At 47.7% G+C, this 70,988-nt stretch overlaps 4 protein-coding genes and 2 non-coding genes across 7 annotated transcripts; 1 reads left to right on the forward strand and 5 right to left on the reverse strand.

The window, feature by feature from the left end:
* Nucleotides 1–21,784: 21,784 nt before the first annotated feature.
* On the reverse strand, nt 21,785–26,181 carry LOC136552757 (small ribosomal subunit protein uS4y-like). The gene is made up of 3 exons (XM_066544324.1): nt 26,032–26,181; nt 25,001–25,382; nt 21,785–22,136 (listed from the first exon to the last, which is right to left on the reverse strand). Exons 1-3 carry the CDS (start codon nt 26,057–26,059, stop codon nt 21,962–21,964), a joined length of 585 nt encoding a protein of 194 aa, XP_066400421.1. The 5' UTR covers nt 26,060–26,181; the 3' UTR covers nt 21,785–21,961.
* LOC136553113 (small nucleolar RNA Z162) lies at nt 22,562–22,649 on the reverse strand. The gene has a single exon (XR_010783021.1). It is a non-coding gene; the product is annotated as a small nucleolar RNA Z162 (small nucleolar RNA).
* On the reverse strand, nt 24,631–24,721 carry LOC136553111 (small nucleolar RNA Z161/Z228). The gene has a single exon (XR_010783019.1). It is a non-coding gene; the product is annotated as a small nucleolar RNA Z161/Z228 (small nucleolar RNA).
* Nucleotides 26,182–26,386: 205 nt separating the features above from the next.
* Nucleotides 26,387–28,184, forward strand: LOC136552758 (pentatricopeptide repeat-containing protein At1g26900, mitochondrial-like). Its single transcript, XM_066544325.1, has one exon. The coding sequence runs from the start codon at nt 26,446–26,448 to the stop codon at nt 28,102–28,104; it is 1,659 nt and encodes a 552-aa protein (XP_066400422.1). The 5' UTR covers nt 26,387–26,445; the 3' UTR covers nt 28,105–28,184.
* Nucleotides 28,185–28,320: 136 nt separating this feature from the next.
* On the reverse strand, nt 28,321–31,384 carry LOC136552759 (transcription factor BHLH062-like). The gene is made up of 5 exons (XM_066544326.1): nt 31,091–31,384; nt 30,882–30,984; nt 29,799–29,917; nt 29,256–29,383; nt 28,321–28,997 (listed from the first exon to the last, which is right to left on the reverse strand). The coding sequence occupies exons 2-5, from the start codon at nt 30,950–30,952 to the stop codon at nt 28,515–28,517; spliced, it is 801 nt and encodes a 266-aa protein (XP_066400423.1). The 5' UTR covers nt 30,953–30,984; nt 31,091–31,384; the 3' UTR covers nt 28,321–28,514.
* A 13,839-nt stretch (nt 31,385–45,223) lies between these two features.
* Nucleotides 45,224–48,191, reverse strand: LOC136552760 (origin of replication complex subunit 6-like). 2 transcript variants are annotated; one of them, XM_066544328.1, is made up of 10 exons: nt 47,924–48,191; nt 47,784–47,830; nt 47,578–47,682; nt 47,413–47,493; nt 47,112–47,223; nt 46,952–47,014; nt 46,737–46,824; nt 46,504–46,598; nt 45,607–45,700; nt 45,224–45,512 (listed from the first exon to the last, which is right to left on the reverse strand). In XM_066544328.1, the coding sequence occupies exons 1-10, from the start codon at nt 48,041–48,043 to the stop codon at nt 45,439–45,441; spliced, it is 879 nt and encodes a 292-aa protein (XP_066400425.1). In that variant the 5' UTR covers nt 48,044–48,191; the 3' UTR covers nt 45,224–45,438. The 2 variants fall into 2 exon arrangements, with proteins under 2 accessions (XP_066400425.1, XP_066400424.1); XM_066544327.1 differs by having other exon boundaries at nt 47,784–48,191.
* Between the last annotated feature and the right edge of the window lie 22,797 nt (nt 48,192–70,988).

The raw sequence follows: 70,988 nt of genomic DNA on the forward strand, positions 1-70,988 counted from the left end.
AATCACTGGATATTGATGGACATCGATCTGGTGAAAAGTCACTTGATAATCTATGACTCGATGAGAAAACCACAACAAGACTACTAAGATATGATAGATATTATCCAGAGGTAATTTCGGGATCTCTAGCAACTATATATACACACAAACATGATGATTAACTATATCTGATGACGTGGCAAATTTTTTATTGGGCAGTGTTTGGAAAACCTTTATTGAGAAGCAACACATGGAAAAATGCAAAGCGCCACTGAATGTAATCCCATTGAAAGTAAGTCCCCTGAATCGCATCATCTTTATTAATTAAACATATAGCTTTCACCGGATCACCAGATTGGATGACAAATCTTTTTCTCGTAAAGTGGTGTCTGAGGCAGGAACAGGGGAACAACTACTGTGGTTACTATGTTTGCAAGTTTATCAAGGTGCTCTCCCAAAGAACTCCTACAGAGAGACTCAAAGTACGTTAAAAATACACTATATATTCATTTAATTATTATTATTGATTGTGTTACTATGTCTTTATATATATATATATGTACATATATTAATTTATTTTCCTTTAATTCAAACCTGTAGACTCGATGGTTGGAGGAAAAGGTCATACGGCAAGACCAAATCAAAGCAATTCAAGAGTCTATAGCCGGATTTTTTAATGAGCAGGTCATCGATTCCAAGGGCGAGTTCTACTTCGACCCAACACTGCCATTGAAGCCAAGCTAGAGGATGAGAAGAAACTTGTTATGTCACAACAACTATAATGCAATCTTTTGTAATATATGCACATGAAATAATATAATGTAAAATACACATATGCATGCATGCATGTAAATATATATATGATGCATGCATATATATATATATATATATATATATATATATATATATATATATATATATATATATATATATTTCTATGCTTGAATTGTGTGATTTAATACGTTCATTGTGCTTGAACCGAAACATACTATATGCGCATATAAATGTATAATTAGCAGCGTACAATACGACTTCGAAAACCTATTTTGAAAAGAAAACAAAAAAATGAAAAGAAAAGAAAAAAGAAAAAAACCTTTAGTCCCGGTTCGTATTACCAACCGGGACTAAAGGTGCCGGCCATCGTGGCATGTCAGGAGGCACCTTTAGTCCCGGTTGGTGTTACCCACCGGGACTAAAGGTCCTCCTTTAGTCCCGATTCCTGACCCGGGACTAAAGGACCCCCCCTTTAGTCCCGGATGCTTGCTCCCGGGTGGGGAACCGGGACTAGAGGGGGTTCCCCACCGGGAGTAAAGCTCGGTTCTCTACCAGTGACTATATCGTTGGATTTTATGATCATGTAGCTCCTTAAATAAAAATTCATATCTAATACAATTAATAAATAGTGAAGTGTAAGAATAATATTAATGCAAATACAAATAGTACTTCATATCTAAATTGTGACAGTTTTTTATAAGAGAATTGTGACAATTGAAGTACCTATCATATCTCGTGAGCAAATCTCAGCACCTGCGAGAAAATGCAATGCATCATAGGCCTTTCCTATGAAAGGATGAGGTATTATTCTCCACCTTTCGTTGTTTCCCTGGCTGTGTGGTCATCACAGTGTGACCCTTGTATTCGATCTAGATCTTTCGAACCAATGTCCAATGATTTTGACATTGGGTATTTCATCAGGGCGCATCATAAATTTTCTCGATAACTGTGCCGCTGTGTACGGGTGGAATAGGAGTTTGTGGGTTTTCTCGAACTTGAGAAGGTCAGCTTTTATCTTAAGCATAATATACGAGGGCTGTCTATCACTGTGGATCGACATTTTTTAATAATATAACTGAATTTGTTAATTATGTACTCAAGCTGGAGGAAAAAAATGCTAGATTATAATACGTTTGATTCGTATAACTAGATTATAATAACTATCAATTTTGAGCGGCATATAATATCCTTGTCTTCGGATATTGTCATTTTATCTTTCTTCTATCTGTCTATCTACACTAAAAAATTACTATTGTCATCGTCGGACATCGCCTCGCCTGCTCGCTGCGGTAACTTTCGCCCCGCTCCCCCTAGAGTCCGGATCGGATCCGTCGCCCGGGAGCAGAAACGTAAGCACGGAAATAATGGACTCCCCTGTTAGGCGCCATGTAGGGGGCGGCGGCTACGACCAACGCACGGGCACTGCTGTGCTGACCCTTCTTGACGGCGGCGGCCGTCTCGATCCACCTCTCATCCTCAGAGCTGTGGCCGCCGCCGCTGGTGCGGATGATGACGCGGGCACGCCGGCGATCCTGGACACGGTGTGCGTTGCGACCTAGACGGTGGACTCAAAGACTTTCAACGTGAGCTTCGTTACTACCCTGAAGATAATCTACCATAACGTGACGCGCTCGGCCTTCGGCACCGCTGGCTCCGGCGCAACAACAACGTGTTCGGCCTCGGGCAGTGCGTGAGCTACCTCTCCGGCCAGGCACATTACGCAGGCCACTGCGCCACCTCTGCGCGCGCGTGCGTACATGCAACGCGCCGCGCGGAACGCCCACGACCATTCAATCGAGCCCGGCGGTTTCAAATCGTGTCTTCCCCCACGGCCGGCCAAGCGCCGCCGCCGGATGCCATGCCGCTGACAGCTCTGGAAACGTCTAGGTTCTGTGCCCGGCCAAGCGCGTTGAGTAGGCCCCTGCGCCGCCTCCGTCACGCGCGTGCGCGCCGCGCCGCGCCGCCGTGCCCAACGCCGGCCGAGCGGGGACGAGTTCTGCTCCGCTATACTCCTGGAACGTGATATCAGCATGATATCATGCTGACGTCATTTACCTCCTTTTCCCTACCAAAATAAAATCAGAAATACAAGTAGAAATACTTAAAAGCAATGCACATGAGCTCATATACTCAGCATGGTCACAGCCGCTCTCTTCCCCCACTCCGGCCCACGATCCTTGAACCTGTTCCAATGCACAGTGCGCTCATTCTTATAATCTAGCCCCTCTACTTCCTTCTAATAAACCTTCTGTTTCATGTTTAGACTTGAGAAACTTGTCTGCTACTCCCTGTTGTCTATATCGCACAAAGGTCTATGCCGGGAAATGATCTTCCCAAAGCTGAGCTTTTATATACCTTATATATACTTCTTACAAAAGTTATTGATGCCATCATAAATATTTATGCTGACATCACAGATAATGTTTTAAGTGCAAACATGTTTCTAGAAATATTTAAAATTTAAATATTATATTTATAGATAGAAAACATAAATTCGTATCTATGAAAAATTTCAAATCTGGCATTAATCTAGTAGGATTAAAAAATATCAAAAAAAAAAACTCGTCGTTTTGCTTTTGGGGGGTTGCCGTGGAACCCACATCAGCATCGTGATTCCGTTCAGTTAGACACCATAGTTAAAGCCCTATTTGAATTCATCCGTACTACTAACAAAAAAAAACTACTAACTATATAGCTAGCTAATAATTAACGGAGACAGCCACTGATATGTGGTTGAATAGTCGGTTGGAAGTGTGTATGAACTATTAACACCTTTTCACCAACTAAGGCCTTTTTTATCTATTAGTGCTAATATTTAGCAGCCAAAATTAGCATGTGGAGATCCAAACAGGCATGTTAATATAACTGTTAAGGGCATCTCCAAGAGTCTTTGTTAAACTCACTTTTTAAATCCTTATTTAAAGAGCCATCTGAATAAAAATTTCTCTTTATATCTTTCGACGGTCCAACAAATTTTCTATATCTGGTGCGCGCTTGAAAGTGAACTAATTAGAAAGCTAATATAGCTACTAGCTAGTAGCATGCAGATATTACCGGTAAGTCCTATCTTCTTGCTTGTGGGGACTTGCAAAGAATTATCCATATTTCCTTTTTGTATAATATATAGACACTCTTCTTGCTTGTTGTGGGGGACTTGCAAAGAATTCTGTGTATATCCAAGAGCATGCAGATATCACCGGTAGGTCCTGTCTTCTTGCAATCATGCCTCTCCAGCTTCATCCCTCTCTGATGCATCTTTTTAATTAGTCTGCAGGATGTCCTATAATACTCCACCTGTCCCAAAATAAGGGATGTTTTAGGTTTGTCCTAAGTAAAACTATTTCAAGTTTGACCAAATTTATATAAAAAATACTAATGTTTATGATACCAAATGAGTATTATTAGAATTAGCAAGATTTTTTTTTTCATATTCTATGTATTTGATGTCATAAATATTATGTTCTTTCACGTAATTTTGGTTAAATTTGAAATGGTTGGACTTAGGATAAAATCTAAAACATCACCTATTTTGGGATGGAGAGAGTCCTACGGAGAATGAGTTTGTGCTTTTTGGTGCTGCTGTTGGGTGTTGTTGTTGTTGGCAAGAAGTTTACGGGTACTTCCTCACAAAAAAAAAAGGTTTACAGGTGTTCGTGATGCGATGAAGATGCTTAGGGAATGTTTAGTAGCGCTCCGTGAGCGGCTTCGGGTGCGCGGCAACCTTATCTACGGACCACTCCGTTTCACCGGTAAAGTCGCAGAAATCATGTTAGTGGGCCGAAAATACTAGCTTCGCTTTGCTTCCTCTCGACCCTATGGGGCCAAGACGCGGGCGGCACAGGGAGAGACGGTGGCGCGGGCGAGGCCACGACAGGTGAGGCCGGCGCGAAGGTGTGACCATGCAGGGAGGGGCTGTGGACGGGGCGCCGGCGCCAGGCACAAAGAGAAGCGGTGCATCCATGCCGTGAAGATAGAAAGGTGGAGAGAGAATCGAGGCCAGTACCATGATGCAAAATATTAGATATTCAGGTCCCTCTGTATGAGCAACAACAACTCTCTCATCGCTCGAACTGTCAAACATGGCATAAGGCATTGCAATATATATGGCTCTATGACAACTTTGTTTGTTTACGCTTCGATATATTAAGCGTGAGTTTGGTAAAGATCTAGATTTTTATAGAAATGTTTTGGATCCAGGGCTCATATATTGGATTCTGATTCAGAAGGAAAAGATATTTTTTCTTAAAAATCATATAAATAAAAATATGGTTAAAAAATCGAAACTTTTTTTGGACAAGGAGCAACTTGAATACAATCCATTTGAATTTGTTGCAATGAAATTATGTAACTAAAAAATATAATATCTTGAATAGAAGGGAGGCATAGAAACGAAGGTGGATCACTATGAAAACCATGTCCTTGCCGATTTGGATGTCTAGGCAAAACTGGAGAAACATTTCTGCCGTGAAAGCTTTTCATGGTTACTAGATATATGTCTTACGTTGCACGGGGCTAAAATATCATATTAGTTTCTTGGCAGCACAACAGCATTGACCACCGTTCTATGCAACAGTCCATATAAGTGTCCGCTCGCGTGCAGTGGTAGACACAAACCGACCGTTGTGCCAGTGTTGATGGCATGGAAAGTATCACTGAAAAAAAATATACAAGGACACAATTGTCTTTTCATCATCCACTAACAGCCAACTAACTGTTGTAAAACAGAAAAGGCATCGAATGGAAACTAAAATCTAAATGGATGCGAAGCGAAGTCATAATTTCCAATACTAGCATATAAGAGATAGGCATTGAAGGATTTTCTCTATATATTCTAGCAAAGGCATACAAGGGAAACTACAATATCTTGTCAGGGACAGAAAAGACAGCTCAAGTGTAATATACAGTACGGCAGCAGGCACGAGATCATTTATCATACACGTGTACCAAAACTACAAAAGGAAAAGATGGTTGATCTTCAGTTCACCGCAGCAACCGGGCCACGACCTCTTGGGCAATGACCCCAGCGTGGTGAGCATCAGGCACTCGACTACAGTCCACGAACCCAAGACCTGCCCAGGTATCCTGTGGCTCCCTTAATAGCCTGGCTGCACTGTGCCAACATCTGAAGACAGCCAACGCCACTCCACTCCACTCTTGTGTAGTGCCACATTGTATAGGTCACCAAACGCAGAAAGTCTAACTGAGAGATCGAAGCATGAAGTGCCCTCGACAAACACCTGATAGAAGCAAGGATCTCTCCGGGAAGCCACCACCGAGAATAGAATCAGGGGGTTCCAGAGTGCAAGACCTGATAAGACAGTGGAGGATCCCAATAGTGTCACCATCGCTAGGTCTCCGCTCCTGATCGGACATCCAGTCTCTTACGCGCTGAAACGCTGCAGTGTCCATCCAGTACCTCGTCTCCATCCTGTCGAACTGCTGCTCAAGAGAGATATCAGAAGATGCTGACTCAAATCCAAAGACACATGCAAAGCCGGGTTTCTGTCCAAAGAATCGTATCCATGTCTCTTCAGGTGTTTGTAGCAAACAGATTGTGTCCTCCGAGCTTCCGAGCACCACGACGATGAGTCCCTCTGACCGGTGGATTATCACGGCCTCAACTGTGTGAACAAGATCGGTTTCAAACTGCAGGAAGTGTGCAAGGTCTGCAGCATCGAGCTTCTGCGTATCCAGCCCAGTGAACAGAAGCACGCGGCGCCTGTAACTCTCGTCGTCGCCCATGACACACTGTGGCGGCAGCCGCCGGAGCAAGGAGGCATCTCGGTCAGCAGCATCTGCAAGTAACGGAAAGAGTGACGAATCAAACAGCTGAAGCCCCCTCTTGTTCAGCAACTGAGGTGCCCTCCGGGCCACCAGCTCCGTGCTCTCGGTGTCATCGTACACCAGGACGCCGGCTTGTCGATCCCTGTGGACGATCGCGGCAACCACGTACCCCCGAGCAAACAGCACCTTCCAGGCCAAGTCACACAATCCATAGGCTCCTTCGCTGATCGTGGATCTGCCAGCTCCGATAAGAACGCATCTCAGGTGGAACTCCCCATCTTCATCAGCAAGAATGTATTGGGACGGTAGAAGCGACCGGAGCACCGTGGCTGTGCATCTCCTCGCGAACTCGTCGGCAACACCATCCAGGATGTATGAGCATGAGACCTCCTCGCCGCGCCATGTAGCCTGTTCAATCAGAGTCAGAGACGGTATTTCAGTTTTGAATGGATTGTGCATCAGCCAATATTTCAGTTTTGGAATGGATTAAGCATCAGCATTACTGTGACTAGTTTTGAATGGATTGTGCATCAGACAATATTTCAGTTTTGGAATGGATTAAGCATCAGCATTGCTGTGACTTTCAGAATTGATAGACAGACAGACAGACAAAAGGATCACGGGAAGATGACACTGAGGACTCACCGGAGTGCAGGTGGCATAGATGCCTTCGCGCGGTGTTTGAATCGTAACTGCAGCACTGCCAATAGCATCAAAGAAGACGAGAAGCCCAATTCTGAAGCCAGTCTGGCTGTCCCGTACCAAAACTGCTGTCTGCACACCCAGTATGCTCTGAATCAAGTCGCACGGACTGACACTAGCTGGAACGCCGTCAAGTAGCAGACATCTCTCGAGGAAGTGGGAGTCCTCCAATACGTGGTGCCACGGTATTCAGGACTGCGATCAGATCCCTCATGTAGCTGAAAGCCCGACCTTTCCTCTGCAATGCAATCGCGCGAACAAACGTCAGTAGAGCAAAACTGAATGAACGAAACTGCAATGATGGCGATTCAACCGGCCAAAAGAAAACAATTCGCAGGGCAAGAACAACACCGGACGGCAACAGCAGTTTGTGGGGCAAGAAGCCAATAACACGGAGAGAAAAGACAATGGAGCAAACAGCAATTCGCCGCGAATTCATGTTCCTTCCTTTCTCACCGAGCAGGGGCAAGATCAACAACGGGAGCCAACACCAATTCGCGGGGCAAGAACACGAGGAGCAAAACAAAATAAAACGAACATCAATTCGCCGCAAATTCCTGTCCCTTTCTTTCTCGCCGAGAAGAGGCAGAACAACACCGGAAGCCAACAGCGACTCCCGAGAAGAACACGACGGGCAAAATAGAAAGGAACGAATACCAGTTCGCATGCGAATTCGCCTCCCTTTCTTTTTCTCGCCGAGCAGGGGCAACAACAACACCGGGAACAAACAGCAATTCGTGGGGAAGAACACGAGGAGCAAAACAGAATGGAACGAACAGCGATTCGCGGCAAATTCTCTCCCTATCTTTGTCGTCGAGGAGAGGCGGAAGAGCACCGAAAGCCAACAGCGACTCGCGAGCAGCTCACCGCAAATTCACCTTGTTAGTTTCTTATGATCGTCTAGGTGTAGGATTACAGAGAAAAACCGGTACTAGTTGATTTAAAACGATTTTAACATGAATCAGAAGAGAGAGAGAGGCTTATACCTTCGGGCGTGGTAGAGGAGTTAGAGGAGAAAGTAGCCACCATGGCAGCGGGTACGCAGTGCGGGTGATGAAGTTCGGCACAGTGGTGGCGATGCAGAGGTGATGGTGAAGTCAGTGACAGTTTCCCGTCCTTGGCAATACCCCCTCTATAGATCGGTGGTTAGGGTTAGCAAGTAGGTGGGGGTGTCCGGCGGCTCAGGTGAACATTATGCGTTGTGCCTCAGCCCTCACCTCTCTTTTATGGTGCTGTACGACAGGGGTCCACCAACCATGGAACGGTTAGGCGCCCCCGATCAGGGCGCGGATCCAAGGGCCTAATTGACCGATAGAGATTAAACTAACATTCTTCCCCTTAATTTCACCCTATGACTTACAATTAACTTCTTTTTTCTTTTTCCTCATCGTCACGGTCAGTTATCATTAGATTTAACAGCTACAATGCACATCTCTGTTTTGAAATAGATACTCAACTAGGCCCTTAGTATCCAGAAATTATAGGCTTTTCCATAAACCTATGTTGACTGTGTGTTCTCTGAACGCACTGGATGGTAAGCCTTTGATAAGCGGACCCGCAAGTACTTAGTCAGTACTTATGTGCTCAATACTTTCAAATGATTCTGAATTTTCTTTTTTACAACATATAACTTAGTGTCAATATGTTTGGCAGCACACTTGACCTGTTATCTTAGAAGTTAATTTACTTTAAATGGTTATTGCTGCTACCTACCATTGTTAAATCCGGGTACAAATTCTTTTAACCTCCTTTTTGTATGTTTTCTAAGCCTCATGACAAGCTATACTATGGTATATATCACTGATGACACCATAACTGTTTCTTTGAAGCTTTTCCACAATAATATTCCAACTGTGAGTGTTCGTAACTGCTGTGCATTTCACTACACATCTCGTCAAGACTTAACTTTTATACCATCAACTATTTAAGAGTACTTATTCTTTCTTACTCAGTATGGGGCCTATGATACTTTGCAAAATTACAAGACATTTTTAACTAAATTCCAGTGATCTATATCTGAACTAGACTTCTGCTAAAATATCTCGGATACATAAACTACGTCAGGGTAAGTTCTTACTTGTACTTATACACACATCAAGTTTCCAACAGCTGAAGCATATGGAACCATATTCTTTTGATCGATCTCATATCGGTTCCTAAAACACTTAAAGTTCTCAAATCTATTACCCTTGATTATAGGAGCAGGCATAGGTTTACTCATATGCATACTTTATTTCTTTAGAATCTTTTCTAAGTATGCTTTTGCGATAGTCCTAATACCCTATTTTCTTCTATCTCGGTGAATTTTGATTCCTCGAACCAATGACGTTTCACCAAGATCATTCACATTGAAACTTGAGGACAAAACTTCTTTTTCTCCAATGACAGATTAACATCACTACTAATGAGTATAATGTCATCTATTCACAGGATGTGGAAAGTGAATTTTCTATTCTTGAGCTTTGCATAAACGCTATTGTCCTTCTCATTTTCTTTAAAACCCAAACTTTCTTATCGTTTCATCAACTTCAAATACTACTGTCTAGAGACTTACTTTTAACCCATAAATAGATTTCTACAGACAACATCCCTTATGTTCTTTTCTTTCACGATAAAACCTTTTGGGTTATGCCACGTAAAAGTTTTCATATAAATCCCCGATGATGAATGTCGTCTTTACATCCATCTGATGTATTTCTAAATCGTAATATGCCATGAATACCATTATGATTCTAAAGAATCCTTGCATGAGACTGGAGAAAAAAAATTCTCATCGTAATCTTTTCATTCTCTTTGCCTAAAGCATATTGCTACAAGTCGTGCTTTATATCTTTCTACATTTCTTTTGGAGTCACATTTTATCTTGTAGACCCATTAACAACCTACTATTTTGACTCCACTAGGAATTACTTCTAAGTCACAAACATCATTGGTATTCATCAAATTCATTTCAACTTTATATCTTTCTACATTCCCTTTGGAGTAACATTTTGTTTTGTAGACCCATTAATAGCCTATTGTTTTAGCTCTATTAGGAATTACTTCTAAGTCCCAAAAAATCATTGGTATTTATCTAATTCATTTCAACTTTCATAGCTTCTTGCAATTTAAACAAGTAAACGCTTCTTATGGCTTCTTTAAATGATGTGGAATTACCCTCCATTTGGATTTCTTTACTAACGTAGACTTCATAGTCATTGAAAAAACTGGTTTACTAATTCTTTGAGACCTTCTAGGGCCTCATCTACTGGTACTTTCATATGGGGCTATTGTTGCTCTTCATTGCCAAGAGGCAATTGATTCTACATGCTCCTGTATTACAAGATCTTTGTTTATATTATTCATCTTCTTCGAAAAACCAATAACAGGTGTTGTATAAGTCATACAACATCAATATGTATTGAGAGATTCGTTGTTTTTGAATTGCTGAAGGGCATGCAGTCCCGCTTCTCTTCAAGTCTTAGGTCTCTACATACCTCTACATACCATGCTCCCCTAGATCTTTTCATCTTTTCTAAAGATAGTGTATCTTCAAATATCTTATTTTTGGTTTAATCTGTTAAAATCTCATATGGTGCTTTAAGCATCACCTTAACATCTGAGACTGACTACGCTATTTTCCTGTCGAGACTTTAAAAGGTCTAGGAATTTAGCTTTTTCTCTGCTTAGGGGTATCATTGTTGTAACTGTTGTACTCCTCCAATGGTCTTTATCTCACTCTTAATGAAGAGTATCTTTCTTAATTGATCTTTATCTTACTCTTAATGAAGAGTATTTTTCTTAATTGATCTTAATATTCTCCCCCTCGAAATATGACATAAACTTTACTGCCATAATTTTGATAACTATTCAAAAAACCGGTAAACGAGGAGACACTTATAACTTACTTCATTCACATGATTGTGTCATGTAAACAAAGTTATTTCTTGATCCGTTTAGGAGTACACTTTTCTTAATTCACTTTAAAAACTCCACGAGGTCTTTTATTAACAGTACTTTTATAAGTCACACTTGTATCTTTTTCTTATCCTTTGGTTAGTATTGACCATGACGATGCATTTCTATTGTGCCATAGTCAATACTAGAATAGCATAAGAGCTACCCAAACTTCTCTCGTTATGCGGGATACAAAAACATATGAGTCATCACAAAACTTCTCCCGCCATGCAGGATGGACTAGCATAACTACTATGCCAAAACTTCTCCCCATGCGGGATACATCTATACGAAAATTTAGTCATGACGACTAAAATATTCACTTATACTTTATTTTCCAATTAAATATTCCCGTTAGTTTTAATTTAATAAAAAAATTAGTAAACTAACAAAAACTATCGTGAATTGGCTAGACTCAAGCCTTTTCATTCACATACCCCAGCATTGCAGCCCATTGGCATGCAGCCGAGTGATCTCGTTGGTTAAAATAAAACATACAATATGCTTCTGCATTAATTCTACATCATCATTGGGCAAAAAATTGAATTAATGTATAAAACTCATAAATTAACTTGAAATCCATATAACTACTCTTCAAAATTAAATTCTCCCGTTGGTTTAAATTTAATTAGAAGATAATCAACATCATTGCAGCGAAAACTTGATAATGAAATACATTCTTTTAGTTCAGAAGCATTTCTCGGTTCTTATCTACTCTCTGAAAAATTGACCATGTTGGTGTAAAATTTATCAGAGATTTAAACCTCAAACTTGAACTCATTATAATATTGTCATCATCAACGTTGGTCAGAAAATGACTGTAACACCCCAGGTGTTTGCCACCAGTTAAGCAATGGGTTGAGCTCAAATATGGCATGTTAAGTAGTGATGGAGATGTTAGGTTAAACATATGAAAATGAGTCACCACTTAAACTTGGACCATACACCATTGCTTATATGCTACCCTTTCTAAAAAGTATGCTTGGGAAATGTTGGATGTACTTGTTTCATGTGTCTTGCATCAACATCCATCTATATTGATCACTGAAAAAGTTTCATGAAGTTTGGAATCAAGAAGTCACATGAAATGACAAGTTATGTCCTTGCCGGAATTGTCTTCTTAAGTGAATAGAATTATAGGTCATCAACCAAATCTTGCAACCTTGCCCAAATGACAATAATTAAACTCTACAATAAAAGTCATAAAGGGTTCGTGTTGAGCGGAGAATAAGAAAATACCTCCATCGGTCTAAAACTTGGATTTAAGCTTTACCGTGATGATACTTTGACCTATGTTGACCAATCACTTATAGTGCTTGCATGGAGCTGCACCTTAAATCAAAGTTGAAGTTTGAGTAGAGTAGAACAAACTTTGTTTAATGGTCAAGAGCTAGATCAGCTTTGAAGCAAGTCAAACCGAGCCCTCAAGTTGGAATCCATGGCTGTTTTGGAGCTCAAAAATTTGGCTAAGTCCCTAATGGACTGAAACTGAGATTTCAGTTTTCGTTTACCCTTCTTTGGAGCCTTGTATCTCTCCAACCAGGCCGAATCAGACTTTGATGCTTTAAGAAAAGTTGGAGATGTCGCGTAGATCTACAACTTTTATTAATAGAGTTTTTGCTAACTCGTCGTGGTTTATGAGTTACAGAGGCACGAAATATGGGTTTCAGTGGTATGTTTGAGGTAGAACTGGAAATTTGAAATTGTTGAATAGTGCCGACACCGTTGCCAGCTGCGTGTTGCACTGCTCGCATCGTGTGGCTCCGCTGTGCTGCGCCCGTTCACCACCTCGCCTCCATCTGCTTGAAAGGCCGAGCACTCGCCCTCCTCCCTCCAGTGCTCTCATTTCTCCCTTGCTCTCTGCTGTTTGTGCGTGGCCGCGTCCGCCACGGACGGCCAGCAGAGCTCGCTGCCACTGCCGCTCGCTTCTTCGTCCTCGCAGCCAATCACCGCACAGCCAAGTACGGCAGAGCCTCCACCGCAGCGCGGCCATGGCCCTCCTTCGCAGCCAGCCGGCAAGCCCTAGAGCTCCGCCGCCGTCGTGCAGTCGCCGCTGCGGCCGCCTGTGCACATGGCCGGTCCACCTCAGGCCGCGTCCCGGCCATCCGAGACCACCAGTGGGTGCGTGTGGGGCCCCATGTTCTCAGCTGCCCCTTCTCCGCCACCGGCGAGCCTCCTCCGATCGGCGTCGGTGATTCCGTGTCCTCCTCCTCTGTTTTGCCCCAGTGAAAGACTGCGCGCAACAATTAGAGCAAGTCTGGGGGTCTAAGTGCGAAGCTGTGACTCATTTGAATAGTGCTCTTGAGGACCTCTTCGCTGACGTTTGATTTATATTTTCCGCAGGGTCCTCGATGCAAGATTTAAATTTCCTTTCTCTGATTTTTGCAGATTTGAATGCTCCACTTTGAAAATTCATAGTAATTCATACAAAAATCGTAAAATCGAAAATGAGAACTTTTTCGAATCCTTGTGAAATTGTCTATGCATTAGATCTATAATGTGGCATGTTTTAGTTTAAATATTTTGCTATAAAAATAGATCTATGCAGCTAGGTTCTTGATACTTGCCATGTCTTGTCTTTTTCATAACTGCAGTTTTTATGCTCAAATAAATATGAAATTTTTGTGGACTTCTACTAAGGTGATTGTTGTTGTCTGGTAAAAAGTTCAGAAGTTTAGGATTTATAGTTTAAGAGTTATAAAAATAACAAATACCCTGTATTGCTTTGCTTCTACTCTGAATAGTTTTGCATGTTTGAATTAATTGGCTCAGTTAAGTTATGAATCATGACTTGGTGAAAATATATGAGTTGTGGTACTTTTCTTAAGATTTCCAAAAAGTTAAATATCATAATTTTTGGCTAAGTAGATCTTGAGTTATACTTGCTTAAATCTCTATGGCTGTTTCTGCCCAAAACCAGAGAGGGTTTTCCTTGTTCTTATTGTGGGGCCTTCTTAGTAGTAGAATTAGCTTTAAGTGTTTACAAAAAAGTTGTTTATAATTTGCTAAGATTTCTAAAAAGTCTAGAACCACATTTATTGGACATGTATAACTCCATTTATAGCTGTTTAAAGTGACATGTCAGTTTCTGTCTATGTTTTGGACAGATATGCAATTATTGCATTAGTTGACTCTTCTAACTATAAAATCATCTTAATATAAGAATAACAAAGTTGTAGATAATTCATGTATCTAGCTTCTGTTAAAATTTGGTGGTATTTGGCCTTGTGGTTTGTGAGTTATGCCTGTTTAAAGTTGGGTTTCAGAAATGGCTGCTTTCTGTCAATTGTGGACTAGTTTCTGTAAATGGGTATAATTGACTTAGTTAACCTGAGAATCATGCTAAGAGGATTAAAGATGAATTGTAGAAAATTCCATAAGCTTTCTAGATTGTCTTGTTGCATGTCTTTTGGATTAGTACAACTCCTGTTATGAGTAAAATTAGCTGCTGCTGTTTGCAGCCTTGACTCTATGATTGCCGTGAATACCTGGTTTGTCTTGAATGCTTATGTGATGTATCTTGTGTTATCATTCATCACATTCATACATATGCATCTTGCATCTCATCTAGGTGCACTAGATGAACCACGTGAAGAACATGATGTTGGAGCCGAACCCGAAGACGATGTATGGAGGATCTATCCCGAAGATGGAAGGACTAAGCAAGTGCTAGGACCGGAGATGTCACCATGACGATGCAAGCTAACAGAACTGACTTGTGTCGGATCCCAGGCAAGCCCCGGAGCATTCTAAGTCTCCTACTTTATAAAAGCAATTCTTTCTATATATGAGTTATATATTGTTGCATTAAGTGGTAGGAGTTGATTGAAACCGTTGATACATTTATTACTATCCTTGCCTACCTTATTACCTTTTTACCCTGTTAGGTCGAGATCGAATAACTGCTTAGCCTTGCTTAGACCGGTAGCGATCGGTGATTTTTGATCACCTACATTTATAGGGGGTTATTGAAAGAATTTAGCTATGGAAAGAATGATATCCTGGAATTAACCATGTGCGATGGATAATTAGAGACCGGACGGAAAAAGTTGGAGGCAACCAGACAGGATTCTAGGGTGCTGTTAGTTTTCGTCTGTGTCGATTAAGGACCGACCGTTGTTGGGCCTCGGGTCATGTTGAACGTATGCCTTACATTTAGCTGGCCGAATAAAGTACCTTTCGACCGCGAAGCTGGGAGATTATTCGGGCCGAGTAGATTGTCCGCGGCGCACTATACCGGAGCAGGTGTGGTAGGACACGGGGGCGCGATGATAAGACCGAAAGGCAGTCGGTCGGCCCCCGGGTACATGTGGTTCCTGGCAAACTCAAGATTCCTGGATAGTTGACTCGGTGACCGATACCTCACTTTAGCGGGTGAGTGAGGTTTGTGTAAGGAATAAATCACCAGCTCGTTAGGAATCGATTCGAATCGCCATCGCTCCTGGATAGTGAGCACTTGACTCGAGTTACGACATCGTAGTAATTATTATGGAACAATGATGGTTATCTAGATGGTATGGGATATGCTAAATCTAAATTAGTAACTGGATGTTATTGGTTAATCAAGTGATTGCTATAGCACAGGTGCTTACCTAGATGGATAGGTCATAATAAAGATGATGCAAAGTACTTAAAATGGTTTCTTCATGATAGCTTATGCTTTTCGCAAACGAGTCAGCTCGCCCACTAAAGAAAGCCTTGCATGATCCTTGGTGTCATTTGTTTTGATTTCTGATGGGTAAGTCTGGCTGAGTACATTCGAGTACTCAGGGTTTATCCCACCTTGTTGCAGGTGAAGTTCTCAACCTGTTGCTGATGGTGGCTAACCGTTGGTGGGCTCGATGATTCTATACTTACTTCTCATCTATATGCTTTTGTCGGATGATGTCACTTATGCTAGCGATATATTTGGAACTTATATTAATGTAATCATTTGAAAGCTATGTTGTTTTCACTAAGCGGTTTTGAAACCCAAACTTGTACTATTATTTGTGAATCCATTTGTAATATTATTTTTCGCTGCAACCCTGCGTATGTGATGTGTATTTGCTTAATCACGCGATCTTGGTTGTGATGTTGATTTACCGAGGTCTTTTGGGACACTCGGCGGACTACCGGGTTTATATGAGTGAAAGTATACGCGTGTCAACGTGTTAGCGGGGACAGCCGTACTTGATCTTGTATAAATTGGACGGTTCTGTCACAATGACAATATCATAATCTGACTTAAACAAAACGAACTACTCCTCTAATTTAAATCTTTCCATTGGTTTTAATTTAATTAGAGGATAAACATAATCATAATTTACTAAATATAACTGTCTTCGAATTAAATTCTCCCGTTGGTTCGAATTTAATTACAAGATTATCAACATTAAACTTTGCAGCGGAAACTTAAACATAATTGGTGAATTTTACCCACAGGAAAATTCTCTTTACTAATTTTCTTTGAGCCATTAATCAATTTCTAGAAAAAAAATACGAAATTCACTGGAAAAGAAAAAAGAAAAAAGAAATACGGCCTGGCCTACACTTGCGCTAGCCCACACGGCGCAACCAGGCCACAACTTAGGCCTAGGCCAGCAAAGCCTCTTCCCGCCTGGGCTGAATCTGGCCTAGCGTTTCCTGGCCGTTCATCACGATGGACGGCTCCACGTCGATCTTGTGCGAGCAAAACCACTCGGCGCTGGCCGGATCCCGAACCCTAGCCCATTCTTTCTTCCTCCAACTCTCTCTCTCTCTCAGCACTGCCACAGCAAGAGCCGAGCGGCAGAGAGGAGTGGAGGCGCCCGGTGCTCGCCCGCGCTTATCCGCACCGCCGAGGGGCTGCTCGCCGGGGCACGCGTGCGGCCAAGGCTGTGTGCGGCCTCATCGAGCTGCCTCACTGTGGTGCATGGAAAAGAGCCACGATGTTGTGCAGCGGCGAGTGAGAGCGCACGGCGGTAAGCTGTGGTACTTCCTAGAGTTAATCCAGTAAGTCAAACTCCCCCAACCCCTTCTGCTTCTCTCTTCTCAGAGTTGGTTTGGTCTAGGGTTAGGATTAGGGTTAGGGTTAGGGTCAACCCTTCTGCCACAGTTCTTCTTCCCCGAATCCATCTATGTGAGTTAGGGTTCGGGTTTGGGTTGATCCGAAACGGCCGAATCGAACCATCTTTATTCTGTTATTCTTCCCCTTCTAGGGTTAAGGTTTAGAACCCTCTGCTTCGATCCAAATCGGATCTTTCTCATCTTCTTCTAATTCTTTGTCTCTTCAATTTCTTTTTAATTTTCTACCCCACACTCGATCTACACACCAGATCGTGCTTTGATACCCTTATTAGTTTCTTAGGATCATCTAGGTGTAGATTAGAGGGAGAAACCGATACTAGTTAACTTAAAACGATCTTGAACATGAATCGTTAGAGGGAGATAGAGAGAGAGAGAGGCCCATACCTTCGGGCTTGGTAGAGGAGGAAGTAGCCACCATGGCAGCAGGTACATAGTGCGGGCGGTGAAGTCTGGCACAGTGGTGGCTATGCAGAGGCAACGGTGAAGTCGGTGGCGACTTCCTGTCGCTGGCTGCACCCCCTCTCTAGATCGGTTAGGGTTAGGAAGTAGGTGGGGCGTCTGATGGCTTAGGTGAACATCATGCGTTGTGCCCCGGCCCCCACCTCCCTTTTATGGTGTTGTGCGATGGGAGGCCACCAACCATGGAGCGGTTGGGCGCCCTCGATCAGGGCATGGATCCAAGGGCCCAATTGATGGAGATCAAACTAACACACCTCCCTTTCTATTTCTCGTCGAGTAGGGGCCAAAACCCAAGGACCAAAATAGAATGGAACGAACAGCAATTCGTGGCAAATTCCTCCCCCTTTGTTTCTCGACGAACAGGGCAAGAACAACCAGAAAGCAACAGCGATTCTTGAGGCAAGAACATGATGCGCAAAATAGAATGGAACGAAGACCAGTTCGCCGTGAATTCATCACCTCCCTTCTTTCTCACGGAGCATGTGTAAGGACAACACCAGAAGGCAACAACGATTCGCGAGTGAAGAACACGACAGGCAAAACACAATGAACAAACAGCAATCCACGTGAATTCTTTGCCCTTTCTTTCTCGGCGAGGAGGGCAAGAACAACCGGAAGACAACAGCGATTCGCGAGCCAAGAACACGACGTGCAAAATAGAATGCAACGAAAGTTCACCACAAATTGACCTCCCTTCTTTCTCACCTAGTAGGTACACAAACAACACCGGAAGCCAACAACAATTGCGGGTCAAGAACACGACGGCTGATACAGAATAAAGAAACAGCAATTCGTGCGAACTCCCCTCTCTTTCTTGCTCCGCGAGCAGGGCAAGAACAACCGAACGCCAACCGCAATTTGCAAGGCAAGAACACGACGACCACAAATTCAACGTGAATTGTGAATTCCTCTCCCACCAGGCAAGAACACGACGACCAAAAGAGCAATGAACACGACCGGCAAAAAAACAACAAGAGAGAAGAAGAGCAAGAACGGCGAAGAAGAAGGCCGGAGGTAGGGGAAAGCACCTGTCTGGAACGCCATAGGCCAGAGAGGATGATGGGACGCGCACGCGTCGAAATGGCACTGGCCGGAGGTGGGCGAGCCATCTTCACCGGAGAAGAGAGCTTCGGGTCGCTAGAGAGGAAGAAGGCTTCGGGGGGTATCTTCGGGTTTTCCCGTGAGGTTTGAGAGGGAGCCAGGGAGGGAAAACAGGGGTTGGGTTTGGCGTTCTGTCTGGGCTGCGGCTTTTGTGTTGCGACAAACCGTCTTTCCCTAGAGAGAGGCTGAGGCAGCGGCCTGAACTGAAAGGATGGAAGGCCTAGAATGGAGCCATCAATATTTATGTTCGTTCTCCCAGTTTGGTTTGGTTCCTGTCCTAAATGGTTTTTCTTTTTTAGAATATATAAGCAATGGATGGTTTTCTTTAGTCAGTGACCTGAAGACCGCAAGAGGCATCCTGATGTTGAATGGCTTGTGTACCATCAGGCTTTGACTTGAAAACCGCAACAGAGGTATTCTTTTTTTTAAGTAATAGCAGGAGCTCTGCCTTTTAATTAAGAAGAATAGAATTGGCTTAGTTTCTAAGAAAAACCAGGCCTAAAAACCTTATATAGGCATAGATTAAAACACAGAAAATACCCACAACACCAGAACATCATAGCCCTGACGACTAACACACAGAGGTAACACAAAATGCCAACGACGCCCACCACGTGTCCTTAGTGCCGAACTGACCACAAGCCGCAAAAAGCAGCTCTGGCTTCCTATGGTGAACAACAGCCAAACGCTTTGACCTCCTCCCATCATCCAGTATATTCGACAAGATCATGTACCGAGTCTCACCTTACGCCGTGCAACAGAGGCATTCAGTATCTACAACCTGCATACTATGAACAATTGCTGCATAATAGAAGCAATTGATGTAGTTTCGTATGCAGAAACTGAAATTGTACTCCATGAAGTGGTTCCGCATTTATCTTTGGATTAGTTGGATACATGCCATTATAAATGTCACGCTTTGAAAATATACTATTACTATTCGTGATATTGAAAGTGTACCATTATAATTTTACATGTCTTCAAAATATACCACTGCTTACCCCAACTCATTTATTTGAATTTTTAGACCAAATTGCCCTCTTCCTCCTCCTTGCTCCCTCTCTTTTTTACGAGCTCGACACAGCCATGCATGGCCGGGGGCATGCAGCGCCGCACCTCGCTCGTGTGCGCCGGCTTCGCAGCACCTTGCTCGTCGACCCACCGCTGCAGCAGCGCCGGCACGGCAGCCCTGCGCCTCCCACTGCTCACCGGTTCACCACCATGGCGCATCCGCGACTTGCCGGCACGTCGCCCTGCCCCTGGACGGCGCGCTCCAGCTCGTCCCTGCGGCACGCAGCACAGAGCCTCGAACGTTTCAGCAACGGACTCTCTCCAGCTCCAAGCTTCCAACGCGGCCAGCCGCTTCAGCAACAAGCCCGAGAAAGAAGCAGCCGCATCCATGGCTGTGCTGGTCGCGAGGCAGGAGTGCGAGCTGCAGTGGTACAGCCGGAGCACCTGTGGGCACATCGTGGTGCGCTTTCGGCTTCGTCAACCACTCTCCTATGGCCACGTCATGGAAGACGTCGGTAAGCCGGTCATACTCCTTGGCCACCGCTGTTTCTTCCTCGTTCTGACAGTGCCTTTCAATGTCGCCGTAGCCGCTGCAAATCCATGGAAGAAGGATGCAACCGATGTCAGAACGAGGAAGAAGGATGCATAGCGTAGCGGGCATCCCGCCTTGTTGCTATTGCTCCGCAAATCGTCGTGCTTCCCTCCCCTAAGCGCATGCAGCCGCAAGGGGCATCCATCCTCGGAGAAGGCCGGAGCGATCTGCCGGCTGCCCTGATGGCTGACGATGGTCAGGCCACTGATACAGTCCACTGAGTCCAGCAAGGCAGTTTTGGCAGTGGCACCCGACTCGAAGGCAGGCGGCGCGGTGGCGGTTGAGTTGGAGCACGTGCACAGGACACTTGGCCGTCCACCGAGCTGAGCTCATGCATAGATAGGCTCGTAAAGCTCGGGATCTAGCAGGATCTCGCCGGTGAAGGGGTTGAGCAGCAGGGGCCCCGCGGCGCGCCTGGGCGTCGCCCACGACGAGGGCGAGCCACCCATCTCGCGAGGCGCCGACGCAGTGGTGAGCTGTGGCGCTGATCCTAGTTCACAGGCGCAGACCGCCGTGCGGGAGCCTGGCCAGAGCCGCCGCCGCCGCGCGTGGAGGGAGCAGAGCAGGCTCGTCGGAGAGGAGGACAGCGCGGAGCCGCGAGAGCGGCGACGGGAGCACGGAGCGCCACGCGCCTCTGACGGAACGCGCGGGGATCGCAGAGCAAGTTGAACCTCTGCCGACCGGCGGCGCTTGCATCGCCGTCAAGCGTCGAGGCCGGAGAAGAGATCTGGGACGGGTTTGCCAGTTTACTTGGTATAATAGTTGGTTCTAAACCGTTTTGAGGCCAACCCGTTTCGAAGACGGGGCAGATTGGGTTCACCGGTTAGCTGGTTTCAACCTAACCCGTGAACCGGCCTAGACAACATGATCTGAAGAGCAGCATACACGGAGAAATTTTCTGATGCTCAACATGGCCATCCACCCAGCATAGTCGTCTAACAAAACGAAAACTAATGTACTGTTTGGTTTCGTAATTTTGAGATGTTACCTATTCACAGAGTAATCTGAGTCTGTTAAATTTGTTTGGTTGCACTTGCGCAATCAGGTCCCGTGTAATCAGGTCCGAGGCTAGTGCAATTGTGCAAATCCAGCGCTAACCGTTACCACAGCTCCGCGGGCTGTAGGCGAACCTGAATACCTTATACGATCTTGCGTGGAACCAAACAAAAATGCAAACCGATTATCTACGATCTTGCGTAGAACCAAACAAAATGCAAACTGATTATCCTGTAATCATTGCCCCATGGATCTCATGCCATTTACGTTTGCGGTATCATTTTATGAATCAAACAGCACCTGAGAAGGAGAAGTTGGAATACCAACTTGATTCAGACATTCAGTGTTAAACATAGGATGCCAGACGAGCAAATAGCCACGCAAACCAGAATACACAATTCATGGTGTCCAGATATTGTGCCAATGCTTGAAATTAAACAAGAGTGTCAGTAGTGTGCTGCAGAATTGTCTACCATCGTAGGATTTCTGAATTCATCAAGACCACAAAAACTCAGGCACAACACCTAAAGTGTCCATCTCACACTTCAACCAATTGCTGTTGCAAAATCCTACATGGCACTACTCATCGTCCTCCTCACCATCACCGCCACCGCCTGAGGCCTTCTTCTGGTTCTTCCGCTTCACCCTTCCAGCAGGACCGCCGCCGAGAGGGCTGGTGAGGGAGAAGTCGATGTGCTTCTCTGATTCGACCCTGACCATGAACGAGGGGATGTTGACAAGCTGCCTTCCCACCCTGTGAAAATACAATGTTAGATCAAGGAGAAAAAAGGTTGTAAATTCAAGTTGCTAAACTGAGCTTGTTTGTCAATCTACCAAGCTATGACAAGGATTTAAAGCATCCCCATGATAACAGTTAACAAATAGTTTGGTCTTTTTCATAAGCACAACAGGACTAATTCAGTGATACATGTCACAAAACATCACATTCCCTAAAACAGATACATGCAAGGCACTCTATTTTACTAGAACAGGCAAAGCAATGAATTGTCTACACTAACCACATGAATGAAAGTTACGACCGAGTCTGACAGGTTTGAGCATGGCCAGAACAAGACACTCCAAATTAATTAGAAACCAAAGAATCTGAAGGAAATATGACAACATAATCACACATTGAATGGACAAAAGAAACAGAAACATGTTACTTGAACATCCAATGGGGCACTCAGAATGAAAAGGATAAAAGAATCATTGACCATCTGGCCTCGGAGATACATTAGCAAAATTAACTCCTCATTGTGCCCAACAAAACATAGAAATACATGCATATACATCCGAAGCAACATGGCAGGATGCAACCAAATTTTTTTTTGCAAAAGTACAGGGAGCTAATGGACTTGTGATCCAGATGATTGAACCGAATTTTCAATATAATAAAATTTGTAACCATAGTTTTCAAGGCGACAAGGTGAGACGTGGCGAGCCACTCATTTGAGTCGCCTAGGCGATCATAAGGCGAGGCAAGGCGACGCCATATGTTCAAGGCAGGAGAATGGAGAAGGGGTAAAAAAGAAAAATGAAAAAGTAAAAGAAGAAGGACAAGGAACATAAAAGGCCCAGTCGCAGACAGCCCATAAAAGCCCTCCCCAACTATCCTGAACTATCTAGGGCTGCCACTGCTCCTCTCCAAGTGCTTCTTCTCCCTCTCGAACACCTTCTCAGTATCCACTGCTGGAGCCGCCTCCTTCCAGATCTCCTCTCCCCTTCCTCACTGCTGCTGTCGCCCCCTGTTAGATCTCCCCTCCCCTTCCTCACTGCTGCTGCCGCCCTCCTTCTAGATCCCTGTGCGAGATCCCCTGTTGTTGCCATTCAAGAGCCCCTCCCAGATCTGCTGGGGAGCAGAGCGGGCGGGGATGGGAGCAGAGCTGATGGGGATGGGAGGAGAGATTAGTGGTTAGCCTTGCCTGGTCCTCCTCCAGTTCTTCCTATGTCTCCTCCCTCCCCTGCTCCCTCATTTTGCTGGTTTTGGTCGTGGCGTCGAGGACAACCAGACTTTTTTCAGCGCCTGGACGACTAGGCGATGACTAGGCGACGACTTAAAAACTATGTTTGTTACCCTTAACAAGAAACCTAAAAAAAGGGCGTACCCAGTGCAGAGAGCTCCCGCTCTGTGCGGGGTCTAGAGAAGGGTGTTAGTGGCAAGCCTTACCCTCGCCTGTGCAATGCGAGGAGATCGCGACTCGAACCCGGGACCTTCCTGTCACAGGCAGTAAGACTCTACAGCTTGCACCAGGCTTAACAAGAAACCTACATTAACAAATAAAAAATGAAGGATGAAAGGCTGTTAAAACAATATACTGTATCACAGACTCCAAACGTTATGGCGGGAGTAAATAGGAAACTAGAGTTATGACGACAGACCCTTGAGTCTAAAGGTTTTAGATTGAGCAAAACTAAAACCGAATACATGAGATGCGACTTTGGCAGAGTTGTACAGGAAGAGGGAGATGTGAGTTTGGAAGGTCAAGTAGTGGCTAAGAAGGATACATTTCGGTATCTGGGATCGATGCTACAGAGGGATGGAGATATTGATGCGGACGATGGAGATATTGATGCGGACGTTAGCCATAGAATCAAAGTAGGGTGGATCAAGTGGCGACAAGCTTCTGGCATTCTCTGTGACAAGAGGGTACCACAAAAGCTAAAAGGCAAGTTCTATAGAACAACGATTAGACCGGCTATGTTGTATGGAGCAGAATGTTGGCCTACAAAGATTCGACATGTTCAACAACTGAGTGTTGCTGAAATGCGTATGTTGCGATGGATTTGCGGCCACACAAGAATAGACCGAGTTCGGAACGATGATATACGCGATCGCCTAGAGGTAGCACCAATTGAAGAAAAGCTTGTCCAACATCGGTTGAGGTGATTTGGCCAAGTTCAAAGGAGACCTCCAGAGGCACCAGTGCATTGTGGATATACCTAGAGATCTATGTTTGAATAGGAGTACTTAGAAAACAGCTATTGAAGTGCCGAACCGTGACTTTGGGCTCTTGGTGGGTTTCAACTCTAGCCTACCCCAACTTGCTTAGGACTGAAAGGCTATGTTGTTGTTGTTGTTGTACAGACTCCAAACATTCACTGTCTTGTCATCAGGATTACTCATTTTTACACTGGGGAAGACAGAGCAAGGACCTCACTACAGTAAACACGAACCATAGAGAGAAGGCAAGGGTCACACAAAACTATTCATTATGGTAGCAGGTAAAAGAATAAAATGTAACCAAGGGCATCAGAGAAACATGACTGCAACATTACACACAAAGTGTCTCAGACGACCGTCGTGAGAATTGCACATGGTTTTTCATCATATGGCCCATCCAAGATCAAGTGCGGCTTTACAACTAACATACAACCAGCAGAGCAAAACATGAAGAAATTGGGCGCAAACTGGAACAGTATATTGCAAATTCATAACTAACATTGGAAATGTTCAAGGAATGCCACAACTCCAAGGAAAAGAAGACATCTATATACAAAGAAAACCTAGGAACTGCTCAGACCCACAATTACCAACTTTCACTCTTTGTGAGCATTTTACGATACATCTGAAATTGATGCACAATTGGGGGGGTCAGGAGCATATAATAAACAAACCTGATGTGGCGCTGCCTGATGAGGACACGAGCATGGTGGATGGACTTGGCCATGCCATTCTTGAAGACGATGGTCTGGAGGCGGCGCTGGAGGAAGTTCTCAACAGTAAGGGCAAGCACGTAATCGAGCTTGTTCTGTCCCTCACCAAGGAGACCATATCGGTTCATGCGGCGGAGGAGCGCCTCACCCTCAAAGATACGGCGTGGGTTCTTCTCATCCAGGGTGAGCAGCTCCCTGGCTGCATTTCTGATTCGGCTCAGGGCATACTGCACGCGCCACAGCTCACGCTTGCACCGCAGCCCATACTCACCAACCAGCTTCAGCTCAGCATCTAGGCGCTCCTTCTCATACGGACGCCTTGGCTTCTTGAAAGTCTTCCCATCTGCAACATGCAACAACATCATAAGCTACTGATAGCACTACAAAAATTAGCTTTGGAAAATAACTGAGATGGTATCTGTAGCAACAAACCTGTCACTATCAGTGAATAAAAGATTTCTGTTCTACTTTCGAGTATTTAAAACACAACTAGAGCCTATACTAAATGGTGCTAATAATCAGCGTCGGGTTGACTGGTTGAGCAATAACAAAAATTGCGACAACTGTCTAAGGACATTGTCTGATACTATTTGCTTTTAAAGAGTACTAAACTAGTACAAAGCTTGTTATTTTGAATTCTGACCTAGCATCAGTTCACCCCTATATACAGACAGTTTTCAAACCACATGCATATCCACACAATCAATTCACCTAAGGGCAATCCACCATACTTTGGGCTTGACGGATCAAAGCAAAGCCGAAAGGTATTGTTCGACCATCCGAAATGTTACTATTAAGCGTATCCCAAAGGAATATTCATCACTATATATACTGCACATGGTAAGCATTTCCCCAACACTACTGGTGGAATAATCTAGAGAACCTCAAGGAAATAACAGACAGCACGAGCTGGATCGATCTAGATATCTACTGTACGTCTATGGAAGTCACAAGGCAACACGCATACAATGCAGTGGAAGAGGGGATCTTACAGTTGCGGTAGAAGCTAACATGCACCATGGCTGCCGCGGCAGGGTGGCGCGGTTGGTCGTCGAGGTGCCGCCGCTGGTCGTCGAGGTGCCGCCGCCGGAGGAAGTGTGAGAGACGGAGGCGGGGGTGGAAGACGAGATCTTATAAGGGATGTAAACCCTAGCTTTGATTAGATGGGCCGGGTTTCAATAAATTCTGTCTGTTCACTTATGTAAGTGTCATCGGCCCGGTCTGTGTTGCTATGGGCCTTTTCCGCTAGATGGGCACCCCGAACGCGGCTCACAGCCCACGTTCTGTCTGCTTTGGCGACACGCGCACGCGCGCCTGCCGAACAGTCTGACGTCTCCACGACGAACTCATGCGACCGAGCCGGCGAGGCCGAGCTCGTGCCCTCCCGCCTAACCCAACCGAGAGCAATGCCGCCGCGGAAGCCGCTGACGGCGCTGCTCAAGTCGGCGACGCGGCCGGGGCACCTGCTCCAGCTCCACGCCTTGATGCTGAAATGTTCCCACTTCCCGCACCACGCCTTCCCCACCGCCAGGCTCCTCGCCTCCCCGCTCGCGCCGCTCCCCTACGCGCTCTCCCTCTTCGCCGCCGTCCCGCGGCCCACGCTCTTCCACCACACCGCCGTCCTCCGCGCGCTCTCCTCGTGCCCCTCCGCGGCTTCCCTCTCCGCGTCCCTCTCGGTCCTCACCTCCGCGCGGACGCGCCTTCCCGAGCTCGACGAGTTCGCGTTCCAGCCGCTGCTCGCGCTCTGCGCGAAAATCCCCAATGACGCCGAGGCAGCTTCGGTTGGCAAGCAGGTGCACACGCTCGTGCTGCGGTACGGGTTCCTGGACATTGTGAGCCTTCGGAATGTGCTGTGCCACTTTTACTGCAGCAGTGCGAACATGGCGGACGCGCGGAGGATGTTCGAGGAAATGCCTGAGAAGGACGCTGTGTCGTGGAACACCATGATTGGGGGCTATATCATGCTGGGGGATGTGGGCACAGCTTTGCAGATGTTCACCGCGATGAGGTGGTCTGGATTGGATGTCAATGTGACAGCGGTGATCACCTTGATTGGGTGTGGCTGGCAAGGGGAGTCAGTGCATGGCTTCTGTGTTAAGGCAGGGCTCTGTGGCGATGTTAAGGTTGCGGCAGCAATGGTGGGGATGTACGTGAGGGAGCGCAGCGTTGAGTGTGCAAGCAAGGTGTTTCATGAGACAGCTAGACCAGACTTGGTGCTGTGTAATTGTATGGTGGATGGCTATGCAAAGGCAGGGCAGATTCAGGAGGCGATGGACATGATTGACGGAATGGGACGGCACGGGATGAGACTTAGTTCAGGGACGCTTGTGGGTGTACTCTCTGCGTGTGGAGCATCTGGGGCATTGGCAGCCGGTCGTTCTGTCCATGAGCTTGCTGAAGATGCACGGCTTGAGATTGACAGCACGCTCGGGACAGCCCTCATGGACATGTACTTCAAGTGTGGGTGCCCCAGCGAGGCAGCTGCAGTCTTCGATGCAATACGAGATAGGGACGTGAAGGCATGGACAGCGATGATCATGGGATTCGGAGTTAATGGGCAGACAGGCTCTGCCATCTCCTTGTTCTGCAGGATGGAGGACGACGGTGTGGCTCCTAACGAGGTCACCTTCTTAGCCCTGCTAACTGCTTGTAGCCATGGCGGGTTGGTGCAGGAAGGGAAAGAATTCCTTGAGACAATGGTGCGGCGATACAGATTGTCTCCAAGCCCTGAGCACTACAGCTGCGTCATTGATCTCCTGGGAAGAGCAGGGCACCTACACGAAGCCTATGAGCTCATACAAAGCGTGTCATCACAGCGTGATGCTACGGCGTGGAGAGTGTTGCTTGCCGCCTGTAGAGTGTATGGCAATGCGAAGCTGGGGAGGATGGTGCAGGCACAGTTGGACGCCATTGGCCACTACCACCCTTCAGATGCCATTCTGCTGTCGAACACATACGCATCAGAAGGCCGGTGGGATGAGATAGCTCAGCTGAGGGATTCAGAAGCGCAGAAAATATCTGCGGAGAAGGAAACAGGCTGCAGCTCCATTATTGTGTCTTGCTGATGTATCCAGAATTGCTGAATTTAAGCAACTAACAACTGAACTCAAGGTGGGATTCCCAGGCAGACTAGCTTTTGATCGGGGTTATCCAACTTGTACAGAACTACATATACATAGAAGAGTGATTAAAATGTTTTCTAGAATCGGGTACTCTTTGAACTCCTGCTTGGTACAAGTACTACAGATGAACTTCGAAGTGAACGAACTAACAAAGATAGATTGCTCCCATAGAAGTAACTAGTTGAAGATTAAGTTCAGGTAATACAGAGTGGAATGATATTTACACATGCAGGCACACAGCAGCACAGGTTTTGAGGTTTCTTTAGCACATCAGCTATAACGGAAACATTAAACTTGAAACTACGAAAACTTTTCAAACTGTGAGCCAGATCTCTCGTTTTCTAATTCAGCTGTTAGCAGTTGCCTACCCCGCCTTCCTCTCTGCTACCAGTAGTGCCACTGCTGCATTGCTCATCTTCCATTCTTGGAAGGACTGGATATACATGTACAGGCAAAGTTGTCACTACTGGTGGGTACCTTGCCTGCGGCCGCATCACATTATTAGAGACCCCCTGGTTTTGTGGTGGCTCAGTATCTTCAGTAGGTGCAGATTCAGGGAATAGCTGTAGCTCCCGCCGTGGGGCAGCATAAGATTGCTCAACGACTGCTGGCTGTTGCAGAGGAAGTGCCATTGTTGCAATGACTTGTGGATGTGCTGAATGTTGCAATGTAAATACTGTGGTCGCAGGATGAGGTGCTGTAAGATTTGATCTAGAAGTGTCATGACTCCAGATAGGGTTGCCTTCTAGCCGCATCCTCAGCTCATTTTGAAGTTCTGAGATTTCACCACGGATCACATTGGTTTCATCCAGTAGTTCATTGTTCTCCAAGGCAACCTGTTTTGTACAACGAAGGAAGCACATATTGAATTACTGACTAGGATATAGCAAATCTTTTCAAGTGCTGCTGTAAGATTTATTTGCTAATATTTGCAAATTCTGAGTACACAAAATTACTACCCACAGATTTTTCTCGTTCATGAATTACTACCTACAGTCTACAGAACATCAAATTAATCAAATTCAAGGACAATTTAATTAAATTCCCCAAGTCGTGATACGTCCGGGTTTCAGAAATGAGAGGAGCACACTTACATAATGAGATTCGTTCTTCAGTGTGTTGTTCTCCTTTCGAAGAGATTCTACTTGTGAAAGTAGATCTTTAAGTATTCGCGTAGTGTCACTTAATATGCATGCCTTCCCGTTGTTCTGCCTATCAGGTTCTGAAAAGAGATGACATTGCTTAGGAAAAATATCAATGTAACTTTGAGCAAAAGTAGAGTAGTAGTAGAGTTGAGGCAAATAATCAATAACCATATATGCATGCAGCACTTGTTGCAAGATGTGTGTATAACAATGTCAAGTGCGTGTTGAATATTATTCCACATAACCACGTAAACATGCTCAACTCTGAAAGTAAGGACTTGGAAATCCAAAACTAAATAGAATCAACAAACAGCAGGCACACAGGTGAGTTGCAAACTACATTGACCAGGACAAAATATATGAAATAAACAGGATGGCACTCCACAAAACAAAACACCATGGATTCTCCAAGGTAAGAAAGAAACATCCTCTATAATGCTGTGCAACCATAAATCATGTTGTTGTAAGTTAAATTTGTAACAGAACACATACCTAGCATGTTTCCCAGCTCGCCGAAGAGATCATTCTGCTTGTCACGCTTACGTTTCTCCCTCTCAGATTTATGCACTTTCTTTGGAGCCTTCTTTTCGCACTTGTTGTTCTGGATAGGCCTGTCAGATGTTCAGCATCAACAATAAATCGTGTCATGCACTTGTAGTAGAAAAGCTTGCTAATTAGTGAGTCATGCTCAAAGAATGTAACAAGCCTCTGTCCCACTCTCTGGTTCTACCTTATCCACAGCGTCGACATTAGAGAAAGCCTAATTTCGTTTGAAGGAATTATCGATTATTTAGCGACAAACATCCACATTTGCTTCCACTAGTTTTGCAGGTACATGGTGCAAAGCATACGGAGCATAATAGGGTGTTTGGTTTGAGGAATCACTCCATCTTAGATGAGGTGGTGCATCATGATTCATGAGTCTATTCCTCGTACTAGTACTAATTATTAGCTTGAGAGAAATGAGGTGATGATGCATCAGCATATTCCATTCCACATACCAAACAAAAAAAAGTGAGGGATGAGTAGATGACGGACTAAGGCCTTGTTTAGTTGGCGATTTTTTTTGGGAAATGGTACTGTAGCACTTTCGTTGTTATTTGGCAATTAGTGTCCAATCATAGTCTAATTAGGCTTAAAAGATTCGTCTCGTGAATTTCGTCTAAACTGTGTAATTAGTTTTATTTTTTATTTATATTTAATGCTTCATGCATGCATCCAAAGATTCGATGTGACGGGAAATCTTGAAAAATTTTGCAAAATTTTGGGAACTAAACAGGCACTAACTCATTCCTCAAACCAAACACCCTATAAGTGTTTCACATGAAGCCTTTTTATCATCATCATTGAATTAAAGAGAGGTTTAAACCAATGTTAGACATTATTCTAAATTATGCGTGCAGAGATCGACAAGAAACACTACTGATCATAAAAGAGGAGTACGGATTCGTGTGTAGCTAGTGTTCTTCCCCTGCAAAGCCCAAAGACCTACTGCGATCAAAGGCGAAAGAAAAACTACAAAATGTATCTGCCGTTTTTCCCCTGATTATTCAGGGGTCACGACCGAAGACTCACCCTTGAACGAGCTTCTCCGCCGGCGCCGTGGTGGCAGCGACGGCGCTATGCGCCCTGTCCCTGGGCACCATGCGTGATCAAGGGACTTGATCCGATACCTTTCCTGCGACAACAAATAAAGAGCTCCGCATCAGTTCCCCACACCCTAACCACAGAGCAACCGAGGGCAAGGGGGGGAAAAGCAAGGACTAGGGTAAAACGACCCTCACCTTCCCGGAACTACCTCGAATCGAGGTCAGGATGAGAGATAGCGGCGCGATGCGGCCAGATTTGAGGGCTCGGTTCAGCTCGGCCCTTTCTTCGATTGCTGGGGAGGACCGAGGAGGATGGATAGGCAGGGAGGAGAGAGGGAGAAGAAAGGGAACGAGGGCGAGTCCCACGGCGGGGCAGGAAGAAGAACCGGGAGCGGAGGGCGGAACTGCGATCTCTGTCTCGCTGATCCGTGGGCCAGGCGGTGGCGTGGCCCGCGTGACGGGGGGAAGGGTAGTTGCCGGGCCCGGTGGGCTAGACGGCGACACGCGCGGGGCGTGTGGGAGGCACCCACCGCTGCTCCGCCCTGGCGCGTGCTCCGCGTGGACGCGGATGGGATGGGATGGGATGACCATGACATGGCCACCACGGCACCACAGCGCCCTACATGTGCCAGTGCCGCACGCCCCAACGCCCTTCTCTCCAGGCCCAAAGAAATGGTTAGATTATTACGCAAGTGTTTTCTTCTAGTATAATTTAATGCGTACTTTGTTTTCAACAGTTCGCAAAAATATACGCACCGTGCAAGTAACGGCGCCTGGGTGGCTTGTTGAGACTCGAGAGGCAGCTACATGGTACGACTGACTGATTGCGTTTTAGTCCAGGCTTATGCATTCTAGCGGAGCCAAGATGAGCACCTCGAGAGGCTAATCAATAGATATTTAAAACAAATGTCGAAGATTAATGGTGAAATTACGTTTTTGCTATAGTAAATACAAAGAAAAATCGCTGGGCTGCTGCCCCCTAGCCCCCCGTGGATCCGCCAAGCATTCAGAAGAATTCGAGCACAAAACAATCCAAACAAACTAGCCATCCTTCTCAGGTCACGCACCGTTTTGGCGTTTTCCGCGGGGTTGGTGAAGTCTAGCAAAAGAGCTGCAGGGAAGGGATCGCGTCGGGCGGGGAGGAAAGGTAGTGCGTGGCGGACACACGCGATCCGGTGGCGCCGCTGGCCCCGGACGCCATGCAGTAGTTTGCCCGATACGGCGATACCCACAGAATTGCTCGGGGACTCGAGGCTCCGGGCTCCAGCGGTCCAGCCACACGCCCACACCCGACCCCAAGAGCCATGGTTTTGACCCCAAGAGCCTCGTTTTCTAAAGCCCAGCGCATCACGAACACGACGAACTCGCTCGCGATTACGAAATACTAAAAAGTACCGCAACTTGGACTACGGGACAAGGCCTGCATTAGGATAAGCGCAACGAACGGCTAAAGCACTTTCACTCGTACTTTTCAATCTGGGTGACTCTGGCACTCTGCTCCTTGACAATTTGATCACTTAGAAGAGATATCTTGCTATTCATTCATCTCGTATTTTTTAGAACCCTGGAGTCCTGGTGCCCACATGAACACTGCCCAACGCCAGGGCGTCAGGGTGTAGGTGCCGCCAATTGGACTGACAGCACCAAGGAGACCACAGATGCCAGACCAACGAGTCAAACCAAGACATTTCTGAAAGCAACTTCGGCAGTTCTCTACTTACGGTGTGTCTGATCTGAGAAATCAACTTATTATAGATAATAAAGTGATGTATCGTGAGTCCATTCATCAAATTTATTAGAATTAACTTTATTTCTTATGCTAGTACTAATTATTAGTTTGTGAGAAATATAGTTGACATGGATCAACTCATTCTATTAACAAACCAAACAAAAGAAAACTATAGTGATATGACGATGGATCACATAGTTCCACCTACCAAAAGGGGTCCCCTAAGCGACAAGAGAAAAGATTGCTTAGAACCCATCAAAATCAAAGCCAAGGAACAACTATTAGCTAAACACCAAACATGTCCGAGGTTTAGCTAATTTCCGCCTCGCTAGAGGCCTCGCGCGGAAGGCCTCGGACAGCCTACCAGTCTTCCGTCTCACTCGAGGCCTCGCGCGAAAGGTCTCGGCCGGGGAACCAATTCTCCGTCTCGTTCGAGGCCCCGCGCGTACAGCCACGGACGAGACGCCGATTCTCCGCCTCGCTCAAGGCCGGCTGGGCAAAACAACCCCGTCGCCTCCGCCTCGACCAACTTCTCGGACAAGACGTCGCGTCCGACCGACGCGGTCGACCGTTCCCGCGATATCAGCCGAACGACGGCTCGACACAGCGGCGTGGCCGACTGAACGCCAGTCACGTCGATGCCACGACGTCCAGCACAGGACAGGGGTTACCGGGCACTGAGCTCGGTACTGTGCCCACGACCGGCGTCCATACTGCACTGTGCTACCTAACCCCTGCTCCAGAAACAACGAGGCATGCGGAGTCACGTCCAGGTTACTATAGCATCAGAATCAGTGTACAGAACCAACTGCTCCCCCCCCGCCTCGACAGTCTACTTCAGGGTCTCGGCAACCTCGAGATTCGCGCCTGCCGAGCCCCCTACGATGGCTCGGCCTTGGCACCAACTAGGTCTCAGCTCTTCACACAGCCAACGCACTGCAAGCAGCACGTCGCTCGTCAGGCCCTGCGTCCAACCAGCACTGGAGCTCCCACGTCGCACAAGTTCGGATGTGACCGGTACGTCGCTCCAGCGCTTCAAGGACGGGACCACTCCATCAACCATACCTGGCATAATAATAGGTTACTAGGGCTCAGGGCATGCCGCCTCTGTTCACACGGCGCCGCATAGCTAACACATGCATCACCCATGTCCCCCTTCAACTATAAAAGGGGGGGGGGACGAAACTCATGAGAGGGGGGAACACACACTCTGGCTTTCTGTAACACGCACGCTTCTCCAGCCGCCTTAGATCAACTATCTCAAGCAACCCACGCGCGCTCCGCGCTAGAGACCTGGGAATTAGCTCCCTCTCTCGTCCCTGCTTGTAACCCCCTACTATGAGCATTTCAGGTGCAAGGAATACGAGGTCGATCTCCCAGACTGGACGTAGGGCATTCATTGCCCGAACCAGTATAAATCTTGTGTCTCTTTGCATCACCATCCGGGATTAGGGGCACGCAGCACATTTTTACTAGTTGGTTGAGGGCCCGCCGGTCCAAAACACTGACAATTGGCGCGCCGGGTAGGGGACTTCTGTGTGTCAGCTTCATCATCCTAATGAGTTTCGGATGGCAGATCACGTACGACCACTGCGTCTCAGCACGGTGATCTGGTTCGGGAGCCTAGAGTTCATGTCTCTAGGATGTGAGTACGATATGGTACTTCTCACGCCCCGAGCCCCACCAACCGACGACGACGTCATGCACCCGTAGCCCAGGCACAGGCGGCGCCCGGGCGGCCGCTCTCGTCGCGCTCGCCAGGCACGACACGAGCGGGGCCACCCCGACACCACGCTAACTCAGGGCGACACGCCACTCTCCGCCGGTATCCCACGACCAGCTGTTGGCACCAGGTCCCTGGTTGGGGATCTGTCTAGCCTGAGCCTAGACAAGGGAAGGGTCCCTGATGAAGACAGGGGTAGGCGCGGGTCTGCTCTTCATCTCACCCCTTGGAGTACACATGCGCTACATGATTCGGCTCCACTTCGCCACCTCCAACAACGCAGCCGAGTACGAAGTCCTCGTCAACGGCTTGTGGATCGCCATCGAACTTGGAGCACGGCGTCTCGACGTTCGGGGCGATTCGCAGCTCGTTGTCGATCAAGTGATGAAGGAGTCGAACTGCCATGACCCCAAGATGGAGGCGTACTGTAAGCTGGTACGTTCACCTCGAAGACAAGTTCGACGGTCTCGAACTCAACCACATCGCGCGTAAATTCAACGAGGCCACGGACGAACTTGCAAAGATGGTGTCGGCGCGGACCCCGGATCCCCTCGAACGTTTTAACTAGAGACCTCTACAAGCCTTCCATTGACCATGCCTCAGCGGCGGGAGAGGGCCCATCGGTCGTAGCCAACCGCAGGGCTCGAGGCCCCCCTCCGTCGCCGAGACCCCTTCGACCGAACTCGAGGTGATGGAAGTCAACACGGAACCTCCCGAGGCCGACCAGGGCATGGACTGGCGGTTCTAGCTCCTTGATTGCCTCATTCGAGGAGAGCTCCCCATAGACAGAACCGAAGCCCGACGGCTCGCGCGATGAGCCAAAGCTTATGTCCTCAGCGACCGGCGAGTTGTACCGGTGAAGCCCGTCTGGTGTCCTCCAACAATGTATCACTACCGAGGCAGGTCGAGCCCTACTTTAGGGACCATGCGGCGCCTCGAACGCTCGTCGAAAACGCCTTCCGCCAAGGATTCTACTGGCCGATGGCGGTTGCTGACGCCACCAAGCTAGTGCGCTCCTGCGAGGGATGCTAGTACTATGCGCGGCGAACGCACCTCCCAGCTCAAGCCCTCCAAACCATCCCCGTTACATGGCCCTTCACCGTGTGGGGGCTGGACATGGTTGGGCCGCTACAGAAAGCCCTCGGGGGCTACACCCATCTGTTGGTAGCAATCGATAAGTTCTCCAAGTGGATCGAGGCTCGTCCGATCAATCGAATCAAGTCTGAGCAAGCGGTGTTGTTCTTCACCGATATCATCCACAGGTTCAGGAGTTCCGAACACCATCATCACTGACAACGGGACGTAATTCACCGGCCGCAAGTTCTTGACGTTCTGCGACTGACCACCACATCCGTGTGGCTTGGTCGACCAGTGGGACACACTAGGACTGAATGGCCAAGTAGAACGTGCCAATGTTATGATCCTATAGGGCCTCAAGCCGAGAATATACAATCAGGTTAAAGAAGTTTGGCAAGAAATGGCTTGTCGAAACTCCCAGTCAGTCATCTGGAGCCTAAGGAATACGCCGAGCCGAGCCACAGGATTTACACCGTTCTTCCTAGTCTATGGGGCCGAGGCCATCCTCCCCACTGACTTGGAGTACGGTTCCTCGAGGCTTCGGGCCTACAACGAGTAGAGCAACCGCAGTACCCACGATGATGCCCTCGACCAGCTGGAGGAAGCCCGAGATGTTGCGCATGCTACATTTGGCCAAATATCAGCAAGCTCTACGACGCTATCAAGCCCGCCGCATTCGAAGCTGAGACCTGAAGGTGGGCGACCTTGGTGCTGAGGCTGAGACAGAGCAACAAGGGCCGCCACAAGCTGACCCCGCCATGGGAAGGACCATACATCATCGCCCAAGTGCTAAAGCCCGGAACCTACAAGCTAGCCAATGAGAAGGGCGAAATCCTCACCAACGCTTGGAACATAGAACAGCTATGTCGCTTTTACCCTTAAATTCCCAAGCATTGTGTGCATTGTTTCCCGAAATACAATTAAGAAGCGTTCTTTAATTGTTCTAATTTTTCGAGAAACCCACCGAGCCCATCATAGGCCTCGACATTACGATAACACCATAAGGGAGACTCAGCTCTACCTCTACAGAGGTGCCCACTGTGGGGCTCGCACAGGACACGGCTCTGCCTCTGCAGAACCGAGCCTCCCTCGGGGGCTAGAAGGGGGGACTCCCCCCTAAGTCCCATGCACCATTTTTTTAGTCGTTTTTTCAAAAAAAAAATCTATGCCAAACTCTCCATTATGCTCTGACAAGTTAATTGTAAAAGACCTAAGGACCGAAAGTCTATCTCAGGGCCAAAAGGTCGGCTGAGTTACGAGACGGCTTACGCCTTCTGGGCTACGGCACTCCCTCACCACCTTTTCGCCCTAGGGATAGCTTAGGCTCCAAGGAAGTCCTTTGCAAGTGACATGCTTAGAAATAGGACAGAGGGCAGAGGCTCGAAAAATACATGGAAAAACGATTAAAGAAGCATAGACGCATGATTACTTAAAAAGGCCCCGATGGCCACCAACGTTACGGATAGAGTAACACAATCCCTAATCTAATTACACGGCCTCTTGGGCCCAGGTCAAGCCTTAGGGCCTCCAGCATCGACGGACGGTGTAGGAGGGACCACCTCCTCTTCGAACAGCTTGGCCAGCGCCGTGTCAGGGCCCTCCATTGCCTCCATCAGCTTCGTTACCGCCTCGTCAGCCTCCCCATCATCATCGGGCAGGACATAGCCATCGCTGATAGCCGCGAGGTCGACGCTGATGTAGTGCGAAGCGATAACGGCCAGGGCGCGCTTAACGCCCATGTGCAGCGCCCCTCGGAGTCGCTCACGCACTTGGCCGCTTAACGTAATCAGGTGGCTCCCTGAGGGAGCTGCCCGACTAGACCCCCTCAACCTCTAGGGCCTCGTAGGCGGATACGAGCGGCGCTCTTCAGCGCGTCGTGCTCCCCGATCTCGGTCTCAAGCACCGCCTGCACGGCGACAGAGGCCTCGGCTGCCCGGGTGACCTCCGCCTCCAACTCTGCACCAAAAGAAACGGAATGGGGTTGAGCGCAAAGGAAAACAAGCCGAACAGGGGTGCAAGCCTACGGTACTCACCCTCGGCCTTTTCCTTCAGGCACTGGACCTCGACCCAGGAGGCCTCGGCCGCCCTAGAAGCCTCTCCCTCTAGCTCTGTATCACACCAAGGACTTAGGGGCCAAACGCAAGAAAAATAAAATAGGGGGAGTAGGACTCACCCTCGGCCTTTCCCCTCCAAACCACAGCCTCGGTCCGAGAAGCCTTAGCCGCCTTGAGGGCCTCATCTAAGGCATCTTTTGTTAGCTGGTGCGCACCTTACTCTGTCCCCAGCTGTCCAGCAAGGGCCTTGATAGAGGTCGTGGCTTCTCCAGCCCGGGACCTAAAGGCATCCCGATCATCGGCCACGCGGGTCAGCTCCTCCTCTAGCTCCTTGACCCACGCTGCCAAGGGAGCGACCTGCTCCTGGGCTGCGGCCACTGTAGCCTCCATATCGGTACCGCGTAGGCGGAGGTCCTCCACCTCCGCACTCCACATCGATAGAAGCTCGTTGGCACGAGCGAGCAGGTCCTTCTGCCACTGGAGCTGGCCCCAGATGTCCCTCTCCCATCGAAGGAACACTGACTTCCCAAGGGATCGGGCCTCGAGCTCCTAGATAGGCAAAACAGGGGTCATTCACTACAAGAAAACTTGGAAAAAGACGACACCACAGAAGAAAAGAAGGCACGAACCTGGGCGACTCCGAGCAGATCATCGGCCACCACAGACAGTGCCCGTCCGTAGTGACCGCTCTGCTAGCTGGCGGTATTCCTCGAAGGTGTCCCAGCGCCCGCTGCTCGGCCACGTCCTCAAGGGTGAACAGAAGCTCCCCCTTAGGGTCATCCCGGCTCTACCACAGGACACGCGGGTGATCCCACCCGCTGGGGCTCTGGTCGTACCCGCATGAGGGCCGAGCTTCCCTTGCCTAGGGTCAGAGCTGGCTGTTCCACGGCGCCGGTCACCTCGGCGTCGACCGCTTCCCGGGCGCTCTCCCACAACAGCGGCAGGCCTTGGACCAAGGACGCCATCGAGGCCTCTGCCGCCTTCATCTCCACTTCCTGGGCCACCGGCTTCGCCGCACTCACGTCGGCCTCGACCACTGTGGCCTCGGTGGTCTCAGGGGCTCCGGCCCCCGCCGCTACGGCCTCGGGGGTCCTAGGCACCCCGGCCTCCGTCGCCTCGGCCTTAGAGGACCAGGGGTCCTCGACCTCGATGGCCTCGACAACTGAGGGCGCCTCGGCCCCACCTGACTCATGAGCCTCAGACTTGCAGGGCGGAGGTGCCTCCCTCCCCAGTCTGTGTTAGGCTCGCCTCGGCAACCCCTTCTTGGGTGACCGGCTCCTTCGGGTCGACCCTCGCTGACACCGCGCCATGTTGTATGGCGGCTTGCGCCTCCACCACCTAGTGGGCGGTGGAGCTGGGGCTCACCTTGAGCGCCTTAAATGGCGCCAAGGTGGGCACCTCAATAGGACACTTCTGGCTGAAGAAGAAATACTTATGGGGTCAGCATGAGACCAAAGAACGAATCGGAAAGTGCTGCAACTCTGCTAAAAATACACTTACCTCGAGCGGGGCTGCAACCACTTCGGCACGGTGACCCTCCTCGGCGAAGGCGGCAGGCGGTGGTAGAGGCACGACCTCTGTATTCAGTCGGCGCTGGCCGATCCTCGATGGACCCCTGACGCCTCCTCGGTCCTCTGCGGGGGCAGTTGCGTCGCCCCCGCTGCCACCTACTCCACCACTGCCGTCGAGCCCACCGGGCTGATGGTGCGCTTTCCCAACGCCCGTGCCTCGGGCGTGTCGGCCTCGGCCCCGGGGCGAGCGATCAGCTGGCCCCGAGGCATCATCTCCTCCTCCTCCTAGGAGTGCCAGGGCTGCTTGTCGACACCCAGGTCACCGTCTCCTCGACGTCAGGGAGATGGTCCAGGGGACCTCGCCCCACCTCGCCCTGATCATCCCCATCCGAAGCGTCTGTCGATAATGACGACGACGGGGACGACTCCAACGGGAGACCGTCCTGCCTTTGCTGCCGGCTGGTGCTTCTCCAGTCCCTCGCGCACGAGGATTTTCCTCATACGCTTAGCCTCCTTGGCGTCCTTCCGCCTCTTCTGAGCCTTAGCAGTGCGCCCAGTTCACCACCCGCCACGCTACGTCCTCAGCGAATGGGCAGGTGGGGAGGCTCGCACGTCCCTCATGCCCTGTAGGAGCGGCGAACGCAAGTAAAGGACCGGAAAACGGTAAGGAACGAGGAGGCCTCGAGGGCCACTAGCAGCGTGTGACTTACTAAAGAAAAGTACCCCCGCGACAGGGCGCATCATGATAGGGGCCAGACCACCACCCCTCAGCTTCCCATCCACCGTCTCCCTCACCCGACGAAGAATCTTCTCAGTCGGAGAGGGCGAAGGCGGACATCCAGATGCCCTTGATCGGCTCATCCGGCCTCATCTTGAACAGGCACCACCGTCGAGCCATCAGCGGCAGCACCCTCTAGTGGTGGAAGGCCGCCACGACCACAGCCACCATGAGGCCGCGGCCGCGTAGCCTCTCTAGTCCCTCCTAGGAGCGGCTGCAGCTTGGGCTGATCCTCCTTCGGGACACCATACCTCCACTTCTCCAGACAGCTCTCCATGATCCGCACCGATGTAGGGGGGAAGCTCGCCTGTCAGTCATTGCGGAGATAGAACCAGCTGGTGTACCAGCGGCGATTGGTCGAGGCGAGCTGGGCCAGGATGTAAAGGTGCTACCGATCCTGGCGCACTTGGAGAGTGCAGCCGCTGGCCCTCATCACCCTCCTCATGCCTGTCGTGCCTGTCGGCTTGGTGGTGTGCCCCGCCCGAAAGAGGTGGAGCCACAACCCCCAATGGGGAGCAATCCCCAGGTACCCCTCGTAGACGGCGATGAAGATGGCCACCTATGCGATGGAGTTGGGGTTGAAGTTGTGGAGCTCCACGCCGTAGTAGTGCGGGAGCGCCCGCATAAATCGATCCGCCAGCAAGCCAAGGCCGCGCTCATGAAAGGACACGAAGCTCATGACGTAGCCGTCGTGTGGCCTCGGCTCCGGCTCGCCCGACGGAGTGATTCACTCTGGCATATTGGGGTCGGTAACCGGGCGAAGAAGTCTGCCGTCGATGAGCGACTGAAGCGTCTCCATAGTGACGTCAGACTGATCCCAAGAGTCTGCGTCAACGACAACGGCGCCGGCCATGGGTGCGACGGAGAATACGACTACGATGGTGAACCTCCCTCGCTCTTTCTACCTCGGCTCTCTCTCTCCTTCTCCTCGGCCCTCTCTGTTCTAGCAATGGCTCAAGGGCGGCAAGGGCAAATGCAGGCAAGGTAAGGAGGGGAGGGGCGAGGTTCGTTGCATATTTATGCAGGAAAGACATGAAATGGGCGGGCGACAAAATCGGGAAAGCTTCCCCTAGATCTGGCACAGTTAATCCAGATCCGATTTTACCGCCCATGTAACCACCTTTCCCTTGTTAATCGCGTGAACAGTTATGTTCCCTCCATTGACACGACGTCGCGTCTGACCACGGCGGCGGCAGGCGCCGTTCCGCCTCCCCGAGAAAATCACCTCAAAAGGCGTGCCTACTTTTGTTGAACCGATGGGGGAGGGAATATCCCCCACTCGATTCCTTTCAGACGATGGAACTGGGCACCGAGCCCACTACGGTCTAGGGGTTCGAAGGCTGGGCCCCCAAGGGTTTTAACAGCCACCCTAGGGCAACAGAGTCAGGAACAACTATGGGCGAGTCCATACGGGGCTGAGACCCAAGCAAGCGAAATGCTTGGGACGCCCTAAGTCGTGTCCGAGACCGGCAGGGAGGTCTCCGAATGGGATCCCACCGTAGGGAGGCACCGAGCCACCGGGGCCTAGCGAACGGCCCTGGCACCCACTAGAGAAACCCTCTGGTACTCTTGGAGTGCGTCTCTAGACCGCTAGCTGACCCCTAGCGAACGGGGCTCGGGCCTCCACTCGGACTTACCCGATAACAGCTCACCAGAAGTGCCACCGCTCACGCCCATCGAGGGTAGCCTGACATATTCCACCCCTCCTTCCAAATGAAAAGGAAGCGCGAGGGTCGTACGAAAAGCCAGGGAACCATGATGGCCCTCTCGCTCCATGCAGAGGCTAAGGGGCTCTTCCTGCAACTTTGCCGAGACCCAGCGACCCAAGCTCGCACTCGAGGGGGCTCAGCAAAACAACTCCTCCTTCCGAACGAAAAGATTGCACGAGGGTCATACAAAAAGCCAGGGGAACCCCTGACGGCCCTCTTGCTCCGTGCAGAGGCTAAGGGGCTCTTCCTGCAAATATGCCAAGGCCCCGCGACCTAGGCTCGCACCCGAGGGGCGCTTGGCAAGCAAACCCTCATGCGCGAGGGGCGCCCAAAAAGCTAGGGGAACTCCTGATCGCCCTCTCGCTCCATGCAGAGGCTTGGGGGCTCTTCCTGCAACTTTGCCGAGACCCAGCGACCTAGGCTCGCACTCGAGGGGGCTCAGCAAACAACCCCTCCGTCCAAATGAAAAGGATGCGCAAGGGTCACACAAAAAGCCAGGGGAACTCCTAACCACCCTCTCGCTTCACGCGGAGGTTTAGGGGCTCCTCCTGCACCTAAGACGAAGACAAGCATCCTAAGCTCGCACTCGAAGACTCGGAAAAACACGATAAAGGGCATCGAGCCCGTTACGGTCCAGGGGTTCGAAGGCTGGGCCCCTGAGGGTTTCGACAGCCGCCCCAGGGCAGCAGAGTCAGGGACAACTAGGGGCGAGCCCACGCGTGGCTGAGGCCCGAGCAAACAATCGCTCGGGACGCCCCAAGTCGTGTTCGAGACCGGCAGGGAGGTCTCCGAATGGGATCCCACCGTAGGGAGGCACCGAGCCATCGGGGCCTAGCGAACGGCCCCGGCACCCACTAGAGAAACCCTCTAGTACTCTTGGAGTACGTCTCTGGACCACTAGCCGCCCTCTAGCGAACGAGGCTCGGGCCTCCACTCGGACTTACCCGATAACAGCTCACCGGGGGTGTCACTGCTCGCGTCCACCGAGGGTAGCATGGCATCCTCCACCCCTTCTTCTGAACGAAAAGGATGCGTGAGGGCCGCACAAAAAGCCAGGGGAACCTCTCATGGCCCTCCCACTCCGTGCGGAGGCTAGGGGGCTCTTCCTACAACCTTACCGAGGCTCAGCAACCCGAACTCGCACTCATGGGCCCTACAAACGCAAGAAAAGCCCCTGGAGGAATATATCCACTCCTCCAGGGCCTCGGGGGCTACACCCGACGGGTGCGCTCGCGTGCACCTACCGAGGCCTCGAGTACGAGAAGCCATCCCGCCAGGAGCCGCTGCAAGCCGAGCCTCGTCAAAACCTCAAAGAGAGCGCTCACACTCTTCCTGAGGCTCGGGGGCTACTGTCGGGTACCACAAAAAGGGGTCCCCTAAGCGACAATAGAAAAGATCGCTTAGAACCCATCAAAATCAAAGCCAAGGAACAACTATTAGCTAAACACCAAATATGTCCGAGGTTTAGCTAATTTCCGCCTCGCTAGAGGCCTCGCGCGGAAGGCCTCGGACGGCCTACCAGTCTTCCGTCTCGCTCGAGGCCTCACGCGAAAGGTCTCGGCCGGGGAACCAATTCTCCGTCTCGCCCGAGGCCCCGCGCGTACAGCCTCGGACGAGACGCCGATTCTCCGCCTCGCTCAAGGCCGGCTCAGCAAAACAACCCCGTCGCCTCCGCCTCGACCAACTTCTCGGACAAGACGTCGCGTCCGACCGGCGCGGTCGACCGTTCCCACGATATCAGCCGAACAACGGCTCGACACAGCGGCGTGGCCGACTGAACGCCAGTCACGTCAATGCCACGACGTCCAGCACAGGACAGGGGTTACCGGGCACTGAGCTCGGTACTGTGCCCACGATCGGTGCCCATACTGCACTGTGCTACCTAACCCCTGCTCTAGAAACAACGAGGCGTGCGGAGTCACGTCCAGGTTACTATAGCCTCGGAATCAGTGTACAGAACCAACTGCTCCCCCACCTCGACAGTCTACTTCAAGGGTCTCAGCAACCTCGGGATTCACGCCTGCCGAGCCCCCTACGACGGCTCGGCCTCGGCACCAACTAGGTCTCAACTCTTCACGTAGCCAACGCACTGCAAGCAGCACGTCGCTCGCCAGGCCCTGCGTCCAGCCAGCACTGGAGCTCCCACGTCGCACAAGTTCAGATGTGACCGGCACGTCGCTCCAACGCTTCAAGGACGGGACCACTCCATCAACCATACCGCCATAATAATAGGTTACAGGGCTCGGACATGCCGCCTCTGTTCGCACGGCGCCGCATATCTAACACATGCATCACCCCTGTCCCCCCTTCAACTATAAAAGGGGGGCGGACGAACTCATGAGAGGGGGGAACACACACTCGACTTTCTGTAACACGCACGCTTCTCCGCCGCCTTAGATCAACATCTCAAGCAACCCACGCCACTCCGCGCAGAGAGAGACCTGGGATTAGCTCCCTCTCTCGCCCTGCTTGTAACCCCTACTACGAGCATTTCGGTGCAAGGAATACGAGGTCGATCTCCCAGACTGGACGTAGGGCACCCATTGCCCGAACTAGTATAAATCTTGTGTCTCTTTGCACCACCATCCGGGATTAGGGGCACGTAGCACGTTTTTACTAGTTGGTTGAGGACCCGCCGGTCCAAAACACCGACAGTTCTCATCTTGTAAGGGATGATGGGCAAAAAAAAAAGTCACTTCAGACCCTACCCTGTCCCTTAAATTTGAGGAGACCCTCAAATTCCCCCCCCCCCCCCCCCCCCCCCCAATTCCCCTTCGGCCCTCATTCCTTAGGGCTCTGGAAGAAGCCTCTACTCAACTGTTTTTGGGTTCCTCTCGCATGTCGCTTTGAATCCACCCTCGCGTCCATGGACAGATCCAATGGAATTCCTCAATATTCCTAGGAATACACAACTATTTTGGTATACTTTTATGTATAGATGTGCATATATTTATATATACGTATAATGCCATATTCTATAGTATTTTCACTTATTGCATACCAAAATAGTAGAAAACAACCTTTTGGCCTGGCCTCCAAACTCCCACCTTCCTAGACCGAGCCATTCCACCCTTTCCTGGCCTCTCGCCTCATGACCCCGACACCCCTGGGCCTCTCACTGTCTCACGGTCACGGTCACGGTCACGGACACGGACGCAGTGCTAGGCAGGTCCCAGGCCTCATGTCTCCAAACTCCGGTTCCTAGTTGTTCAATTTTCTTTTCTGTTGTTTATCGTCGACTGATTTACAGTGCTATTTTGTGACTTTAATTGTCAGTAACTTACTACTCTGAATTATATTTTAAACCTATGGATTGGATTTTTTTATGTGGAAGCAGGAATAGCCAAGTTTGAAATCCTAGCTCCGCCAATGCTTGCGTCGCTCCCTGACACCATCCTCTGGCCGATGATTCCTCCCGGCAGCACCGACATGGCCTCCTCCCCGTCGCGCCCTCTCCTCCACCCCCACCATGGCAGCTTCTCCCAACACCCCACGCAGATGGATGAGAAGGCGCGGCTCCTCCCGACGTCATCAAGTCTCCTTCCTCAATGGAAGACACGCCTCCTACGGTGTAGGTGCCGATGAGACTAAGGATGGAAAGAACAAAGAATGATGAGCGCCCTTTATGTCAATGTCCATCAAATAGTATTAGAGGGCTCCTGCTAGAGCACATGTAAAAAATCAAGCCCTCAAAAATAAGATAGAGCCCTCAAATCAAAAGTAGTGGACCCTAATTTGAGGGCTTGCTCTCATGTAATACGAATATGGACATGTCATTTACAGCAGGATGTTGCCCAAGAGCATTTTTCATGAATAAGTTATGTCACAAAGATTAAAAAAAACATGGAGCAAAGGTGTCCGATTTTTTCCCTTTGCTTTCAGAAGCAACATCGATGAGGATGGAGCCTAGACCACTTTCAGTCTCGGGAACTCCATTTGCTGCGAAGAGGGTTCAGGTTTATCTAGTTGGCTGCAGAAGGTACTTCTGCCGGCTTCTTGAAGTTAAGTTGAGCTTGCCTCCTAGGCTTGGCAGGGTCTGGAAACGGAAGGGAACTAATCTCGTCAGACATGAGGTTAGATTAAGAAAAATAATAAATAGTCGGGGATGCAGAACAGGGCAAAGCACAAACCTGTTTTGGTTTTCTTGTTCGAGGAAAGAACAGACGACTTCCAATCATTGTATGCTTCTTTCTCCATCTTCTTGCGCCTCTTGTGAGTTGGTAACTGACATCAGAACAAGCAGACAGCGGTCAGACCCAAAATAATCCGTATAGACATTGCAGAAGTAACCTCAACAGGAAAATTGTGTAGATGCAACAAGACCACACTTTAACACATCATGGCATAGAAGAAACGATTAGATGCAGTTACTGTTGCACACTATTATATAGTAGGAACCATCAAAATTGCACAGCTGTAGAAGAAAAGACATCTTTCAGTACTGTTTTTTGTGTCTTTCAGTTCATTCAGATTTCAGACATCTAGCATGTACATAAACCTTATTTGAGCCAACCAGGGGGATACTGATTACTCAAAAAACTTAATTGATCAAACCAGGATTATATATACTAAGGGCGTATCCAGTGCAGAGAGCTCTCGCTCTGTGCGGAGTCTGGGAAAGGGTGTTAGTGGCAAACTTTACCCTCACCTGTGCAATGCGAGGAAACCGCGACTCGAACCCGGAACCTTCCGGTCACAGGTTCGAGTCGCGGTCTCCTCGCATTGCACAGGCGAGGGTAAGGTAATAAAGGATGTGGACAGGGTTCCATGCAGGTGAAAGCCATATACAAGAAACTGCACTAGTAGTAACTTTACGATGCAGGAAAATTTCAAACAGGAAGACTACTACAAATTAAATATAAAACCATTTTTCATCAGGAAAAGCATATCAGTGTAGTTGTGTTCCATGACATGCAATTCAAAATGCAGATTAAACTCCAGTACTTACTAAGATATTTTTTAGATGCAATTCAAAAGAAAAGTGAGATCAGTAATCCATAAGCAATCAGAAGTAATCAGGTACATACATCTAGCTCATCTAGATCATCTGAGTATTCATCGCATGCAGATGAATCACTGTCATCTTCATGTTTCCTTTTGCTTGGCAAAACATCCAGCAGTTCTGCAACAAGGACAAAACATAGGAGTTTAGTGGAGAGTTAGCAACACAAAGCTTTATTTGTAGCATGTATTTTCGCTACGTAAGTGGATTAATAACTCAATGATGTAAGGAATGGATCAACAATGAGTATGTAGGTACCTCTGTTCCCTTTGATGGACTTTGGATCCTTCTTCTCCTTGGCTATCCCAAAAACATCAAAGCAGAGGTCTGTCATTGATGTTGAAACCTGCAATCAGAACAACTGAAAGTAAGAAAAGAGCATATGCACAGTACACAATTTCAAGTGAGCACACAGCACAAGTGCACAGTGCAGCTATGCGCATACATACAAAGAGGATATGAATAAACTATACCGTTGTAAACTCGGTGCTGGATGTGCCACATAGATCGATCAGCTTTAGTTTGTCAACTTTGAGCTACAAGAAAAATAAGGAAAGCTTCAGCACTAAAGAAGGCAAACCGCCTATGCAATGCAGAAGAACAGAGTACACTGTTGATGAAACAAGCAAGCACCTTGTGCCTCTTCGCACATAAGTAGAATGCTGCTGCAGTAAACACTGGCCGACCAAAGTCAGTGCTTGCCCGGCGTGAAGGTGGCAATGCAGCAAGGAAGCGCTCCTTATAGCTGAAATGTATGAAATCTACCCTCAATATAACATTGAAACATCAGGTTGCAACTTGCAAACTTGGGCACAGTTTCAATGAAGCTCAAGTGACATAGTCTACAATTCGTGGTCTCGAGACAAAATTCATAATCAGTAGGCCCTCAAATATTGATGCAAGTGCAATCGGACTGCCATGAGAGAAGACTTACAGAGACAATCCCTTCTGAACGAAAGGTATCAGCCTGACACAACCAAACTGGATGCCCAATTCACGCACATCCAAAGTCGTCCTACAAGAGCAGATTTCACCTTAATAATCACAAGGTAGGAATTTGACGCTCTGAACGGCGAAACAGAAGGGAAGAGAAGCATACTTGACACCAAGACCATTTTGGAGCGCATTGAATGATCTGATGTACGCCTTCTCAGACATCCCGCTCATACGCACAGCCTCCGCCCGGTCAAATATCACCTGGAACCTGAGCAATCAACAGACGAAATGACACGGGTCACAACAGAGCCTAGATGGTTCCCTACACGGGCAATTCATCGAACAGTTGACCAGCAAACCGAGACTCACTTGGACGCAGCGATCTCCAGGCAGATGATGGCCTTGCAGACCTCGCCCTGCAAAAGCACACAGGTCAGAGGCACGTCCGCGCGGCGGAAGAAGGACGGGAAATCGGGGAAGAGGGTGGACAGGCAGTCCGGGCCGCTTACGATGCCGAGAACAGAGGAGTCGAAGTTGACGTCGCAGAGGCGGCGGAGCTCGCCGGCCTTGCGGATGACGGGGCGGGACCCCGAGAGGCCGAGGCGCGCGGCGATCGCCGACATGTCCATGGCCGCCGGCGCGTCAGAGGGGCGCGGATCGGTGCTGGGAATGGGGACGGGGAGCGGGAGGCGGATTTGGGCATTTTAGCGCGGACAAATAGTGGCGATCTGGGCGGTTTCGGGATCGTTTTGGCGGGCGACGGAAATGGCGGGAGGAGGGAATCGTAGCCTTTCGCGCCTAGCATGTCTCGACTCGAGTGGGTTTTTTTCGTCTTTGGGAGCAGGAAGGTGGGTTGGCGTGATATGATGGGCTGAATCATTGGGCGGTGGGGCCATCTGCTGTTACGCTATATCTCTTCTAGGGCCTGTTTGGTAGGGCTCCAGCTCCTCCAAAAATAGATTCTCTAGTGGAGCTGGAGCTATTTTGAGAAACCGTTTGGCTGAACAGCTCCCTGTATCGGTTATGAATGGCTAAGACCGGAACAATGTCGAATATGCCCCTGCATTAATAGCTCGCCTGGCCACGCGCCACCGGCCGGGGCCGGTCCCTGCCAGAAGCCGCCGCCCGGCCACGCACCAACGCTTGGGGTCGGTGCCAGCCAACCAGGCTGTGCGCCAGCCCACGCGCCACCTCCTCGGACGCCGCCCAGGGTCACGCCTGGCGGCCAGCCGACGGGGCCGGTGCCCACGGCGCCGCCTGCAGCACCCGCGAGGAGAGCGGAGAAGCCTCCGGCCGTTGCTCCTCCCGAGGGCGCCGCACCCATGGATCCATCTTCACCACCACCGGATCTGTCGGTCTCCAGAACCCTCTTCCCATCTTGCCTCTCGTGCTGTAGTGCGTCCATGGAGGAGGCGGATGGAGCTCACCTCCAGTTCGTGCGGCCTTCAGTCCGTAATGCAGAAAGAGATAAGGCTTGGTGGGGAGACGATGACAGATTGCTGTAATTTCTTGAGAACTTTAGGGGCAAAGAGGGTACCATGTCTGCTGAGTCTGACACAGGAGCCGGTGGAAGCTCGTTTTTTTTTTTTTTTGCTCCGATGGACCTCACTCGTCTGTGAGTGCGCAAAATATGGGGATTCTTCGCAAAATACGGGGATTCTTCGTGGGAGCACCCCGGCCTGTACCCCTTTGGCAGCGGGAGCCAAAAAACAGCCCCAGGAGCTGGTGTAGAATCCCTACAAAGGTGCCCTTAAACATACTACTCCTCTTTGCTACAGTTATATTTATTTGTTCGGAAAATCTGTTGCGCGCGGTGTCGCGCTTCCTGGGGAGCGAGCGACCCTCGCGGCCTGGTACGCGCCATACGGCCTGGCCCACCAGGGAGCGAGCGTCCTTCCACGGATTGGTCACGCCATGCGCCTATTTTTTTTTTCTTTCTTTCTTTGGCAGAAATTTATTCTTTTTTTTGTTTTTTCAGTTTTTTGAGGTTTGAGTTTCATTTTTTCTGTTTTTAAAATTGTTTCTTTTAGTTTCAGTTAATTGAGTTTTTTTCAATGTTTTTATTTTTAGTTTTTAGTTTCTTTTCAATGTATTTTTAGTTTCAGTTTTCAGTCAAGTTTTTTTTAATGTCTTTTAAGTTTCAGTTTCCAATCATCCTTTTAGGTAATGCTTTCCGAAATCCTGCATATTAATTGCCTAACCTATAATATATAAGTTGCCACAAAAAAGTAGCCATTGCACATATAAGTTATCATAGAAGAAAATTGGGTTGTATAATAACTTGGCCTTAGTTGCCAGCTTATTTTATGCTTATTTTAATAATTTGTCCTAAGTTGTACAACTATATTATTACACAGTAGCAACTATATGATAGCAAGTCTTTTTGATATTTTGCCCCCGAGCTTGCGCATATTATGTAACAACTTTAGTATATTTTTTTTGGAGTAGCAACTTTGGTATTATACGGTAGTAACTTCTTTTAATAAATCTTATAGCATGTATTACACATAAATTGCTACGAAAATAAAGTTCTTCGAAACACGTACAAGTAGGGTCTAGTTTTGTTCGTCTCGTCACGTAGAACACACCGGTGTAGATGGAATTGAAATCAGAAATAATATTCAAAATTATAGCAATTCAAATAAATTATTTACTTTATTATTTGCGTGAGCGTCAGGATAGCAGGGCTGCGTATGCTTGCATGTGGAAGTGAGTACGCGGGCGCATGCACTGCCGTCCGCGGGCGCGTGAGGCTGGGGTTGCGCTGTAATCGCGTCCAGTCTCTTACCGCAGGCTGCTTGCGTCAGCGAGTCCACCACATGCAGATGTCGGAGAGGGGTCGCGCGCTCCCGCGTTGGCGCGACCGGTCGCGCTATCACCGGCTCCTTATCTGTTCTTCCTCCCAAAGCATTAGTTGCCCCAGAGATCACTTGACTAACGTGGTCGACCAAACTCTATACCATCCCCATGCCTCCTGCAGCGGCGGCGCCCATCCTATATCGGTAACGATCATTCCCATTCTCTCCTCTTTGCTATATACCGGTCCTTCATCTTCCATCCTATCATGGTGTTGTAAAATGGTCCAGTGTACAAGGAATGCACCACAATCAGCATCACGTGCAGGAGGGTGATGATTTAATTTGGAGAGGAAGTAGCCGCACCTGGGTAAAAATGGTGTGAAAATGCAGACGAGGGACACCCAGTTGCTATGTGAGGAAGTGGGAAGCGATCTGAGATGTCACTTTTTTCGATAATGAAATGTTGCGGGCGTCTTGTGACTCCCGTTCGGACGCGGCTTATCCTCATCCACTCTTCCGTGTACCCCGTCCGTGTTGCCTACCTGCTCTGCGCTGCGCCGCCCTCGCGCGTGCTGCCCCTCTCGCACTCCATCCGCCTGCCATGGCCACTGCACAGGTCCGTGCCGCCGACAAGCTCCACACCAAGGACCTTCGTGTACTATGTGGCATAGAGCTCCGCACCAACGTCGTGCTCCACAACGACGAGCTCCATTCGTCCGAGCAGCAAGGTTGCGCTGAAAGCGCAAGCATGTTGCAAGCGTGTGTTTTAAGAGTTTCGGTTGTTTCAGATGTATGTTACAAATATTTCGTATGGATATTTAAAAAGTAAATTGGGATATTGCATATGTTGAAATGGTTGTACACTTATGTTGCAAACGTCTATTCTCAATGTTTCATCTTTTTTTTTAAATGTATGTTGCAAGTGTGTTTACGTGGATGTTGCATATATTTCACACATATGTTGTAAGTGTTTTATCTAAATGTTGCGTATGTGTTGCAATGTTTTTTCAAGTGTTTCATGTGTTTTTTGTAAGTATTTCAGACGCATGTTTTAAACATTTCATCGGTCTTCAGACGTATGTTGCAAGTGTTGTATCTGGATGTTTCAAAAATAGATTGGTGTTGCATCTCCCTCCTCACCTTATGTTGCCTCCTCCTCACCTTGTACTGCATTACATCCTTCTCAGACTGAGGAGGGGATGCGCCGGGGTCCAGCGAAGGGGCGTGTTGGGGGATGGCGGTGCGGACGCAAGCACACGTTGTCCTCTTCCATTACGCATACACGTAGCGCTGCAATTTACTTTTTCTGTTACGTGGGATGCTTAGATAGGATGCCCCGTTGGTGGGCCTGGGACTCGAAGCTGTGTTACCGGACATCCGAGCGCTACTGGCACCGGACATCCGAGCGCTACTGCCTCTGTGCCTTTTTTCCACAATGGCAAAATCCAAATTTTATTACGACCGTACCGAAACTACCACGTTCAACTAGTTCAAAAGACTAAAGGAGTGTTTGGTTTTTTCTCCTAATTTTTAGTTCCTATCACATCAGATATTTGACACTAATTTGGAGTATTAAATATAGACTAATTATAAAACTAAATGCACAGATTAAGACTAATTTGTGAGATGAATCTATTACGCCTAATTAGTCTATGATTTGACGACATGGTGCTACAATAAACATATGCTAATGATAGATTAATTAGGCTTAATAAATTCGTCTCGTGGAAACTGACGATTTCTGTAATTTGTTTTATTATTACTATCCAAACACTCGATGCGACACTCCATATAACACCCAATGTGACACCTCTTATAAACTTTAGTCCCTGTATCCAAGATACCAAAACACTCTCTGCCTCCATGTTTCTGGTCTCCAAGGGATCAGCTAAAACGGGCCAAAAACAAATTACCGCACAGTTCTAACAGCGATCAGCATCCAAAGAAAACACCCAGGGTAAGACACTAATTAAGTACACTTTCACGTACAAGCCAAGGGCCCAAACAGCGTGCAGGCTTGCGACTATCCCATATATGGTATGATCTGGCGTTCATTCTGCTTGCCATGCTCCATATACCCCATGTCTTGATTTGGGATGCCACTTAATTTTAGGATGTGGTTCTTTGTGCTAAACCTAAAATTTAAATTGAACTCAGGTGCTTTGATAGGCGAATTCATGTATTTTTAACCCTATATGCTCCACCGGATTCTGGCCCGGAACCTCCGGCCACGTCGCTCTAAATTCTCACATCCATTTGATCTTCCAACGTGTGGCCCAGATCGCTTGGAGCTGATTTCGCCCGAAGCGGCTCCTCGTTCTTCTCGTGCGCTTATCCGACTTCTCCATTGCTTCTATCCGGCTTCTCCGGCTTCTCGTATGAATCCAGAGGAGCAAATATAAACTCAGCTTCCGCTTCTCCTTCTAGATTCTTCTCCCACGTTCCTCTGTCTCCCCGTCGCTCTCTCCCTCTCCCCGTCGCTCTCTCTCCCTCTCCATCTCGGCATCGACATGGCGACGACGGCTGGCTCAGGCGGGCACGGCGCGGCGTGTGGCAGAACCGCCCAAAATAACACGCTTTCGGAGGCGCTCGTCTTCCACTAGACACTAAGCACTCCGAAAGTTAGCTACATAATTTCGTCGAGCACACCCCACGAGAGAACTCGAATCAATCCATGTTTTACCTCCAGAATCCAATAATGAGTACGAGCTTACAATACTTAGTCCAGTTCGTACAACAAGAGTTCTTAAAAATTATTTATTACAATATCAGAGTTCAGAGTGCGATAATTAAACAGCGGAATGAAAATAAACATCTAGTAGAAATGATACAAGGATCCATCTGTGCCCACCAGAAGAATCCTCCACACAAGAGCTACTCCTCAAGCTACCCCTGCAACAGGGTAAAATAAACCCTGAGTACATAATATACTCGTAAGACTTACCCGACTAGTGGAAATAGTTTCCCGATTCCAAGGGGTATGATAGGCAATATGAGTTTACTGTTTTTTCTTTTTGTTTGCAAAAAAGCATTACTAGAAGTACATCCTTAAGATCAAATTTAATTAGCAGTCATGATTACTTCATTAGCTAACCATTCTAGGTAAGCATATGTTCTACTTTCAAGCAAGGGTTGAGCAATCAGAACTAATTTACCATCTTTCATATTCCAGTTCTTACTACGGTGCTAGACCATAGCTAAGTCATACCGTCTCACAAAAACGGCGATTCATGAACCAATATATCCTAGCTGGGTACCCCGAAACACATGCCCCGTTTGTACCCTAGGCACAAACAAGACCAACCCATTCCACTCCTATCACGGGGTCCAGGTCCCCATCCAAACTTAGACTCTAAGCCCCCACACTTGAGACTCAGTCTCAATATGCTGCTTAGACTTCTACCTTTCTCCGCCTCCAATCAGTCGATCCGGAAAGAGTCAGAACCCACGACAAGAGCGTAACGAGCCTTTCTGCTCCCACAAGAAAGTATGTGCTCGGGAAAATAAGTTTGTGCCTGACTACCATCCACAACAACGGACTGTCCTCAATCGACAAGGACAGGGAAAATAGTGTAACCAAACTGAGCCCCATGGCCGTGGGACACAACTCGTTACACCCACCAATACCCATACCATATCCCTGCCCAGTCTCCATTTTCCTTTCATCATTTTTATCATGAGAGTAATTATAATAATCACCTATTGTGAGTAACGATAGGTTACTCATGCTACTAAAAACCTAAGCATAGCAGCTACTCGAACCTGCACTAGTAACACTCATAGGACAGATATATCTATGCATGTGCTTTCTATAAAATTCCTATAATGTAAATGCACATCACATATATACATATTGTGATTATAAAAAATAAGGGTTATGCACCGGGGCTTGCCTTGGACAGGCGCGGTGTCAGCCGAGTCAGTCGGTGGTGGCTCTGGGACTTCCTCCCTCACGAGGACCTCCTCCTTGTATTCCTCGATGATCTCCTAGAACTCACGATCGTCTGTGGTCACTAACTCCACCAACTCGTTCTCTACATACATGCGATGATGATGCAACCATTTAGCATTTAGGCAACAACAACTCTTAAAATGAGAATACGCACACCAAGCTACTAAACTAGCTCTAATGACTAAGATACTAAGCAAAGTGTTGGGTTCAACTAACAAACCCATAGCTTGGCAAATTAAGGATATATCTTTATTTCTACTTGTCGAGGACCAATACTAGGGTACCTGAAGAGGAAGAGCTAATGGCCATCAACAATGATTCATTCGAGCAGTCAAGAGCATGACTATAGCTCCAACCAACCCCCAGGTGCGTGGGCTCTGCCTCGCCCAACCTCTGGGGGTGGGCTCTGCCTCGCCCGACCTTTAGGTCAGAGGCCCTACCTCGCCCGACCTCTAGGTCAGGGGCTCCGCCTTGCCTGACTTCTAGGTTCAGGGCTCTATCTCGCCTGACCCCTCACACGTGGCTCCTGATGGAAGGTCGTACCGCTGCCAACCACTATAGGCTAGAAAGTACAACCCAAGGTCAAACTTCTGGCATAGTGTAGAGAGTGGGCACATCTCAACATGACTCATGCCACAACATGTCACTCTAGGGAACTCATATCACCAACAGTGATGGACGCGTGGTCACTATGTTGTCTACTCCCTGTACGGCCGCTGACCAGCATGCTGGTCACAGCGTCACCCGTCAGGACAGAATGGGATGTCATGACCCGCTGATAACGCCAGGGCGTGGCATCAGCGGTGAACAGGCACCCAGTGTGGAGCCATCCCTTCACCATCTACAGTGTCGGTGGGACCCGCATAAAGGAGAAGAAAGGCTCGGTGGTCCTGGAAGCCTTCCTCTCCTTGGCTCTTCTCCCTCTTTCTCTCTATGTAACCTGCTCTTCCCCTTCGTCTATAAAAGGGGAAGCGGGATGCCCTAGGAGAGAAAAGGGTGGTTCACCACTCTACACGGTTGTAGACATCAAAACATACGCCCGAACATGCCTTAGGAGCACATGCACATTAGAGACTTGGGACATGTCCCTCTCTTGCTCGTTTGTAACCCCTACTACAAACTTTCAGTACTACTAACACGAGCAGCAGCGATGAACTAGATGTAGGGACTTTCTGCCTGAACCAGTATGAACCGTGTGCCCTCTAAGCACACCATCCGAGCCAGATGCGCAATACTACAAATCTACTAGTTGGTAACTTGAAATACCGACAGTTGGAGCACTAGGTAGGGGCTTTTTGCACGTCTCGACATCCACATCAGGCCTCAGATGGCTAGTCACGGTGTCAGCTAAGTGTCAAGCGCCCACGTGCGCTTCAAGAACTTGGACTTCATCATCATAATGGGGGGAGAGTTGGTACAGGCTCTCATCACCGTCCAACCTCTCCACTCCACTGGCCTCGATGCGATCACTGAGACGCTTGACGAGCTATAGCTACATGCACTAGAGGCCCGTGCCCCTAGGAGTGACTGGCTCCTCGGCTTCGATTACGGAAGGCTAGAATGCTAGCTCGGTGCCTTCCTAGGACCCCGACCATCCCGGGAGGACCTAGACCACCTCACCTTCTCATTCACCAATGTCATGACGCAGCTTGCTAGAGGAGAGCCACTTTCCCCAAAATACCTCATCTAGAGCGCCCTGACAACGCTCCTGTTTAGTCTACGCAACACCGCCGAGACCGTTTACCACCTTGTGGCACAACGCACACCCCCATACCCCACGAATGACAAGTTCATGAGGATGACCGAATATGTCACAGAATCTTTCTATGACCTCCTCGTAGGAGAATTAGAGTCGCCCTCTAACTCTGACTCCAACAGGGGGAGCCATCACCCATGTCGTGAATGTTTCATGGCAGGTACCCCCGAGGGGTACATCAAAAGTATCCACAAGGGAGAGGTTACCCCAATGAATAGCTTCGATGATGAGGTCGAGGGGGATGCAGCGGCCCCACCTTGCCTATGGGTAGAGCAGCTGAAGGCCCAACCCTAAGAGCTCGAGGAAGCACGACTCTAGCTTGAGTAGGAACTCGCGGAGCTCGAACGAGAGATCGAGTGCCCTAAAGACAGTGGGCATGCGCATACCATGGCCCATGACGTGAACCCTCATCATGGTGGATGCTATGACAATGGCGAGGACCAAAGCCTGACCCTCGACTTGCTAGGACCTTAGGCCTTTGGTTGACACATCCTCAACATTGTCTTCCCACCATGGTACAGACCGTTGACCAACATCCTGAAATACTCTGGGGAAACAAATCTTGGACTGTGGCTCAAGGATTATCAGCTTGCTTGTTAAGCTAGTGGAGCGGATAATGACGATTTCATTATCCACAACCTTCCATTGTTTCTAGCCAATTCGGCGCGAACGTGGTTGGAACATCTTCCGCCCAACCAAATCTAAAGTTGGGCGGACCTAAAAGAGATCTTTGTGGGAAACTTCTAGGGCACATACACGTGTCCTAGGAACCTATATGATCTCAAAAACTGCTGACATAAGTCTAGGAAAACTCTTTGTGGGTACATTCGGCGCTTCTCCCAATTGTATAACGAGTTGCCCAATGTCGCTGATGTCGATGTCATAGGAGCTTTCCTATCTGGGACCACCTGCAAGTCCCTAGTTCACAAGCTAGGACGTAAGGGCCCATGAACCACCATGGAGCTCCTCCACATCACCACCAGCCATTCCTCGAGCGAAGAGGCAGTTGGAACAATTTTTGACTGCCTCAAAGGCAAGGAAAAGTAGGACAAGGATGCAGGTGAAGGCGTCTCCAACCGTCCCAACAAGAAGAAGAACAAGCAGTGGCGCGAGGGCTCACTCGTGGCCACTGCCGATCGTAAGGGGGGTCAGAAGCCCACTGAGGGTACCTAGGACCACTTCAAGAAGCTGCTCAAAGGGCCATACCCGAACCATGCTTTCCCCATTAAGCTCCTATACAAGGATAACATCCTCATGAAGCGATTCTTGTCTAGAGGCTCCAATAAGGGGGAGCATAGGAAGGAGCCCAAGCTGACCACAAACAACGCTGAGGGGAAGGACGGTGGATTTCTAACGTTGGATGGTTGCCTCATGATCTTTGGAGGGTCGGCGACCTATGACTCCAAGCGCCGCTAGAAGCTTGCGCATCATGAGGTCTATACGGCCATGCCTACCTTCCTCCAATGGTTGGAGTCCACCATAACCTTTGATCAGACCGATCACCCAAAAAGTGTCCCACAGCTGATAAGATATCCACTCATGGTTGACCCAATCATCGGCACAAAGCGGCTCACCAAAGTGCTGATGGATGGAGGCAGCGGCCTCAACATCATGTACGCTAAAATGCTCGATGCCATGGGCATCGACAGCACACGCATCTAGCCAACTAGGGCACCTTTCCATGGCATCATGCTAGGAAAGCGGACCATACCACTTGGGTAGATTAATCTGCCCATCACCTTTGGGGATCCAACCAATTATAGGATGGAGACCCTTACCTTCGAGGTGGTCAGGTTCCATGGAACCTACCACGTCATCCTAGGACATCCATGCTACATGAAGTTCATTGCCGTCCCCAACTAGACCTATCTAAAGTTGAAGATGCTGGGTCCACATGGGGTCATCACCATCGGCACCTCCTTCTAGCATGCCTATGAGTGGGAGGTTGAGTGCTATGAACACACCGCGACAATTGTCGCCTCCAAAGAGCTTGCAGCCATCAGGAAGGAGATCGTTGAAGAAATGCCCGACCCTAAGCGGCCGGCCAGGCCTTTTGTAACACCTCAGGTGTTAGCCTTGCATAACTTGACTTGCATAACATGAGCATGATCATCAAGCATTCATAAACAAGCATTTACAATTGAAATATTGGATTGAAACATCTGCAACATTTGCTTGTTATCGCATGTTTCCTTGAACGTATGCAACTTTTCTCATTATTTCATGTCTCCATGTGTATATGCATATGATCATGAGTGTATACATGTAGATGGTTGATATGAGTCATAAAAATATATTGGCAAAACTTAGGTTAGCAAATGGAACATGGTTCATGAATGTCACTTCCCATGATCAAGCCCTTAAGTCATGTTTCATGTGATTACACTAAATAGCTCTATGAGTGACTAATACATGAAATGATTGTATGACCTTGCAATTAGCTTGAACATGTTTAGAGTATCATTATGAACAACTTTGATATTCATGCTTGGGGGTAATTAGGTCATTAAGCCATAGTTTGAAGTGTATCATCATTTAAATGTGACATGTTTGACCAAGTTTGAACTAGGTGTTAGGGACCTTGCATGGAGGTGGTCACTATACAAAGTTGTAGTATTTGATATAAGGAACAACTTTTACTTTTGGGTCATTGAATGATTCAGCTCCTAACATGTTTGAAATTGGATCACAAGAATCAGAAAAATCAACATGTCAACACTTAACAAAATTTGCTAAGTCCTTGTTAACTGACCGACTGACAGGCCAACCTTGGTCATGATTTTACTTAGTTTTGGTTACGAATTAGCACGAGATCACTGAACAAGAATTGTAGATGGTACTTAGGACTACAACTTTTGTTTTGGAATCATTCACTGAACAGCTTTGTATCGGGAGATAAATCAACATGAAAACCCTCTGTCAGACATCCAATTCGGTTTCTAAATCGACTGACCGAACCGTTTCGGTGGCCGATCGGCGCAGGGTAGAGCCACCGCGTGGTGGCCAGCCATGGTCGTGTGTCACCGTTGCCCTGATCACGCAGGCCACAACACGCCTGAGCACGACATTTGAAGCCCCTACACGCGACCGAGAGCCTCACCTGCGCCATATTTCGTTTTGCTTCTCCAGCCTCCCACTTGCTCGCCCGCAGCGCCGAAGCAGCAGCGCCGCTCTCCGCCATCACCATTGCCAGTCACTGGCTGGCCTCGCCGCTTCTCCATCGCCACAACAGCTCCACCACCACCCCAGCAACCCACTACATCTTCCCCGTTCCACTGATAGCAATTGGTAAGCCACCGCACCGCACAACAGCTCGTCGGAGCTCCGCCACCACCTCCGTCATCGTGGTCCGACCTAACCCGACCACTGCAGGCCATGATAGAGCACGAGATAGATTCACTATAGTTCAGTTATGCTCGTCCGAGCTCTAGGTTGAGCCGACGTGGCTTCCACCGATGTAACGCCATCGTTCCGCCCCGCCGAGCCGCCATGGCCGCCGCCATCGTTGCTAGCGCCGACGAGAGGTCCCACCAAGTAGTCCAATCGACGCGTTAGGTCACGGGGATCACCTAGTGAAGATGTCATTACTGGCGAGTTCGCCGTTGGCGAGCTTTGGCCGCGCCACCGTCACGCAGCGTAGCTGCTCTATTCTTGTCTCACTGACGCGTGGGTCCTCTGACCAGCGGGTCCCACCGGTCAGCGGCAGTGAGAGTATAGGATAGTTCATTTAATTCCAGATTTGAGTGTGTTTTTTAATTTTTAGATCTCCAATTTGGTAGTTTCAAAAATGGTGAAATAAATTTGGTAGTGTTCCTTAGGAAGTGAAGTAATTAATAAAAATATGATTTTAACACTTACAGTAGAAATTTTGGAAGATTTAAATGGAGATTCGAAATGTGTTTTTGAATGCAAGCAAACTTGTTTATTTTATATCTAGAGTTTCTGTGCTAAAAAATTTATGAAATTTTTGTGGTAAGCTATTCTTGACATGTATGAGCTCTGGTAAAAATTTGAGGATTAGTGCATGCATAGATTTGTAGTTATAGAGTTTTCTTTTATAAACAGGTAATCCTCGTATGAATTTTTATAAATTATTTAGGAATCCAATATTTATGAAATTTGTTGGAGGTTATCCTAGTAGTATATGGATGCTAAGAAAAATATAAAATCTGTTGATTGACACTTTTCACTAAGGTTTTCTATTTATGCTATTTTAAGCCTTTATGCTTTGTCTTTTCTGTATAGAGTGTTTTACTGAATAAAATGGCATGAAACTTTTATAGTAGTCTTTTGGTAGCATTAGTAAGGCACTGTAAATTTTTAAGAATTTATTATGCACATTTGATATATATTTATTATTTAAGCTAAGTAGTTAAATAAAATAATAAAGGCATTCAAATAAATAGTTTGGGCTTCATCATTATATTTTCTTGAGTGTATTTGGTGTGCTTAAACTAGTGGTAGACTTTGTGTTGTCAAACTTTGAATGATTACATGAAGTAGAAGTATTGTTACATTGTAATGCGAATTGGAAGGATTCTGAATAGATTTTGGAGTTTGATAAGTTGCATGTTAAAAATGATGTTTTTTGTAAAAATGGTTAATAACAAAGTTGTAGGTAATTTTATAAGCTTTCCAGAAAGTCTAGGATCACTGCATTTGGATAATTAGAACTCTAGTTATGAGTAAAATAAGTAGTTGCTGTTTGTGAAATAGTTGATGAATTGTTGAAGTAGTTAATTGCATAATCAAGAAGAGATATGCACCTACTCAGTAGAACATGATGCACTTGTTAACATATATGCATTCATAATATCTTATGCCATATTCATGCATCTAGGATCGGAGGAAGAAATAACGTTGCTGGAATTCGACGAGGTAGAGGAAGGGGACCAGCAGGAGAATCCTCAAGTCGCAGCTCCCAAAGGCGTGGAGCAGAATCCTGAAGACCTTCCGGAGTGTCCTAACCACCGCCCCACTTCCTTTCTGCGAGGCAAGCCCCGGAGCATTCTAAGTCTCCCAGTATTTTACAAATGATTACTTAAGTACTTATGATTGATGTATTAGGTTATAAGAGTTGAATAGAACCACTTGATGCATATACATTCCTTGTCCAGATATTACACTTTTAACCGGTATAGGTCTAGGATCAAATATATGCTTAGCCATGCTTAGACTGGTAGAAGTCGGGTGATGTCCTATCACCTGCGAGATATAGGTGGATACCGGAGCACGGTTGGCTATATTTGCTATCATAGAACAGAACCATGGAGTAAAAGAAAATCGAGGCCGGGCGGAGTCTATGCGTAGGATGACTCATGTGATTCTGTCTGTGCCGATCAAGGACCGTACCATTGTTGGAACTTCTAACAAGATTGAACGCATGCCTATCACTTAGCTGGCCGGATAACTCGTTCCAACCGTGAAGCCGAGTAGCTCAACTTAGGCCGGGACCCGTTCTGTTGTGCGCTCATTGCGAGGGGTGGTCAGAGTGAGCCCAAGGGCAAGCTAGGCCTAAACATCCTGGCATCTGGTGTCCTAGATTGTGCGGCGCGGTACGAACCCGCGAAATGTGGACCTGAGTTGTACCAAAGGTGACCTAAGGCTGCCTTCGCGCGATATGCCTGGGTTTGTGTTAGGAATAAATTCCCAGTTGGTTGAAATCGATTCGAATCACCGTCTCTCCTGGATAGTGAGAAACTTGGCTAGCTCCAACATTGTAGTAACTGTGTTATGGAACATAATGGTTCGAATGAATATGGAATTATAATACCTGCTATGGTTACTATTGTATGCTTTTCAATTGATATACCATATGTTTGGCACAGGATAGTTGCTAATCTAGAAATGGATAGTTATAATTAAATTGATAAAGGAATCATAATTGTACAACTAAGTCAATTGCTTTTATGCAAAATATTGTCAAGCTATCTCCACTTATATAGCCTTACATAATCCTTGGAGTCGATTTATTTCTAGTTTATGATGGGTAAGTCTAGCTGAGTACCTTCTCGCACTCAGGGTTTTATTTCCCATTGTTGCAGATGGCACTGTGTATCATGGTTATTGCAAGAGTTGCCTCTATCCCGCTGTGGATGAGGAGTAAGCCTTGGGTAGGCTTCTTTATTAATTCCTATCTTTACTTTTGTGGACCGTGATCCTACTTGGCACTGTATCAAACTATGTTGGAAACTTTATTTTCGAACTTAATTGCTTCCGCTTTATCTATCAAACTTGGTTTGTAATAACTTTTATTCGTACTCTGATGATGAAATATATCTGTGAACTTTATGTAATATGTGGCATGTTGGTTGAATCATGTATGATCTTGGTTGTTGTAAATCATTTATCGAGACCCGTCGTGGTACTCGACGGACTACCGGGTTTATATGGGTTCAAGTATGACAGTGCGACCGCTTGCGGGCTGCTATTGTACTTGTACTCTTATAAATTGGTTAGTTCTGCGACACCTTTCAAGCCTGTAGAAGGCACCAAAGAGGTCCACATAGACCTCGGCAGCTTCGAGGGCAAAGTGGTGCACATTGGCACCACGCTTCCTCTGAATAGGAAAGCGCGCTCGTCGACTTCCTCCGCGCCAATAGAGACATCTTTGCATGGGGACCCATGGACATGCCAGGCATTCTAAGAGAAGTTGATGAGCATGCTTTGAAGATTAGGCCAGGCTCCAAGCTGGTAAAGCAGCGCCTATGTCGCTTGGACAAGGAGAAACATAGGGCCATCGGTGAAGAGATTACAAAGCTTTTGGTGGCCGGGTTCATCAAGAAAGTATACCACCCCGAGTGGTTAGCCAATCCCATTCTTGCATGAAAAAAGATTGGGAAATGGAGAATATGTGTTGACTACCTAGGTCTTAACAAAACATGTCTAAAGGATCCATTTCCTTTGCCATGCATAGACCAAGTAGTCGACTCGACCTCAGGGTGTGAAACCCTTTGCTTCCTTGATGCGTACTCTAGGTACCATCAAATCATGATGAAAGAGTTTGACTAGCTCATGACGTCTTTCATCACCCCATTTGGATTATTCTGCTATGTCACAATGCCATTTGGCCTAAAGAATGCAGGTGCTACGTACCAATGCTGCAAGCTCAAGTGTTTCAGGGGTCTCATTAGGTGGACCATTGAGGCCTATGTGGATGACATCATGGTCAAATCCAAATGGGCTGACCAGGTCATAGCCGATCTGGAGTAGACCTTCGCAAAAATCTGAGCAAACAGCATTAAGCTCAACCCTGAGAAGTGCCTTTCTGGAGTCCCATGGGGTATGCTGCTAGGTTTTTTCATCTCCGAGAGTGGCATCGAGGCCAACCCAGAGAAGATCCCATCCATCATGAGGATGGGCCCGATTGAGAACATAAAGAGGGTACAACGAGTTACAGGGTGCCTCGCCATGCTCAGCTGCTTTATCTCACACCTCATTGAATGAGGTATCCCCCTCTATCGGCTTCTGAAGAAGGCCGACCATTTCGAATGGACGCCCGAGGCCTAGGAGGCATTTGACACGGTCAAGAAGCTTCTGATGAAGGCCTCGATCCTAGTCCCACCGACCGATGAGGAACCGCTTCTACTCTACATTGCGGCCACCATGCAAGTGGTTAGCGCCGCCCTAGTGGTAGAGTGAGACGAAGAGGGACACGCCCTCAAAGTGCAGTGTTCTATGTACTTCATTAGCAAGGTCTTGTCCGATTCTAAGACTTGCTACCCAAAAATCTAGAAGGTCCTATATGCCATCCTTGTGGCCAAGAGGAAGTTGCGTCACTACTTCGAGTCACATCTAGTGATGGTCATGATGTCCTACCCTCTTGGTGAGGTCATCCAAAACCAGGATGCCATAGAAGAATCGTGAAGTGGACACTTAAGCTGATGTGTCAAGGCATTTCATATGCCCCTTGGACGGCCATCAAGTCCCAAGTCCTGGTTGATTCATTGCAGAGTGGACCGAGGTCCAAATGTCGCCAACAGTCATTGACCAAGAGTACTAGACGGTGTACTTTGATGGATCATTGATAAAGAAAGGCACTGACGTGGGGCTAGTCTTCGTTTTGCCCCTCAGGGTATGCATGAGGTACATGGTTCGCATCCATTTCCCCTCCTCCAACAATGTGGCCGAGTATGAGGCACTCATCAACGGCCTACGTTGTAACACCCTTGGTGTTACACTATACTATTTTTGCTAAAACATTGCACGAGCATCAAACTTGTGTGTAAATGTGTGTAATATAGGGTATACATTGATATTCAGAACTTGAAACGTTCATTTGAAACAAGAAACGAATGTTATATTTCATGTCGCGTATTATCACTTAGGGTTCTAAATGAATTTTTATCAGACAGAAATGTTATGGAACGCATAGGCAAAACATAGTAAAGTTGGTAGCCTGAACTTCATAGGCGACGATGAAATACGTGCGTTCAAGAATGGGATTTACTAGCTAGTGTATCAGGTAACTTGAAAATCGCATTCTATGCGAAATCGTTAGGACTTGGCCAAAATTTCCCACATCGGACAATGCATTGACGAAGCTACATTCGACAATTTTTGTAGAATGATCAGGTTAAGAAGTGGCAAGATGCTTTGGCTTAGTTTGATAGCCTTAGGTGCCCTCTTGAGTGTAGAATAACTGGTTTGACTCTTGAATCATTAGGTTTGAGTTTTTGAACAGCTTTAAAAAGCATGCAAGTCACGTGTGGAGCACTACCAGCACTTGGGCATGGTCACCGCCTGGCTCTCGGTGTTGCCACGTCGGCCGCTCATCGTGCCTGTGGGCACACCGCGTGTTTGGCTCTACGCGGCTGTCCTTGGCCTCCTGCTGCCATGTGCTAGCACACAACACACATGCACACTAGGCCTAGCAAGTCTGCCTGCTCTGCCCCTTCCCATCGCGTCTGCCTGAGGCTACTGCTTGCCGTCGTGTCATGTCGCTCGCACTGCGCGCCATCCGGCACTATCGTACCGCTACTGCTCTCGTTGGCGTCTAGCAATGCGCATGCATGGGCTTGCCCTGCTTGCCTCATTCTCACATTTGCGCATGAGGCCACGCCAAAGGTTCCTGTCACATCGCCTAGAAGGTCACCGACCGGCCGAGCCACGCCAAAGCCAAACCAATGCACTGGCCCCCTTCCTTGTTATCGTCGTGTGGAAGGATAGCTTCGTGCCTAATTGGCCACTATTGCGGTGGTACCTGGGAGGGGTGTCAATTTAAGTTTTTACCATCATCGGCCACCATAAGTCTATAGGCGCCGCCCCTACAATTGGCCTCACATACTCCATAGCTTTCCAATTAACCATACACACTAAGAGCTCAGATAGTTAGCTTTTGATTGGAGTCATCCCGACGTTCGTTCAGCCTACACTGAGGTAATGCGAGTCGTTCCCCTCATGGCGGTCCTCCATGGCCGTTGGAGTGGGCACACGGCTAGGGCGTCATGTGGTGCTTTGCGGTTTCAATTTGGCTATGCATTGTGTAGTGATTGGCTTGGTGACCTCGCTCATGTAGTGGTTTCACCGACGGAGTCGTGGGTCACCGGGAATGTCATTGTCACCCTAGCTGGGAACCAGAGCGACCCCGCATACGTGGCCAGTCGCCTTGTCGTGCCCTGTGACCTCATCCAAGCCATCCTACGCATCGCTAGTAATACCCACCTACTCCTAGGATAGCTGGGTGAGTCAATTGGGGCCGAGGCTCACTGAAGTGCGTGGCCACTGCCAGCGGACACTGGGTCATCACTGTGTTCATGGCCAGTTGGGTTGGGAGAAGGATGGTCATATCTAGAACCTCTAGGGGGTTATTGGTACTCTAGGGATGGAGGCTAGGAGTAATGGTAGAGCTAGGCTGGACATTTATTCGGTGTCGACATCACCGTGGCCAAACCCCGCCGTGGTGCACGGCCGTGCCTCTATATGCCACCAATCATGATGCTAGATACCTCGTTCAACTGCGTTTGCATCGAGGAGTGTCACGGTGGCAATTATTGCTGCCAAGAGGGTCGATGCTCGCCAACATTGGCCGAATATGCCATGGCCTCTGTTAAATCTGGCCAGGGGTGTTAGAACGTAAATTCAAGACGAGACGGGGGGATAAATGCGAGTGTTAGTGAGAGAGTAGAATAGTAGGAGGGGCGGTGGTGTCATTTAGCGGAAATCTAGAGTCTCTTTTGCATATTCGCCGGCGCGCGTGGGTCCTTCCCACCACGGGCCGTCATCGCTCTGGACTGGGCCACGCCATGTGGGCCATGCCATGCGCTGCGCGTACGCGCGCGTGTCGTGCCGATTTGGGCTGAGCCGAAGAGTTGGGCCATGAGGTAGAATTCCTTTTTCAATTCTTCAGTGAATTACCAATGTTTATTCAATATAATTTCTAGTTGAACTTTGATAAATTATAGTAAATTGTGTAGTTATCAAAAAATAGTGATGCCAATTTTATTAGGTTCACAAAAATATCATCTACCTGTTAGTGTAGTTAGATTACAGTTAGCTGTGACAATAGTAGGTGCATAAATTCAAACTAAAGAGCATAGTAGTATGTAGATTAATAACTGTAGGAATTTTTGTGGTAAATTGGTGATAGCTATAGCTATGAAAATTTTATAGTAGCCTCACTAGATTATTATGTGCTTGTTGTAAATTTTGTAGCACTAGAGTAAGTTGATAAATAGAGTAGCTATTATACTTGTTTTATCATATATAGATTAAATCAGTATTAGGGGTAAGATTACCTTTAGTTGTTGTGATAATGTATGTCATGCTTCGTATTTGTTAGTGGTAACAGTAGCTAACTTAGTACCTTAGCCGGTAGCACTAGCTAGTCATTAGATAGGTATACTTTTATTTTAAGAGTTGTTGTTGCTATATTACTAAGTATTGCATTGTCATTTCATGCATGTAGATCATGAGTTGGTAGAGTTCATGCCTGTTGATGAACATGAGTATGAGGAAGTCATTAAGGAGTACGAGGAGGAGATCCTCGTGCAGGAGGGAGCCCCAGAGCCTTTTGGAGCTAACTTTGCTGACCCATCGCCTGCCCAAGGCAAGCCCCGGTGCATAACCCCTATTTTATGATATATATATGAGGTGCATTTACGTACAAAGATTTTATGGAAACTACATGCATAAATATATCTACCCATAAGTCCTACTAGTATAGGTCGAGTAGTTACTATGCTTAGAAATTCGGTAGCATGAGTAACCTGCCGTTACTCGTAAATAGATGATAAATATGATCACTCATGATAAAATGGTAGAAAGGAAAATTGTGACCAAGCAAGGATATGGTTTGGGTACTAGTGGGTGTAAAGGGTTGTGTCCTACGGCCAACAGGGCATAGCTCGGTTATACTTTTTCCCTATCTGTGTCAATTAAGGATCGATCATTGCATAAGGCATCATGGGCAAGTCATAGATTTATTATCCCAAGCATATACTTGGGTATGGGCATAGGGAAGACTCGTTGCTATGTTGTCGTGGATCTGGCTCTTTTCTGGACCGACTGATTAGAGGTGAGGATGGTGGAGGTCCTTGCACCGCACTGAGTCCGAGACTCAGGAGTGAGGGCTTGGAGTCCAAGTTTGGATAGGGACCTAGACACCTAGGACAGGAGGGTGATGGGTTAGTCCTACTTGTGCCTGGGGGTACAAGCGGGGTGTGTGTTTTTAGGGTACCCGACTAGGGGCATTGATTCACGAATCACCGGGCGATCCGGTACTGCTTGTTTTGTGTCTAGTTGAAAGATCCTAATGGCTAGAGGGGGGGTGAATAGCCTAATAAAATTTCTACAACAACACTTAACAAAATAGTTAGACAATTATGGGGCAAAGCAAATATTGCGCTAGCCTACTCAAAAAGCAAGCCACCTATCACAATTCTAGTTTAGATAGTGTCAATTCACACAAGAGGTATGACACTACCCAATGTTAGTGTGCTCTTAAAGGCTAACTAAAGAGCCACACCAACCAACCAAGCAAGCTCTCACAACTAGTTACACTAAAGAGCTTGTTAACTAGTTTGTGATAATGTAAAGAGAGTGATCAAGATAGTTATACCGCCGTGTAGAGAAGTGAACCAATCAATCACAAGAATGAATAACAATGAAGACCAATCACCTTGGAATCAAAGGATGAACACAATGATTTTTACCGCGGTTCACTTGCTTGCCAGCAAGCTACTCCTCGTTATGGTGATTCACTCACTTGGAGGTTCACACGCTAATTGGCTTCACACGCCAAACCCTTAATAGGTTGCCGCACAACCAACACAAGATGAGGATCACACAAGCCATGAGCAATCCACTAGAGTACCTTTTGGCGCTCCACCGGGGAAAGGTCAAGAACCCCTCACAATCACCACGATTGGAGTCAGAGACAATCACCACCCTCCACTCAATGATCCTCACCGCTCCAAGCCATCTAGGTGGCGGCAACCACTAAGAGTAATAAGTGAAATCCGCAGCGAAACACGAACACCAAGTGCCTCTAGACGCAATCACTCAAGCAATACAGTTGGATTCACTCCCAATCTCACTATGATGATAAATCAATGATGGAGATGAGTGGGAGGACTTTGGCTAGGCTCACAAGGTTGCTATGTCAATAAAAATGGCCAAAGATATGAGCCATAACCGGCCATGGGGCTTAAATAGAAGCCCCCACGAAATAGAGCCATTATACCCCTTCACTAGGCACACTGCGCTCGGACCGGATGCTCTGGTCCAACTGATTGGACCCTGGACGCAGCGTCCGGTCTACTGATGGATGCCATGCATCACTAGCTTCAAATGCTATTCATCAGATTTCAACGGCTATGAAGCTGACTGAACGCTCTGGCAAAACTGACCGGACGCTGAAGCCCCAGCGTCCGGTCGAGTACAGTAAGGGGCAAAATCCGTTTCTCCTCGACCGGACATGTCCGGTCCACCTCGACCAGACATAGCCCAATGTTCAGTGGTAAACCCTAGCCACTGTACCACCAAGTCAGTGCGATCGGACGCAGGCAGTCAGCGTCCGGAGCATTTGGATCTAGTGTCTGATCAGTTGACCGACGCTGGCATCTCCTTCGTTCTCTTCACCCTTGCTCAAGTGTGCTAACCACCAAGTATATCACCTTGTGCTCATGTGTTAGCATATTTTCACAAACATTTTCAAGGGTGTTAGCACTCCACTAGATCCTAAATGCATATGCAATGAGTTAGAGCATCTAGTGGCACTTTGATAACCGTATTCCGATACGAGTTTCAACCCTCTTAATAGTATGGCTATCAAACCTAAATGTGATCACACTCTCTAAGTGTCTTGATCACCAAAACAAAATAGCTCCTACAAATTATACCTTTGCCTTGAGCTTTTTGTTTTTCTCTTTCTTCTTTTCAAGTTTAAGCCCTTGATCATCGCCATGCCATCACCATTGTCATGTTATGATCTTCATTAGCTTCTCCACTTGAAGTGTGCTACCCATCTCATGATTGCTTGATAAACTAGGTTAGCACTTAGGGTTTCATCAATTCACCAAAACCAAACTAGAGCTTTCAATCTCTCCCTTTTTGGTAATTGATGACAACCCTTATACAAAGATATGAATTAAAATTCAATTGAATCCTTGTTGCTTGCCCAAGCATATTTACCATTTGTAGAAGGATATGGACAAGTTTCATGAACCCTAAATGGTAGTAATTGCTCCCCTGCATATATGCTAAGAGTTTGGATTGAAGCTTGCACATATGCTTAGATAGGAAATATAAGAGTCAATGTCTACCAAATGATGCTAAGGTATAAAAGATGGACCTTTGAAGCGTGATACTAATCGGAGTGCACCAATATACCATCCTTAGCACCATGGTTGGCTCAATAACACTTGGAAACATACTTTAGAAAGATACCACTTGTAAAGACTTACTTGGAAATGAAAGTTATCTAGTGATTTCATTTCATCATTCAATCTTACAACTAACCATTCATCACACAAGTATGGATGTTTAACTTTAATACTTGTGCCATGCAAGCAAACATATGAAATGCACATACAAATGCACCATACAAGTTTATGAGCTTGCTCCCCTTACTTGTGTGCTCAAAATGTTAATTGATTCCTTTCCTTTGTCATATCTCCCCCCCTATGTCAAGTTCTCCCCCGTTGTTGTCTTTTCACTATTTTAGTACACTAATATCTTCATTTTTCTCCCCATGTACTAGTATCTTTGTTTCTCTCCCCCTTTGTCATCAATGACCACAAAGGTTCTAAATATAGATAGTATTACTTGTAGGGTCGAAATTATCAATGTCAATCAATGGGGTGAGAAACATTTTCCCAAATTTGGTCTAATCTAGATCATTTACCAAAGATATTTAACACGGGTTGATCCAAGGACAAGCTTCTTCACACCTCCAAATAAGGGTTATCTTGTACCATGTTGAGTTAAACACTTATAGCTCATTTTCTAGATTAAACACTAGGTTTACAAGCCCATAAACATGTCATATGCTATCACTAGATCAAGTCAAGCATAGAAGCAATAGTGATATCATATAAACATCAAAATCATTTGATTTTCATGAATGAGCCTAATAAAATAGAACCACTTAAAAGGTCCTAATAAGATTGAAAATATGACTAGATGCACTAAACATGTCCTTAGCAAGGATGTATGCCATGCCAATCAACTTTTATCTTGGATTGCTCGAAGGAGAGGCATGTCATATGAGTGGGGAGTGCATCAACACATATTTGAGAAATCCAATATGTTCAACTCATTCCTTAGCTTGCAAAACCTTTTCTCATCCAATGGCTTGGTGAATATATCGGCAAGTTGATCTTCGGTGCCTACACTCTCAATACAAATGTCCCCTTTTTGTTGGTGATCTCTTATGAAATGGTGGTGGACATCAATGTGCTTTGTTCTTGCATGTTGAACCAAATTGTTGGTTAGCTTGATTGCACTCTCATTGTCATATAGCAATGGCACTATCTTGAACTTGATTCCAAAGTCACTCAAAGTGGCCTTCATCTAAAGTATTTGTGCACAACAACTATCGGCGAATATGTATTCGGCTTCGGCGATTG

This window comes from Miscanthus floridulus, chromosome 4, assembly GCF_019320115.1.
Source record: "Miscanthus floridulus cultivar M001 chromosome 4, ASM1932011v1, whole genome shotgun sequence".
In the NCBI taxonomy this organism is placed as follows: domain Eukaryota; kingdom Viridiplantae; phylum Streptophyta; class Magnoliopsida; order Poales; family Poaceae; genus Miscanthus; species Miscanthus floridulus.

What these genes read in the sequence shown, in the direction of transcription:
- LOC136552757 (XM_066544324.1), bottom strand. Translation starts at nt 26,059, where the DNA reads ATGGTGCATGTTAGCTTCTACCGCAACT. An exon ending in TGTTAGCTTCTACCGCAACT is followed by an intron (nt 25,383 to 26,031) that starts GTAAGATCCCCT and finishes TGCATGTTGCAG; the next exon opens with ATGGGAAGACTTTCAAGAAG. An exon ending in ATCAGGCAGCGCCACATCAG is followed by an intron (nt 22,137 to 25,000) that starts GTTTGTTTATTA and finishes GTATTTTCACAG; the next exon opens with GGTGGGAAGGCAGCTTGTCA.
- LOC136552758 (XM_066544325.1), top strand. Translation starts at nt 26,446, where the DNA reads ATGCCGCCGCGGAAGCCGCTGACGGCGCTGCTCAAGTCGGCGACGCGG.
- LOC136552759 (XM_066544326.1), bottom strand. Translation starts at nt 30,952, where the DNA reads ATGGTGCCCAGGGACAGGGCGCATAGCGCCGTCGCTGCCACCACGGCG. An exon ending in GCGGAGAAGCTCGTTCAAGG is followed by an intron (nt 29,918 to 30,881) that starts GTGAGTCTTCGG and finishes AACATCTGACAG; the next exon opens with GCCTATCCAGAACAACAAGT. An exon ending in CGAGCTGGGAAACATGCTAG is followed by an intron (nt 29,384 to 29,798) that starts GTATGTGTTCTG and finishes ATCTCTTTTCAG; the next exon opens with AACCTGATAGGCAGAACAAC.
- LOC136552760 (XM_066544327.1), bottom strand. Translation starts at nt 48,043, where the DNA reads ATGGACATGTCGGCGATCGCCGCGCGCCTCGGCCTCTCGGGGTCCCGC. An exon ending in CAAAATGGTCTTGGTGTCAA is followed by an intron (nt 47,494 to 47,577) that starts GTATGCTTCTCT and finishes CTGCTCTTGTAG; the next exon opens with GACGACTTTGGATGTGCGTG. An exon ending in GTCCATCAAAGGGAACAGAG is followed by an intron (nt 46,599 to 46,736) that starts GTACCTACATAC and finishes TCCTTGTTGCAG; the next exon opens with AACTGCTGGATGTTTTGCCA.